Source organism: Mixophyes fleayi, chromosome 10 (assembly GCF_038048845.1).
Source record: "Mixophyes fleayi isolate aMixFle1 chromosome 10, aMixFle1.hap1, whole genome shotgun sequence".
Classification (NCBI taxonomy): Eukaryota; Metazoa; Chordata; class Amphibia; order Anura; family Limnodynastidae; genus Mixophyes; species Mixophyes fleayi.
Window position 1 is genome coordinate 88,853,120 of NC_134411.1, and position 72,089 is coordinate 88,925,208.

General features: G+C 43.0%; 1 protein-coding gene across 3 annotated transcripts; it reads right to left on the reverse strand.

Annotated features, from left to right (window-relative positions):
- Positions 1-42,642: 42,642 nt before the first annotated feature.
- LOC142104407 (sulfotransferase 2B1-like) lies at positions 42,643-59,017 on the reverse strand. 3 transcript variants are annotated; one of them, XM_075189059.1, is made up of 7 exons: positions 58,895-59,017; positions 53,513-53,755; positions 50,438-50,646; positions 48,852-48,978; positions 46,299-46,393; positions 45,489-45,669; positions 42,643-44,942 (listed from the first exon to the last, which is right to left on the reverse strand). In XM_075189059.1, exons 2-7 carry the CDS (start codon positions 53,649-53,651, stop codon positions 44,827-44,829), a joined length of 867 nt encoding a protein of 288 aa, XP_075045160.1. In that variant the 5' UTR covers positions 53,652-53,755; positions 58,895-59,017; the 3' UTR covers positions 42,643-44,826. The 3 variants fall into 3 exon arrangements, with proteins under 3 accessions (XP_075045160.1, XP_075045161.1, XP_075045159.1); XM_075189060.1 differs by lacking the exon at positions 58,895-59,017 and adding an exon at positions 53,855-53,870; XM_075189058.1 differs by lacking the exon at positions 58,895-59,017 and having other exon boundaries at positions 53,513-53,848.
- Positions 59,018-72,089: the final 13,072 nt, after the last annotated feature.

A 72,089-nucleotide genomic window follows, 5' to 3' on the forward strand; every position in this document is an offset into this window, starting at 1 on the left:
TTAGTAATTAGGAGTGTGTTCAGTTCATTAATATGATATAAAACAGAGGTTCTCAACCTTTATCATTCTGAATAATAATAATAATAAATAATAAACTGCATAACCTGGATGCTTTCTTACTTTGCACCATAACCTTCTCTTGTCTTAACCCACTTAACGTAACTAATAAAAAAGACACTTATGTAAGTGGCAAATAGGGTCACAGTTTATTAATATTATATTGTTGAGGAGAAAGTGCACTGTGGGACCGCTAAACCAACTGGTATCTGAACCAAGCGTGGGCGAGTAACGGCCTAACTCCACTTAACATGGAACGAATCCTTAACTACTTGGCCGGCGCTAAATCCTGCGTCAGGTGCTTATAACACTTCTAGACTCACAACGGTGAGCCCTTATAGTCAAGCCAAGGGATCCCTATAAAGCAGGGTTTCCCAAACCCAGTCCTCAGGGCTCCCCAACAATGCAGGTTTTCCGGATCACATGTGACATAATTAGGACCACCTGTAGATCTGTTACAATGTGTCAGTCAGTAATGATTACACCTGTGCTCCAGCAAGGAGATATGGAAAACCTGCACTGTTGGGGAGCCCTGAGGACTGGGTTTGGGAAACCCTGCTATAAAGGATCAAGAGTCACGTTCCTCAAAGGCGGCAGTGCCCTGCGGCCAATCGGCGATAACGCTGTATGATCCACTCGCTGATCGCAGTGCCTTCCTACCAACTGTGCCTGCTATGTGGCAATGAGAAAGAATTGGGTTAAAACACTTTGTGTACAGGAGCCGGCTGGTCCATGAACAGGAGTGGGGGGGTGGGATCTTGTACAGAGAGTTAGGTCGGACATGTGGCACACAGGGACCTAAATAGAGAACTTCAGGCACTCCCCCATTCCTTCTAATTGGCCGGCCTGGGATGAGGAAGCATTAACTCCTTGAAGGTAAGATTTAAAGGTACAATCACACATGTATGTGTCTATATAGGACTCTCGTCATAAGGGCCAGTTGTTACATGATAGTTAAATTAGTAGAAACATGTAGCCCAGCTTTGGAGCGGGTGAGATATGGACAGGTAGGGGTTCATCTTTAAGTTCTGTAGCTTTGTTAGGGTTTTGTGTGCTAGTTTACGAACCATTGTTTTACCTGAACATTCTCATTTATTCTCCTCCGTGCAATTTCCATCCCTCTCTCTTCCAATGAAACATCCAATCATCCTAAATTTTTGGATAATAATGTCTTTAACACACCGCTAGCGGATGTTTTGCGCTTACGACATGTGATGTAGTGAAGCTCCAACGCTGATGGGCGGACAAGTACTCAATGAATGATCATCTGCTGTTTTTCCAGCCATCGCCCCCTATGGGTGGTGCTGCTACTATCAATAATAAAGGGTGACAAATGCATGTGGATAGATGAGGAGCATACAATACACATAGGGAGTGGTACAGCAACATTGATGCAATTATTGGGTATGATTCACCATAGTGAGCAGGGCCGCACGGAGGATTGTCGGGGGGGGGGGGGGGGGAGGTTTCTCCCCGCCGACCGGAAAAAAAAAACCAAAAAAAAACCAAGAGAGAGAGCTGCTGCGCTCCGTTTCACCAGAGCTGTCCTATACAGCAGCCGCGGCGCTGTCTAAGAAGCGTTTGCGGCGGTGCTGTAGAGACTCAGAAACCCCCCTTGCATGCGCCACTGGTGAGCGCAACATGCGTTTGTTTGAAGACGCCCGTAAATCGGCTCCGCGCACTCCCGAATTCATCAAGGAACGGATCTGAAGATACCGGCGCTGATGAATTTGGGTGTAGACAATGGTCGAAGTGGAAATTTAGAAGTGGCGGTATGGACAATGTAAGGGGAATGTAAGTGAATGGAATAGAATAATTTTACAAAGAAGGAATTGTAGAAGTGGCGGTATGACGTACCACCACGGCCACCACTGGGTGTAGGTCCGCTCGTCCAATAACTATGTGGATTATAAATTCGCAAAAGTGCGCACAGAAAAAAAAAATTGAATTAATGTCACCTAACATTAATATAGGCATTAATGGTCAAACAGTAAAACAAAAATTGTTTTTTTTATCCCCCCCCCCCATGAAATACATTTATTAGGATGTTCTTAATGTCTACTGAACATAAATTGCATTTTTACAGTTGCTCCTGTTTGCAAACACATGTTATAGCATGCAAAGGATCATCCATATCACTAGTGATCAGGACTTAGATTAGCTCTGTAGCTTTAGCAAGAGATATGGCAGAGAATCAAGTATCTTTGAGACGATCAGAGCTTGAGTCAAACTTGGCTGCGTGCACTTGAGTTTAGCACACCCATACTGTATATTACAATAAAGAATCAAATCAAAATTCAATGAACATTATATAATGGGCATTCTAATGTGCCAAGATTCTCCAAGGCAGTATCACTCATTATACGCTGGTATTGGCTCAGTAAGAATGTGTTATGATATTGCAGAAACAAGCATGTAATCATAGCTGTATAGCAACTTAAACACTGCATAGCAAGCATGGGAAAAAAATTTAATTATATTAAAAATAATGCAAAGTAGGGTAAAAAAAAGAAAAGAGAAATATGAGAATAGCAGTAAATGTAGAACAAGCATATTTCGAAACAGCCACCTAGATTGCTATTATGTGTGTATTTCTACATAAGCAGAAAGGAGTGCAAGGATGTGGGTTTTTACAACTTCCTTCGGAGTGCAGGGTCATGTCTCAACTTAGTGCAAATGTTTATCACACCTTTCAATATTCAACGGGGAGAAAAAAATAGCGACAAGCTGTCCATACCCCTGCTCACCACAATTACACCCCCCCCCCCCCTTATTCCAGCGAAGCCCTGAGATGTTCAGCGATGGCCCCATTCTACTGAAGGATGCCCCCTGCTGGTCACTTCACCATGAAAATCTCCAACAAGCCTCAAATACAGGACTGGAACTCCCTAAACCACCGCCAGACAGCAACCGCCACACAAGACCTCCACCCACAAGACCGGACAATCCAGAACCTCTCTCTGTCCGCACCCGCTCAGTCTGCTTCTTTTTGGCCACCAAAAAAAATCGAGAGTTTTGGGTCTGGTTTTAGAATCCACTCAGCACAGGTCATTCATACCTGCTGGCAAAAGATTTAGTGCTCCCCATTTTTACAAAAAGAATAGATACACCCATCTGAAATTAAGGTTTCTTAGTCAATTAAGTTGCTTCTTTTTGAATGACGAATGTAATAAACTAATTATAGGAACCATGATAGGACAATAGTGCTATGAAAGAGTGCAGAGGGTGAACTGTCTGTATATATCTTCCTTGATTACATTGTGGAAGTCTCATCTACTAGAAAATGCTATATGGGTTGAAGGCACAACCTCCGAAGTATTTCTTCTATACGCTCTGCTAGTGTCAAGTCTTCTGTGGCTTATTATCAATTTTCTAACCATTTCAGATAAAAGGGAGACATTACAAGTTTCTTATACAAAGTCTTTGGGTCTGATTAATTAAGGATCTTAACTTAAGAAACTTGTTATTTCAGTCTCTTGGACAAAACCATGTTACAATACAAGGGGTGCAAATTAGTTTTCTGTTTTGCACATAAGTTAAATACTGACTGTTTTTTCATGTAGCACACATAAATATCAACTTTAAATTTCAGTGTACAAATAAGCCATCAAGTATTTGTGTGCTACATGAAAAAGCAGTCAGCATTTAACTTATGTGCAAAACAGAATATTAATTTGCACCCCTTGCATTGTAACATGGTTTTGTCCAGGAGACTGAAATAAGAAGTTTAGATCCTTAATGAATCAGGCCTGTAGTTTTCAAGTCCCATGCAATGCATTCAGATATAAAATCAACACCTCATACGGTACACAATACAATCAAACATGTCCTAATTACAGGATGGATGGATATTTTATGAATTCAGGAGCCATAACACATATCTTAGAACCAACTGAGCATGAAATACACAAAGATTCACACAAAATAAGCAAAAAATTAGCAATTTGAAAGCTAAGTGTAACCAGAGGGGGGGTAATACTTCATAGAGATGCACATTTGGGTGGTATATAGCCCCTCACCTCCCCTCCAGCATCTCTTGGAGGGGAGGTGGAAAAAGTTGGCTAGTATGGACTACACTGATAAATGAGAAAGAAAAGTGCCGTAGGACAGTATCAGGACACAATCGGTATCATAGATGGATCAATGGACCGCTCGTTAGAAGTGACCACTTTGCCAGGCACCTACGCGGTACGGCTTCTGCTCACATACAAGTACTCACTGAGTCTCTGAATCCTTTAAATCTGTCACCAGGTAAGTAGTAGCGAAAGATCCGCTGCCCAGCTCCCGGTGAACGGTGTACCGGTTCATTATAAGCGCTCCAGGAGAAAACCCACTCTGGCACGTTAATGGTGTCCTGCATGTGTCCACCGTCATATCCATCTGTGAAGCATAACACATGGACAATTGTGACTCAGGAACATATATCAGAGATATCTCCTGCAATAGACAAACTGGCCCACGATCCCTCAGTCCCCATTATTCTCAATGAATGCGGTTTGGACCGATTTATCAAGCTCCGAAAAGCGAGCTTGTGCCGGCTGAAGAATTGTTATAAATAGTTATGTTAATTAATTACTTATCACTGCCATAGAAAATGATAATTAATGTACATAAAATGTGAAGGGTTACAAATAGACCCCTAGGCCTATATAGTTATGGGAAGCACAACATATCAACAGCATAGGTATCGATTTAACTCAATCAGTGTTTATATAGATTTTATAGGGGTCTGCTTCTATGAGATAGAAGGCTGGAGACCTGCCCCTACATTGGTTGTGGTTCGTTGTTCAATGCTGATCCTTGTGGCCCCTGTGCTGTAATTGAGCCGGGAGCATTGGGGAGATGGAAAGGAGTTTGGTGGATGCAGGTGGTATTAATGACCAGTCTCACTCCTAGCAGTGTGTCCTATCTCCAGCAGCCCTATCCGGCCTCCACTCAATCCGGTGACATTCGTGGCACTACTGAAGCTGTGGTCATTCCTGGGGAGGCGTGTCCATTGTCGAAGTCAGCTAATCCAATTGTCTGTGTCTGAAACTATGCGAATAGCACGCTATGGCGTGGAGGAGCGTAACTAACCACAACACGTGCGAACACTTATACACACATTTACACGAACACATACACCTGTAATTAGCTCACATTAAAATTAGTTGCAATACATAGTTATTTGTAATGAAAGGTAGCGGAGTTTATAATTAAATATTATAATGTTATATACACGTTACTGAGATCTTAGGTTCAGGTCACAGGAAACATATCATGTCTGGTATCATTCTAATCCCCTATTTATCCGCAGATGTCCGGTTCAATCGCCGAAAGGATCGCACCTTGCGTATGCTAGATATGGATTATAGGGAATAAATGATCATGTATGGTATTGTCTGTGTAATGTTAATAGACCAGTTTGAACTAATTCTTGGCGGGAACATTAGTATGCATCTTTTGGAGAGCTGACCCCCACCCTTGGATGGCAACGTTTGAACTGGCCAATGGCCTGCATTACACTGGACCTTCCTAAAGCCTGAACCTATGGAAACATGCCAAATCATCTGTATTGTTTTCACTGTATCACTGACTGTATATAAGCAGGGTCTCTGGGACCAGTATTCAGTCACATTGACCACAGACTTCAGGACTGAATGACTGTATACTGGATCCAGGGCGCCTGCTAAGTAACGGCTGTACTTAATTTATTCTGACTTGTTACTCTGCTACTTTTTGCTATTAAATCACATTGTGCTTTGGAACCACATCACTGGAAGTGGACAATCATTATTGAATAGCGACTACAGTACACAACACCATCAAAGTCACCGTATGGAGGAATGGGGGTGCTCAATTCCATCTGCCCCCACCAAACTTTTGAACCCTTTTAAGTGGTAACATATCCCTTAATAATGACCCTTTCCACCCAGAAAAAAAAAGTTCTGTTCCCAAACACAAACTCTCAACTTAATTTCCTATTGCAATTACCTGGTCTGAACTAATTATCTGACGTGTCGGGTGTTTTTGTAAAGCGTCAAGTAAATAATTCAGCCCAGATCTCTGCAGTAGTAAATGAGATGGAAAGTTTGTGCGCAGAGTACCAGGTGGAAAAGGCCACGTTGGGGGAACCTGCAGTTGAGAGTCTATTTCCCACTTGTCCAGATCTTATGAGAGTGAATGCGACTGATATTTCAAAGCTTAGTGATGTCTTGAGCTTGCAAGCTCCTTCCCCACCTGCTCCCTGAGCTTGTATAATACACTGGGGCCTGTGTGAGTTCTAGTTATTAATTGCTGTGAATCATTGAGGTTACAAGATCCCAGCTGTGCCCCGTTGTTTGCCCCGCTGTTTCAGGATGATAAGGGCATGTACAACAGAGCAGCTCTATCGAAAGCTTTATGAGACTGTCAGGCGGCTTTTATCTAGGTATAAACACGTACGAGATCTATCTGAACACAAAGACACAAGAGTAAACAATGTGTGTAATGCTTCTCAAATATATTCTTCAGTATAGTCAGTATCTGGTATTACACACCCTCTAATATAATCGCACACAGTTCAAAATGCTCTGGTCCCAAGGATATATTAATTAATTCATCCTGGTATCTGCAATAGTAAATTAAGTGGGAAGTTCAGTAGCAGAGAATTGTGTACCAGGTGGAAGGGGGGGGGGATTGTGGCGGTTGTGATATTAATCTGTGTGTATGGACTAAAGCTGGGTACACAATATTGAAAATGACTTCAGATCACACTTGCGAACTCTCCCAGAATGTAGGGGTAGGTCTCCCGGATTCCCGGGAGAGTAGGCAATTCTTCCGCATCCTGCACACTGCCTAATGAAGTGGGCAGGATGTGAGCCTCAATGACCCGAATCGCGGGGAATTGCGTTATTTTGCCCCCACAGGGGCGGGGCCAAATGACATGACCATCCCATCCATCCCCTTTCCACCCTCCAGCCACACCCCCTCCTCCAGGATCACCCAGAGGTAAAAATGAAAAGACATCAAACATGCTTCGGATATTTCTGTACCGATGTTTCCCAATGATTGAATGTCCCGATGAGCATGCCAGTTCATGCGCAAACACCTGCACAATTTACCGTCAGATCTGTGATCTTCATCTCTCATAACCATCTGCTGAATAGATCTGGACTCTGCACACTCTGCAGAGATCTGCGTACGCTGCTAGTCGTGAGTGCGTACACACTGCCACATTTGCCCAACATTGTGGATCATGATTTTTTTAGGAAGTTTATAAAACCAAATTAAACGATACAATGTGCTTTGTAGCGATAAAACACGATCGTGTGAGCGCACACATTCTTGTTTATTGTGTGACCTGCACGTTATTTGCATCAGTGTGTACCCAGCTTAGTGCCTAGTTAAACGTGTTATATTTACTGTGGAGGAAAATCTCAGCGTGTTCCACGATTTGGATGGAGGAAGACTGGGTACCCTCTTGCTGTGCTGTTGATAAGGGACTACAAGTCTAAGCATTCCCAGTCACAGGTTACCTATCTTCTGTCTAGTGCAGTGTTTCCCTAACAGTGCAGGTTTTCCAGGTGACCAGTGATATAATTATACCACCTGTGGATCTGTTACAATGTATCAGTCAGTAATGATTACACCTGTGCTCCAGCAAGGAGATCTGGAAAACCTGCACTGTTAGGGGTGGGTTTGAGAAACACCAGTGTAGAGTACCATGTAAATAAATGTGAGCCTTTAAAACTGCATATCACAAAAAATATCTGACAAAACATATAGATTTTAAATATTTACATAACCTTATTTTAATAAAACTTGAATATTTATATATTAATTTTCATTTGCTGCCTGTGTGTGTTTGTCAGGTATTTCAACAACAGCAGAGGAAAGCAGAATTGGTCAGTGAAATCTGGACTTACCTTGACTTGCTGAATAGCTGATCCCAGTACAGACACAGGCAGGTGTGTTAGACATCACTGACAGGTTGAGAAGAGTCCATTTAACTCTCCATGGGGAACAAATTAATAAGAACATCCTTCAGAGAGCAAGAAAATCGTTTTTTAATATAATTATAGCAATATCAACCCTAGAAAACCAGATTATGACATTAAACACTGCTGACTGCGAGGTACAAATAAGAGTTGCTTTGAATTATTTTGTGTCAATTCAGTGTAACCCCCTCCCCCTGTAACGAGATATGGTATGTCTCAGGTGAGTTAGTGGTTTGGTCACTGTTGCCCATAGTTGCTGAAGGTGACAGATATCTATGACTTCCTCGTGTGTAAGCAGCATGCATTAGTTACAGTACATGTCTCCTTTCTTGTAATCCGGGTATTTGTTTCCAGAAAATGTGGAAATAAATATAACCTATCAATTCACTGAGAACCAATACCTCTGTGATGTCACTGTTTACCAATTAGAGATGCTTGAAAATGTAAAATCAGTTCGAAATTTAATTAAATTTCACTGGTTCAACCAAAAAAACAGTTCAAGTCTCCGCTGCAATGTGTTTTGTGGACGTTTCGGGACACCTCGCGTCTAATTGAATTTCCCCCAAAGACTCCAAGATTAGCACACATTGGACCTGAGTCATTAAGTAGGGCAAAAAAATTTGTAAATGTTCCAGGGACAAACCATGTTACAATACAAGGGGTGCAAATTAGTTTATTATTTTGCACATATGTTAAATGCTAGCTATTTTTTCATATAGCACACAAATACTTGATAGTTTTATTTTTACACTGAAATTTAAAGTTGTTCTAGAACATGTCCTACCCCAACAACAAATCTGTTCCCACATTTTAACTTTACCTCCCCCTCCAATGTAACATGGTTTTGCCCAGGTATAAAGTTACTCCTTATTTATGCTTTGCTCTCCTTAATGACTCAGGCCCTATAATCGGAAATAAAAAACAATATACAGTAATCTGTCATTAAACAAAGCACTGTATGCCTCATTGTTAAGACATTTACCTACTATCTCAACCACACACACACAGGGTAGTGTACTAGGAAAGGAATGCAGTTGTTAAGGTGATACCTTCCCCCTGATCCTGGCCCAAGAGAAATGCTAATTAACACATTGTCACAAAATATGCTGTTGTCCTAATAAAGTTACTCTTTTTTTCTGCTTTGCTCTCCTTAATGACTCAGGCCCATTGGGTTTAGCTGTGTACCAGAATCAGGGGGACGGGTTATTAGCCATAAGAGCAAAAAACACTATAATGAAATAGTTAAGCCTTAATAAGTGTAAAAAGTGTAACTTAGATTGATAATTTTCATGTATGAGTCCTTGGGGGCCAGTAGGGGCTCTCATATGCCTAACTCAGACAGTAGTTAGAAATCAAGGGAGTAGTGGTTACACAGACCCGCTACCCAGCAGAGGAGGTAATGCGTAACATTTATGAAGGTCACAAATTTTTTATGGAATATCGACACTTTACAGTTGTTTAAACTGGTTTCATGTTTAAAAAGGTTATATGGAGGATCTAAATGAGTGAATCTCCAAACAGGGATTAGGTTAGATGAGATGGTTTGCAAAAAATGTATTGTGTATACTTATGTTTCTCCAATGGGTACCAAGTACATGGTTTCTAAACCTCTCCTCCCCAATTTATATACAGTTAACTGGAGAGCAGAATGGGGGTACTGGTAATAGAGATAGGGAATAGTACCAAAAAATAAAAATATTCAGAAATGTGTATTTTTCTCCAATAATGAATGAGTGGAGTAATTATTAGTAGGTATTATAACATTACCTGCTCAGGGGCAAACGCAGGATTTGTAGAGGGGAATTTCCACACCACGCCGCCAGTGGGCGTGACCAGCGTGCATGGGGGCGTGGCTATAATTTTAGACAGTGCTTGGCTGCTCTCCAACTCTTCCTATCCCTATAATATACAGGCAATGCTGCGTGCACTACTGATAGGTGCACACAGCTCTCCCTTTTCAAGCAGAGCCGTGTGAAGCGGGGGCAGGCTCCAGACACCTCAATTATATAGTGCCCCAGGCTTGGAGGGGGGTTTCAGGCACTAGGAAACCCCCCCCTCGGTTTGCCTATGCTGCTACAGGTCACACCTCCACTTTTCCTTTTTAGGGGGAATTCATTTAGCCACGATGTTCCGCCGGACATCACCACAACATCTGGTTGCCCACTCTGCAGGCTAATACGGTACAGAAACCCCACTCATTTATTCCTTGTATCTCTATTAGATGTGAGAGAAAGTGAGCGGAGATTTGAGTAAATACTCTGCCGCGATGTGTCTGCGTAGACTGTTCCAATGACACGTCGCGGCACCTCGCGCCATGGTGAATTCTCCCCAAGGTTTGATAAATCTATCTTTTTTTTATTATCACTGGATACAACAAAGATAATTACAGTCATGGAGCAAAATTATAAAATCTCATTAAAATGTCATGATTATATTGTATGTAAATATATAGTATAGTTTTGGAGATATGTATGTTAGCTAAAACCAAAGACAAAACATTACCCTCATACGCCCATATCGGATGGAATTAATTAGGTCCTCAACAGACGACATTTTCTCACAGATATCCTTCCTCCTTAGTATCACATATTCCTCATGATTAAATGGATAAAGAGGGGAATGCATGACATAAAGAATTAAACATTCTTATAAAAGTAACAGAAATCAGCTGCCCTCTTAGGGAATAGTATGTACTATACCCAAAAACAGAACAAAAGAACAATCCAAGAAAAAGGGAAAGGCGCTGTTCTCTGACTTCTATTGAAAACACCAACCAATTTGTAATCAAGAAACTTATTTTAATAAATATTATTCTTAACATTCACACAGTGATTACATATATACACATTAATCAAAATAGAGAGTAGTATAATTCATACTTCCTACTCTCCCGGAATTTCCGGGAGGCTCCCGAATTTCGGGGAGTCTTTCCAGACTCCCAGAAGAGTAGGCAAACCTCCAGGACCTTGTAAAATAGCGAAATTCACGGCATTGGATAGTGGGGGTGGGGCTTAATGACACAATTAAGCCCCGCCCCAATATCCAATACCTTGAATTCCTGTACTTTATAGAAGGGGCTGACAATAATGACGTAACGACACCGTCACACCCCCTCCTACCCTCTCTCACATGATCTGTACTCCGGAAACTTCTGGAATACAGATTTAAACAGTAGGCAAGTATGGTATAATTTTGGGATAATACAGAATCAGGTTGTAATGTAATTCAGAGGATTTTTAGCCACTTGAACAACAGTTTTGGGCTATCAGCACCCATTATATCTACTGATACAGTTCACAGCAAGGGCACGATTAAAAGGAACCTTTCTCGAGTCAGTATAGGATCCTAGTTTCTGCAGAGCTTTTACTCATGATCAGAGATTGTTCTCCCACTGGCAAAACTGCTGCTGTAGCCTGGACCCATAACCTCGCTGCCAGAGGCACGCTCCTCCTCCCTCACGGAAACCTCTCATGGAACCGTCTTCTGCCAGGGGTAACCAGTGATAGAGAAAAGTGCTAGACACTGGTATAAAAATAAAATCAAAAAAATAAAACGTTTCATGTTTGGTAAGGACCAAGGGTTCTAATTATACTCACTCACAATTGTTATAACAGCAAATAATGTGCACAGTTATCATTGGTAAATCTTGTAGGCAGCATGGTGGCTTAGTGGTTAGCACTTCTGCTTTACAGCACTGGGGTCATGAGGTCAACTCCTGACCATGGCCTTATCTGTGAGGAGTTTGTATGTTCTCCCCGTGTTTGCGTGGGTTTCCTCAGGGTGCTCCGGTTTCCTCCCACACACCAAAAACATACTGGTAGGTTAATTGGCTGCTAACAAATTGACCCTAGTGTGTGTGTATGTTAGGGAATTTAGACTGTAAGCTCCAATGATGCAGGGACTGATGTGAGTGAGTTCTCTGTACAGCGCTGCGGAATTAGTGGCGCTTTATTATGGTAATAATAATAAATCTTATGCGATATACGGCAAACTCAGGGCCTGATTATCCGATAGGGTGCAAGAATTTTTTGAAGGGGGAGGATGCAAACATTTTGGGGGTGCAAAATTGTAACAGGGAGAGGTATAAACTGAAATTTCATTTTAAACTGAAGAACAATTTAATAGTTCCTCTCCAGAGTAAACAGAAAACATGAAGATAAAATAGTCAGGTTTTAATCTTGACATGTTCCCATGGTAAAGGCTGCAGACAATGAGTCATCCTTAGGTGGGCGCTTGAGGATAAGCGAGTAGGAGAGATAAGGATGGCGACAGGCGCAGGCTGACAGCCCCCTCCCCTTTCACATATTCACCCTCATTCGCGCTCGATCAAGCCTCCGTTCTACTATACAGTGTTGATTTTAATAAAAACGAAATAAGTGATAAAGATTGCAGTGACCCTTTTTGAAAAACTAAGTGTTGCTGAGTTTCGAAAAAACACTGGAACATAAACGTTGGTAGGGGGGTTGCAGGGCCGGGTCAACAATGGGCCTGATTGCCCCCAGGCACCTCCACAGAAAAATGTCCAGGCCAGCCAAAACAAACTTTTTTTTATGAGGTCACCTGGCACAGGGTGATGAGCGGTGCGAGGTGGTGATGTGGACCGCTGGTAAGGTGGTGATGTGGACCGCTGGCTGCTTACCTGGTTCCCAGGGGAAATGGTCCCGTTGCTGGAGAGTAACATGTGTATGTGAAAACAGGCCTAACAAGGGATATATTAAAATATAATACGCATGTGTGAATGGCCTATGTGTGATAGCATAGGGATCTGTTCCTTTTCAAAATAAAATTACCAACTTTTTCAATGGAGATTATACCCTGGTGCCACTGACAGGTAACTGTGTTTGACTATTTGTATTTTGAAGTCTGCTCAGATGTATGAACAGTTGAAGAAAGAATAGTTATATATAACAAATCTTATACATTCCCCTTTGGCCATTTTAGGTGTTAGAAGGTATGAAAATGACCAACAGCTGATAACCACGTTCTCACACATTAACTGCACAGTTTGTTTGTATCAATAAAAATCATATTTTGCTCTCTGTATAGGGTGGAGGTCTCATGACTGCCCTCTGAATTGTGTGATGGTGACAAGGTTGTCTTCTGTGTTGTGTGGTGGTCACAAAATTGCCCTCTGTATTGTGTGGCGGTGACAAGGGTGCTTTGTGCTGTATGATGGTCACAAGGCTGCTATGTATTGTGTGGCAGTCACAAGAGTGCTATGTATTGTGTGGTGGTCACAAGGCTGCTATGTATTGTGTGGCAGTCACAAGAGTGCTATGTATTGTGTGATGGTCACAAGGGTGCTGTGTGTTGTATGGTGGTCACAAGGGTGCTGTGTATTGTGTGGTGGTCACAAGGGTGTTGTGTGGTCTTCTGCTGCTGTAGCACATCCACTTCAAGGTAGGATGTGCTGTGCATTCAGAGATGCTCTTCAACATACCACCCATGGTTAATTAAGTTACTGCCGCCTTCCTGTCAGATTGAACCACGCTGGCCATACTCTTCTGATGTCTCTCATTAACAAGGCGTTTCCGCCCACAGAACTGCCGCTCTGGTTTTGAGCACCGTTCTCTGTAATCTCTAGAGATTGTTGTGTGTAAAAATCCCAAGAGATCAGCAGTTTCTGAGGTACTGAAACAACCCGTACGGCACCAACAATCATTCCACAGGAAAAGTCACTTAGATCACATTTCTTCTCCATTCTGGTGTGTGGTCTGAACTACAATTGTAATTTTTGACCTTGTCTGCCAGGGGAGGGCTGGCAAGACTTGAGTCAGCAGCCTATTAGGAACATTTTAATGTTCCTATTAGGAACATTTTAAATAAAAAAAATTGCAGGTGGTCCAGTGTTCGAGCTTCAAGGTAGCCCACTATGCGACCGGCCCGGGGATCAGATCCCCCCCCCCCTGCCCCCCAGCCCAGCCAGCCAGCCTGTCTGCATGCTTTTATGCATTGAGTTTTTGCCACATGATTGGCTGATTAGATATTTGCATTAACCAGCAGGTGTTCAGGTATACCAAATAAAGTGGACAGTGAATGTTTATATATTAGAAGCAATATAGATGCATACAATTGACAGTGTATTTGTAATATATATATATATATATATATATATATATATATATATATGTATTATAGTATACCACCCCCCCAAACCCCATGTGGCCCTTAATCTGGCCCTGGGTGGACTGAATAAAAGCCCTTTAATAAGAGTAAAAATTCTATATATTAAAAAAATATTGCAAATGCTTTTAACAGTGTTTGCTTGCCGGGAAATTAATTGGTTAAATGTAGCTGTAAGACATATGGCTAGATTTACTAAGCTGCGGGTTTGAAAAAGGGGGGATGTTGCCTATAGCAACCAATCAGATTCTAGCTGTCATTTTGTAGAAGGTACTAAATAAATGAAAGCTAGAATCTGATTGGTTGCTATAGGCAACATCCCCACTTTTTCAAACCCGCAGCTTAGTAAATCTAGCCCATAGTGTTATGTCCCCTCTGGTGCTAAGTGTAAGATGTGGCAGAAGTCCATCTTATCGCCCATCTAGCACTCTCATGTGTGGTGTGAACCTATACACTATTAGTAATGCAAAGGTACAAAAATGTTGGCCTGCAGCACGAATACGCTCATTGAGGGAAATTCGCATTTACAGCGTTTCCTCTCATACAAGCTAATTTTTGTACCCAGATTCAAATGGAAACGCATCTTGAGATACGCTTAGATTTCAATACGGTCTGAACTACGCACAAGTTCCATGCTCTCCTATAAAATGAAATTTACGTGCAAGTTGCGCTGGGACTTAAATCAGGCCCATTGATTGCAGAGGTTTTGTAAATCGTAGCGTTTCAATTACCTTTTTTAAAATGCAATACCATTTCTCTACCACCAGATGTCAAATTGAAGCAATCAATCTCTGCATGTTTTTATTTGTTTTATTTCATTTCATTCATTGTTCATTGATATATTATATATATCATACTACACAGCATTATTACATATTGTGTGTGTTTGCGGGGAAGAAAATTTAGTCTAGGGTGCAGGGATGATTTGAATGAATAATTATTCTCTGTAAATCCCTGCATAATATGATGGTGCTAAATAAGTAGCTTATTATAATACACCTCTACTGTAATTGTGCTCTACTGTACTTTGTTTATGTCAAGGCTTGAAATGTACATTTCATTGATACTTTTACAAATTGTGTAACACTCTAATACAATAGTGTAACAATGAACTGTCCTGTATATAGGCTAAGTGGTTAGCACTTCTGCCTTACAGCACTGTGGTCATGAGTTTAATTCCCCACCATGGCCTTATCTGTGAGGAGTTTGTATGTTCTCCCCGTGTTTGCGTGGGTTTCCTCCAGGTGCTCTGGTTTCCTCCCACACTCCAAAAACATACTGGTAGGGTAATTGGCTGCTAACGAATTGACCCTAATCTGTTTGTGTGTGTGTTAGGGAATTTAGACAGTAAGCTCCAATGGGACAGGGACTGATGTGAGTTCTCTGTACAGCGCTGCGGAATTAGTGGCGCTATGTAAATAAATGGTGATGATGATGATATATAGGTTTTCCATGTGTGTATTTATAATTTCAGTAACAAAATATGAAAATAAAGTATGTCTTTATCTTTTTTTTCCCTTCATAAATTTATTCAAGCCATTGCTCCTGCTGGGGCACATTCAGAATGCAAAGTTGGTGCTTCAGACTGGTGGCCCCTTCTTACTATTCTTTAAGCGTGGGAATGAACACTATTGTCGCCAGTGCACAGAAAAAGGGAGAGATTCCTGTAACGACTGCAAAGCGTGAGAACTGGAGACCTTGCAACAAGGAAGGAGAAGCTTACAGGGCACATGGTACAATACCTAAAGCTGGGTACACACTGCAGAAATTTTCTTCTGATGTGTTATCTATAACGATTTTACCAACGACTTTAAAAAAAAAATAGTCCCGATCAGCAGCCGATTCATGTGTACACACTATACGCGTTTTACAGTGTTAACTGTCAGATCTGTGCTCTTCATCTGTCATATACACGGCCTGAAAAGATCATGACTCTGCAATCTCTGTGGCCATCCTGATAGTGAGTGCGTACATACTGCAGGATTGGAAGGGTGATATTCTATTGTTGAACGAGATTTTTAGTCTGGTTTAAAAATCGAATGAAACGATACGATGTGCTTTGGAACGATTAATCATTCATCGTTGGAGCGTACACACTAGTGCGATATCAGGCCGAATAGTCGTTTATCGGGTGATTGGCCCGATAATCGTCTGAAAACCCTGTAGTGTGTACCCAGCCTAAGGAACAATTAATGTTAAATAGCTTCATACACGAGTGAAAGTGAGTAATCGCCTTTCTTTAATTACTCAACATTGGCATCAAAAATCACTTTGCAGAAGTAAAAAAAGTGATTCAGAAGTAAAGGTTACATGATGAAAAGTTTACGGAAACTGGAACAGACGGTAAAAAGCACATTTTTAAAGTTATTTCTTTATTATGGAGTATTCACATTTAAATGGGATATACACCTGTAGATCATAATAGCTTGACTATTTGGGTGGACAAAGTGAAATCTAGTTAATGATATAGTATGACATTTCCACTACACTTCAGTACTTTCCCTGTATATGGGAAGTTAGGGAACATGATGTATAACCCAGAACGTACTGTAGTAAACTAACAATAAATCCATTATAAAGAAAGAATATTGTATAGACTTAAAGTTACTTCTTTATTAAGGACTTTTACTATTCATTTGAATAGGGTTTAGAGCGGATGTCAACAGATCACAATAGTTCATACTTACCAAATTTTCCTCGTTGGCTTCAGGGAGATCCCGGGGGAGGTGGGCTTTCGGGCACGGGGCTTGATGAATCGCATCATTTTGGCTTCGCCGCCTAAACGGTTGTCCCGATTTTGGCTAATTACAGCAGGGGGCGGGGCTAATATGACGCAATATTTGCATCATTAAGCCCACCCCCCCCCACTTATCTATTGCGGGGGCGAGAACCGGGAGGCAACTATGTGTTAAAGAAAAGCAGCTAATGAATCTCTAGAGACTGAAGTGTCTTTTACATTTCGGTCTCCATTACTGAAGCATGTTGTCTTACCTGTCAGTCTTTGGTTAAATCTTGGTCTCCATGAAAATGGCCACCTCCATAGGCATCAATACATAGATGTAGGACCCACTTTCTGAACTGTGTCATTATGCCACAGATGGCGAAGTCAACCACGTCTTGTACTGGCTCAGCATCAGGGAGAATGCCAGACTCTTCAGGGAGTGAGGGAGATCACCCCTATTTCAGGGAGTCTCCCTGACATTCAGGGAGAGTTGGCAAGTATGCAATAGTTCCTTTAGATTGTGAGCTCTCATGAACAAGGCACTCCTTTATCTTGTATCCATCTTCCCTCCCTCTTTCACACTTATCTCCTACCCCACCCTTGTCATCTACAGCTAGCCTCATCATCCCTGGAATTGCCTGAATAATTGCCTTTTGTAATATGGCTATGCTACCCATGCGTTACAGTTCTTTTTGTGCTATGCAAATTTTTGTGAGCTTTTGTTTGTTTATGTGAACTTCCTTGTTTGTACTACTGCCGTGTACGGTGCTGCAGGACTTTGTAGCGCCCTGTAAATAAATGCCAATAATAATAATTAGTGGAGTGGGTAGGTGGATAGTAAGAAAACAAATTAGTGGTATGCAATTGCGTTTTTGCTGTCCTTTAGTTTAGTTCATCACTTGGTCATCGACCGTCACAATCAAATTGTTCTCCAACGCAGAAGCCATAGTGGGTGAGCTATTTACATAACCTTCAGGGCATTTTGGTCTACAGAAAAACGGCTGCTGCTTGTATAATTTATAATAGAGACACTAGAAAATAGACGTTAATTTACTTGAAACTGATGTTCTGGCAATACTTTACTTCGGAACTTCCCTTCAGAAGTATGAACAAATCGGCAAATGTGTTTCTTCATTACTCAACACCATCCACACAATCTATTTCAGGACACAGGCAAGTCTTTGTGTGTGTTTGCCCCATGTATATCTGTCAGTCTCTATGTCACATGTAGGAGCTGGCTGGGCTGGGGGGCAGGTGGGGCATATGTTCCCTTGGGCCCATCCCATATTGGGCTACCTTGGGCTGGGTCACTGGCAGGGGCGGATTGGGAAGTTAAAGTGGCCCTGATAAAAAGTCTGAAATTGGCCTCATGGAGGCGGGGCCAAATAAATGGTAGGCAGGGCCCAGTATGTGTGTAAACCCAGTTTGTCTTTCCCTGTGTGTGTGCCCAGAGAATGTGTGCCCAGTGTGTGTACCTGTATATGTGTGTCCTGTTCTTGCCACTTTCACCTCCTGTGGCTGCTGGTGTTTTTAGCTCAGTTGCTGCTTGTCTGGATGCTGGAATGTTGGAGGCCCTATTTGGAAAGAAAATGGGTACATGAAATTTAGAAAACTCCAACCATCCCCGGCATTAAATCAATAGCATATACATTTACTAAATAGCCATCCTCTCCCCAAACCCAGCATCACATTCAATTAATAGACCCCAAGCTACCCAATCTTAAATTAATAAGCCCCACCAATAAATTAATTTGCCCCACCATCACCACACAAATAAAATATTACCCATTAAATAATTAACCCCCACCTAAACACCACCATTAATTTAATAGCCTACTTCCCACAAACATTATATTAAGAACCCCCCCTCACAGTCAGACTGTATTTTAAGAACCCCCCTCCCTTCCATCCCTTGCACTATATATATATATATATATATATATATATATATATATATATATATATATACCGGTGTGTGTGTATATATATATATATATATATATATATATATATATTAAAAGCCCATCCATCACACACTATATTAACCCACCTCTCCTTCCCTCATACACTATCTATATATTAAAAGCCCCCCCCCAATCACACACTGTATTGACATACCCCCACCCTCCCCACTAAAATGCACAGTGTGGAAGTTCTTAGTGTTTACCATAAAACCTTACATAAAACCAATAAAGACACGGACACCAGATTAACGTTGGAGTAAAATAGTGTTTATTAACTAACTAATATTAAACTAAAAAAGGGGGCTAAAGGCGGACGAGAGCAGGGCAGTCAGCAAACACAAAACCAATAACGGTGGAAAAAGGTAAGACCATTGTACCACCAACCCAGGATAAAACCTTATCTATTGGCCGGTGCGAAATATCTGTCCAACGGCAAGACTACACCCCCTATTTAACCGCCAGTAAAACTTTAAACATACTGGCCCAGAGTCCCATTCACTGGACCCAACACACGTGATGACAACACAATCCAAAGAGGGAGTAGTGACCTATGACAAGATAACCCAAGCACCATATGCAAACTTACCGACTGCACTGCTCTCCCACCTAAAAGAAACCCAGAACAAAACCTAAATAACTGCCGGGTGGGAGGGAGGAATCCGGAAGCAGAGAGGGGGAAATGGTGGAGAACTTTCACATATATAAAACCAAACCACTCCCCCTCCTCTGCCCTATTGGTTAACTGATAGCAGAAGCCCATAGGCTAAACACGTAATCACTCACCCACGTGATTTTACCTGCGTTTAGGCTGAAAGCCCCACTTCCCTAAAATGCACAGTGTGGAAGTTCTTAGTGTTTACCATAAAACCTTACATAAAACCAATAAAGACACGGACACCAGATTAACGTTGGAGTAAAATAGTGTTTATTAACTAACTAATATTAAACTAAAAAAGGGGGCTAAAGGCGGACGAGAGCAGGGCAGTCAGCAAACACAAAACCAATAACGGTGGAAAAAGGTAAGACCATTGTACCACCAACCCAGGATAAAACCTTATCTATTGGCCGGTGCGAAATATCTGTCCAACGGCAAGACTACACCCCCTATTTAACCGCCAGTAAAACTTTAAACATACTGGCCCAGAGTCCCATTCACTGGACCCAACACACGTGATGACAACACAATCCAAAGAGGGAGTAGTGACCTATGACAAGATAACCCAAGCACCATATGCAAACTTACCGACTGCACTGCTCTCCCACCCACGCTGCAGAGATGACTATAACTGCGGCCCGCCCAAAACCAATCTAAAAATAACTCTAAGCCTCCAAAATAACTGGTCTATAAAAAAGATAATACCTATGTCAGACAAATGAACACCATCGTTTCTGAACAGATGAATACATTCAGCCTTCAATAAAGGATGAGAAATGGAAAACCCCCCTGACTCCCGAAAAAACTTATTGGCCACCTGATTAATTTTTCTAACCACCGAAGCGATAGCCGCGGGGGGGATAACGGACCTCCATCTCCTGCGGGGAACGATATATGACCAAACAAGGGTAATGGACGGCCAATTAGCAGAGACCGACGCAATGTCATCACGAATTTTAATTATCAGATCCAGGGACCTAACTTGCCCAACATCATTACCACCCAAGTGGACCACAAGAATGTCGGGGACTCCACGAACAGAAATCTCCGAAGATAGGACCGACAAAAACTCCATCCATCTCATACCACGGCGGCCTATCCAAATGACCTCCGCATCCACCGGCAACCACGAACAAGACTGCACAAACGAATGCCTGCTGGCCCAATAGACATAGGAGTGTCCCAAAAACCACACCGATAATTTTCTGGAATCCACCCCTAAAAAAGAACAACGGTTAAACTACCAAAACCTAACAACATGCTATAAAATAAAACGAAAACCACACATGTACCAAGGCCTAAAATCTAATGGGCCCAACAAAAAGTCAATGAAGCAGAATTGGATAAACTGACATGCCAAGGGGTGGTTTTACTTCCAACATTAAATAACAAGGGAAAAGGAAAGGCAGCGACCCAGGTGAAGGTGAAAACCCGGTGGGAAAAAGCCCTTCACGCACCCGCAAATAGCGGCGAGCAGCTAGCCCCTGGGTCTACCACCTGAGAAGAGAAAGCGAAGAAAAAGGAGAAACTGTGTAAAAGGAAGCAAACAAAATTGGTTAAACATCGGGTCTTATGTATTTCTTATAGCAACTGGATTTCCATCTACCCAATGCCTGTATCGCTGAACCTGAAGCTCCGCCTAATGCTGCCGCTGTCGCTGCGCCAATACGAAAGGAATGTGTACCGAATTCAGAGGAAGGTAAACCCAAAAACACCAAAGCTTTGCACATAATGGCATGGAATTGAAACTTGGTAACCGGGGAGCTGTCCATGTGAACTAACCAAGCCTCCGCTTGCTGCGGGCGTGACTCCGATAACTCGTAGCAAAGCCTAACCGGACAAATAACCCTATCAACCTGTCTTGCTAGCGTTAACCAGTGACCCACTCCCAATTGATCGGTTTTAGACCGGGCAATCTTAATTTGAATAGAATCCGAATTTAAAACGACATTTTTAGTTAAAATGGCCGACCCTAACTGATTCTTGGACTGTGCAACCAACTCTCCTACTCTCAAAGCCCCGTGAAAAGCCATGGAAAAAGCTGCGCTGAAAAGGGAAGACTCAAAAGGATCCATAGTTATCTCTGGCAAAACTCCCAACATCCGGGCCAACAACAACATATCTATGGGACGCCTGCGATCCCTGGGTACAGGGTGCAACCTAGCCCAACCTTTCAGGGCTTTTTTAACCAGGAAAGATTTTGTAGGATCAGCTAGCCCCCGAACCCTAGCCATAAATGATATACCTGCTATAGAGGATGACATGGACGCCTTACTAAGCCCATCCTGATAGCATCCAAACATAAACTCCTCCATATCCAAACCAATGTCTGATACCTTCTTGCCAGAAGATGACAAAAAACTCTCCCAGCGCCTCCATGCCAACCGATAAGACTTCAATGTAGAGGGAGCTATGGCCGCTTCAGCCAAAAATCTTAAGCCGGACCGACCATCTGCCAAATATAAGATGGACATGCAATACCTACGGGGTTAGCCCCTGGAGCCAAAAGTCTAAACCGTCCCCAATCAAAGCGAGAGAGAGCGTCAGCAATACAATTCTCTACCCCCGGGACATGTTTGGCACGAAAATTTATGTCATGATCCAAGCAACGAAGCACCAGCACCCGCAATAAGTTCACCGCTGGTCTGGATGATGCACTTTGGCGATTAATTGCCTGAACCACTCCCAAATTGTCGCACCAAAAGGACACATTATGACCTCTAAGCTGAGGGCCCCACAACTCCAAGGCCACAATAATGGGAAACAATTCCAAAACAAGCAAATTTTTTATCAAATCTCCTTCAGCCCATTCCCGTGGCCAAGGAGACGCGCACCACTCACCCTGAAAGTATGCTCCAAAACCCATAGACCCCGCTGCATCTGTGAACAATTCTAAATCCCTCGTGGCAATAGGGGGGGAAGGCCAAATTCTAATACCGTTAAAACTCCTTAGGAAAGATGCCCACACCATCAAGTCCTGTTTGATCTCCTCCTGTAGCTTAATGAGAGCATGAGGTCTGTTCCTACCCGCTGTGGAAAGTTGCAGCTTCCTGCAAAAGATCCTTCCCATCGGAATCACCCTGCATGCGAAATTAAACAGTCCTAAGAGCGCCTGGACTTGTCTCAATTTGAGGGAGGAAGCAGACAAAGCCTCAGAAATCATCCCCCCCAGTTTTTGAATTTTATCTGCTGGCAACTGACAGCATCCCGCTACCGTGTCTATCTCTATCCCTAGGAAGGACAAACATGTAGTCGGACCTTCCGTTTTGTCTCGAGCTACCGGAACCCCCATGATATAGAACAGAGCCTGCGCGGAAAACAAAGTGTCCGAACACGAGGAGGACTCAGCCGGGCCCACAAACAAAAAATCATCGAGGTAGTGAGCAATGCCGTCGTGCCTTGTCCCTGCCTCTATCGCCCAGTGGAGGAAGGAACTGAATGACTCAAAGTAAGCGCATGACAAAGAACAACCCATGGGTAGGCATCTATCTATGAAATATTCTCCTTTAATTTGAAACCCCATGTACTTAAAAGAATCGGGGTGTAGGGGAAGTAATCTAAAAGCGGATTCGATATCTAATTTTGCCATGAGGGCACCCGCGCCAAAATACCTCACCAACCCCAGAGCCTCTTCGAATGACTGATAAACCACCGAACTAATGTTCTGATCAATCGCGTCATTTACTGAACCTCCCACCGGGTGTGACAAGTGTTGAATTAAGCGGAACTTACCGGGGGCCTTTTTTGGGACTATCCCTACCGGGGAAATAACTAGATCCGCTATGGGGGGGGAGGTGAAGGGGCCGATCATGCGCCCCAGGCCGATCTCCCCGCGAATCTTTTCGTCAAGAACCTCAGGGTAAATATACGCCGACTTCAGATTTCTAGTGGCCCTCGCGTTAATAGCTGACCCAATTGGCAGCCGGAAGCCATGACGAAAACCTTTGCGGAGAAATGTGGCCTGTTCGGCGTCCGGGTATAGCCGGAGCCATCGCTCTAGAACTTCATTACGAATAGGGGAAGGAGCTTTAACCAACATTACCGTCGCTTCCGCGGCCTCTGCAGAGACCAGGGACACTCCTCGGACACTCTTTGGCAGAATGTGGTCCGCGGCAATATGTGCAATTGTGTCTATAGCGACACGCTTCCCCCCTCCCGCACGCTGAGTTGTTAAACGCGAAGCATCTGTTTTTATTGAATTGGGGAGCCCCACGTCTCCCCCCTTGCAGAAACCGATTCCCCTGCGGCCCTGTGCCGAAAACTAAACTAGCCCGATTAAGCTGCATCCAGATTTCAACGTCTTTGACCCCTAAAGGCATGTTAACTTGACCATCAACTCTCTCACGGAACAATTCGTCATATTTGAGCCAAGTCCCCGGGCGGTCATTACTAAACATCTCGTTTATGAGGTGCAAATATTTCCAAACTTCCTCGTACGCCTCTGGTCTAGTGTCAATGTAGCAGGCAGCGAAGGAACAATACCCCGGCCACCCACTTAGAGAAGGTTTTATATGCATCTTCACCTATGCCGCCTTTAGCGCAGGCCGCATCAAACTCTTTCTTTGCCGTTTTCGTAATTTCAAACATGCTCACAAACCAACCTTTCTTAATCCTATCCTTAATGCAGGCCCGAATACCTGCAAGCAGGGCGGTGTTATCGCACTGCACCATGGGGGCCTTAGAAGCTGCCAACTTCGCTGATACTCCCCTCCTAACTCCCTGAGATCTGGTTTTACTAAAATGCGTGTTGAGTATTTTGATCAACTTCCGAGGACCCTCCCCCGAAGAAGAGGGAGAATCCTCGTCAGTGGAAGACATTGGCGGACTATGTGTAAGCTGGTGTGACAAACCGACATCCAACAACTCACCGCCCGGGGTCTGCTCTGTCTGCTGTCCTGATCCAGCCGCTCCGGAAGGTCCCGGTGCCGCTGCCGCCTCCATGATGCCTGACTGCTGCGGTTCCGGTCCCCTGCCCCTTCCGGCGGTAACTCCTGTGGACAACTCCTGACTCTCAGCCGGGACCTCCGTCTGGCCCTCTGCCTCAGGCCCCATCATGCCCGGTGTCCGTGACGATGACCTGTCCATAAGCCCTTGGGAATCTGAAAACAGAGGCACGTTAGTAACAACCCCAGACTGACCAGCGTCCCTATCCGGGCCAACACTCGCCCCACCTGGCCCAAAGCCCCCTCGCCCCAGTTCAGCCCCAATGAAACCTGGAGCGGGGGGTACCGCACGGCCGGACCCTCTGGGATCTGTTGCTTGCACTCCTACCTGTCTCAATGGTACCGGATAGTAATGAGTATAAACCCCCGATGGGACGGGATAAGGAGGTGAAACTACCCTTGGAACATTAGACAGAAAACTCCCCCCTGCAGGAGGGTATGGTAACCCCCATGACTCCCCGATCACCGAGCCTGATAGAGACTGCGGTCGACCCACCTCCGGAAAGGCTGACCTCTGCCCAGGAAACGGGAAACCACTACCGCTGTATGAGTCGCCTCCCCCTAACTGACAAGGGGGCCTAGCATCCGAAACCCGGGGGGGGGGAAAACTGCTGGCATCCATACTCACCCTGTCTCTTGATGGGGGAACCATAGGGAAGGACAGGACCCTATCGCTACACCCCCCTACGCCCCCCCTAACCCCGCTGCCCACAGGACCCGTGGAAATACCTAGCTCCAACCCAGAAAAACTCACCCCCCTCTCCCCCCTAACCAAAGATCCAAGCTGCCTCCCCAAATACACCTCAGGGGCAATGGGGTCCCAAATCACAGGCCCCAAGCCTCTATAAGCTGACACCGCCCCCTGACCTAAGGATGTAATAGGATCCCCCTGCCTACCTGTTTCCCAGGCCCGGAAAATACCCCCACCTGACGGGGACTGAATGGGAGGAAGGGAGGACGCTGGAGGAAAAGGACCCTGCTGGCTGACCTCCGCCATGACACCTCCGCCCGCCCCCCCCCCGGCGACGGACTCAGGCCCCGCTGGGACCGGATCAGCAGGCTCACCTAGTGCAGGCCCCGTGTGGATGCTAGGACGCCTGCCTCTAGTAGGGCCAGGACGCCGACCAGGGGAGAGGGACGCGCTGCGGGTACCCTTGGCGGATACGCCGCCAACTTGAAGGGACCGCGCAGGCGCAGAGGCACCAGGGGCCGCTGACGGGACAGGACTCACTCCAACGACCCCATCTCTAAATCTAGCCGGTGCGCTCCGCACGCGGCTTGGCCGGGACATACCCGCTACGAAGGGAGAATGAAACAAGGAGAAAAGGTACCGAGAGAGGGAGGGGGAGAGGGGGGGGGATGACGGTGAAGAGAAGGAGGGGAGGAAAGAAGGGGGGAACGGATAACGGGGGAGGAAGGAGAAGAAGGAGAATAAGAGAGCAGGAAAGGAGAACAACACAAGGGAAAAAAGGAAAGAAGGAGAAATACAAAGACAGACACAATACCACTAGCAAACGCTTAAGATACTCAGCCTGACTCCACGAAATCCGGAAGCAGAGAGGGGGAAATGGTGGAGAACTTTCACATATATAAAACCAAACCACTCCCCCTCCTCTGCCCTATTGGTTAACTGATAGCAGAAGCCCATAGGCTAAACACGTAATCACTCACCCACGTGATTTTACCTGCGTTTAGGCTGAAAGCCCCACTTCCCTTACACTTACACTTACCTTGTGACATCCGCTGTCAGAGATACAGACAGCCTCTCCTGCCGCTCTGCATGTGTGGCTGCTTCCTCCAATCGGTGCTATAGATAGGAGTCACATGGGAAGCGCATCACGTGACAGGTGTCGTCCCATGTGACTCCTGTCTATAGTTCTGATAGGAGGAAGCAGCCAGACACGGATCCGCGGCCACATTAAGGAAGGTGGCTGGTCCCAAAGGAGCCACACTCTACCACACTGACCCCCTCCGCTAGCACTCGTTCTAGGGGGCGGGAACTCACAATTTTTTAAAAAAATACATTCTGCGGCTTCCCGTGGCCATCGGCCTACCAGGAAAAGTCCCGGTAGGTTGTATGGCCAATCCGCCCCTGGTCACTGGTCAGCATGCATTAATTTTCCCCACAGGCTGCAGTTTGCCAGCCCCTGGTCGCATGTGTGTGTCAGTCTGTGTGTCCCATGTATGTAAGTGTATATACAAAGGTTCAGGCACAAGCAAAGATAAGTAAGATGTAAGTGGGATAAAACAGAAACACAATTCAGAGTAAAATGCTGTATCCACTGTCTATTGTAACCACAAGCAGCTCAATACATAGTTATACAATGTCTTATGTGAAAAGTCTTTTGCTACTTTCTCAGAGTTGTAGTCACAGATTATTAGTCAGTTTTTTAACTCTTTGATCTGTGACTCTAACTCAGTGAGAAAACAGCGAAAAGACTTTTCACGAAATACATTATATATCTATGGTGTATTTAGTGTTTTAAATGTGGAAGATTTGTGTTTTGGCAGACAAGCATAGGAGGTTGATTCTATATTATATACTGTATCTGTGTATTCTGCTATTTGTCGTCACAACAGACAGTGGCTATAACACTTTACTCTGAATGGTGTTTCTGTTTTATCCTAATTATTCTATGCCTATCTTTGCTTGCGTCTGATACTTATTTGAATTTTGCTTTGGGGTGAGACACTCCGCAATATAAGGATCAATTGGCAGCAAATAAAGACATTTCTAGTTCTCCATAGGCAGAGCTCCAACCCCAAAACATTTGAAATGTCCTACGTACTTTTCTATCTGTCTGCCCCATGTGTGTGTGACATTGTAGAGGTGGGGCGCACAGAGCCTTAATATTAGATACTTTGTAACACTATTTAGTAAAATACAAAGACATATTACGTGCTATCGCTAAATATATTTTTGCATTTTATTAAATAATATTAAAAAGGATCTAAAATTAGAGTTAAAATTAATTTAAACCTATCAAAATCCGTAAAGCTTTAGGGGCAAGTCGGATACATTTACCATACCGCCACTTCTAAATTTCCACTTTGACCACTGGTTACGGATGGATAAGAGTGACCCATTATTCCATTATACTGGGATTACTGGGCTGTCAAAGCTTTCACTACAGGGGCCCAATATTTACTTATTACCCTGGAACCCACAGCCATAACATCAGTAGAAATTGGATTTCCCCTATACCATCCACCTCCAAAGTACAATATACGTGGCATTGACAGTGTAAACTTCAAACTATTGTTGAAATTGAAATATTGTTTTATGTAGTTTGAATTTGTAGGGTAGAAATATTGTTTGAGAAAAACAAAGAGAATACTTCTTTAAAGTATGGGAAAGACAGAGGTGCCTTAGGCATAGTTCTTGGCATGAAGTCATAATGTTTGCTGGAGATCCCTCAATACAGACCTTGGGCCATTGTCTAACCTCACTTCCCCCTGGGCACTTCGTAGCAGTGTACGGCATGTTGTAACACCTAAAGGACTGATCTTAATTAGATGACTAACTATACCTTAGTAGCATGTCTGTGTTGAGTTATAATATTATATTCAGAATATATAGCAAATGATTTGTCGTGACGTAATAATAATACTTGAAATAAAAAGTGTATATTGATATCGATCTCTTCCAAGGCTGTGTAAAAATGCAAGAAAAAGTCCCGTGTTGTGTGAAAAAGACATAATACATCAATGGGTTACCGGAGGCGATAGTCTATTTAACGAGGATTGCGAAGGACAATACGCGCGCAGTTATCGCCACCTCACTATGGCTACAATGGAAGAAAATTATTGAAGAAATGCTGTATTCTTTAAATAAAGAAAACATTTTTAGCTTTATATATATATATATATAATATTTATAGAACTACTTTTTTTTTTTTATAAGTGGAACTGAAAAATCCAATCTGGGGCCTGATTCATTAAGGATCTTAACTTGGGAAACTTCTTATTTCAGTCTTCTGGACAAAACGATGTTACAATGCAAGGGGTGCAAATTAGTATTCTGTTTTGCACATAAGTTAAATACTGACTGTTTTTTCATGTAGCACACAAATACTTGATAGCTTATTTGTACACTGAAATTTAAAGTTGATATTTCTGTGCTATATGAAAAAACAGTCAGTATTTAACTTATGTGCAAAACAGAATGCTAATTTGCACCCCTTGCATTGTAACATGGTTTTGTCCAGGAGACTGAAATAAGAAGTTTTTCAAGTTAAGATCCTAAATGAATCAGGCCCCTGGTCTTTCAGTTCCGCTCTCCTTGTGCAAGTCGGCCAGCATATTCCGTAGCGGTTTACAACTGTAATACTGTTCCACCAAATATCCTGAGGTAGCTTCAAACACTCTGAGATGACCTATATCTTATATGTCTTAGGCTCTAATTCGCCCACAAGGCATTTTATTGATTTACCTTTCACTGGTCTGACCCAAGTTGATTCATTCCGTTCAAAAGCAAGTGGCGTGGGCAGAACCATTAGTTGAAAGTTGGTTTGCACATCCTACAATACAAATTCATTTTCTACATTATTTGAGTAGGATTTCCTGTTCCTGTGGCTTTGGGTCTTTGCGAAACTGTTTTGTTTTTCAATAGCAAAAAAGAAAGAAAAAAAAAAAGGTTAGAACTTGGTTATTATATCGATATGTCAAAATTTTTTCGTGTATATCAGCAGAACAACAGGAAGCAAGATGTGTAGGACAGCAGATTTTTATATGATATTAAGTGCAGAAGTTAAAAGTTAATATTAACCAAAACTAAAACTTTATTTTTTTGTTGAAATTAGTTGACCTAGAATAAAATATACTGGGAGCTCAAGCATCGGCAATTTACAGGGGTGTAATGTGGGCGGAGCAAATGCAGTATGGGCGAAATGCGCCAGACTCCCCAGTGGGTGCTGCCCGGACCACTGACACCGACCTCTTGCCTGCTCAGCTGCGGTTCTGACCCACTGCTGAGCACAAATGTAAGCGGAGCTGAGTGCTTTCATCTTAGCACTGAGAATTTGCTGCATATCTTAGTAGCACCCCCCCTTTCTCCTCCATGGGGGCAGAGGGGAAGGGGGGGGTTTAAAAGCAGTCAGCGTGGGATGCATTGTCCTGTTGTCCCCATCGCTTCTCTTAGCTTACATAGTAGAAGTAGCTGGTAGAGCAGCTGGAGCCATGTAGCTAACATGATGCTGCGGTTTCCAGTCACTGCGAGGCTGAGAACGCGGTGCTGCCGTAATCTCGCACCTGCCTATCAGTGACTGGGAAATAGTGGTAATAGGGTGAGGACAGGCAGCTTAGGATCCAAATTAGAATGTTATCTAAAGTCATGTGCAGACAGCACATATGCCAAACAAACTAATAAGGCCATGGATCACATGCGATAAGATGCAGGTCACTGCACATTCTATCGGGAGCAACCGGAGATCAGACAAGAGGGGGCAGACTGTCTGATTTACATGGAATGTATGCGCTTCTCCATACAAATGGGTGCATTTGCGCAAAATAAATGTATGATGTCATAAAAACAGCATTTATGGTACACTTTTACACTTTCATAAATTAGCCTTAATAATAGCAAATGTCTAGCTGGTTGCTAGGGTTTTAGTGCAGATTTGCAAATTCGGGTTAGCAAATAACTCTTATTTTGTGCTGTCATTGGAAATCTGGAAAGAAGCTCTTTATGACTCAACTGTCTGCTTTGCATAATTATGTGGTACAGTTCTAGTTACAATAGATAATATGAGATAAGAGTCTACTTTCTTATCATCATAATCACCAGGTTATATATAAATATTTCATGATGTGACATCTTTTCTGGATAAAACCATTGCCTGCATTCAATTCCATTAAAACAGTAATACTTTGTGGGTCTGAATTGTGTTTTGTAATGGAGTGTTTGGATGCTGAGTGGCTTTCAAGCTTGTTTTTGATATCCCTAATGTGTTCCTGTATTCTCAATATTAACACAAATTTAGTTTTTCCTATATATGTGATACCACAAGTGTATTCTAGTCTGTATACTACTATTGACGTTTAGTAGTTCATTAACTGTTTAACCTCAAATTTTTTAACTGCTATCGAAATTCTCAAACGTTTTTATTGTTGGGTTGATAAACTTTACAATGGCCACACCTAAAAAAAAATTGTGCTTTTATTACTCAAGGATACATTTTCCTTCTCATGTTCCCTAAGAATACTCAAAGCCAAAGTGTTTTTAAGGTTTTTAATTTTTCATGAAGATAATATCAAGTCTATTTGCAATGATGCCCAAATTGGGGTCACATTTGGTGATAAAAGTAATCCTATGTGTCTTGACACCTGTTTTTGAACATTTAAAAAGGTTTTCCTAGTTTGTTTTGTTTTAGTTATAGCTTCATCAATGTCTGTTCAGGGTAGCCCATATTTCTGAAATGATCCGTATATAATATTGCTAGCTGTTCATCACAATGGATTATCAAGCAACAATTCCTCTTAATTGGATGGAATTGAGAATAGGGGATATTAGTTTTCTACTTTCTCACATGTCTAACTTGATAGTGAAAATAACTGTTTATATCTATGGTTTTATTAAAATTCTGGGTGATCGCTTTCTTGTCTACATCCATTAGGACCAAGTAAATAAATTCAACCTTAGCTTTGCCAGACGTAAATTTCAAATCAAACTCCTTAAAACTATTGAATTCCCCAAAAATATTAAACTTCTTAGTGTTCCCACTCCATACTAAAATAATATCATCTATGTATCTCTTGTACAGGGGGTTATAAATATATTTCTGCTCCCAAAAGCCCATTAATAAGTTAGCAAAACTCGAGGCATACATTGTCCCCATTGCTGTCCCACAGATTTGTAAATAAAACCCTTCTAAAAAATTTAAATAATTATGTGTCCATATAAATAATATAAAAACACAGATAAAATTCTTGAGGACCTCTGTTAATGTAGTATCCAATAGAAGAAATTACCTACATGCGGAAATGGCTTTTCGATGTTCAATTGCGCTATAAAGATTGAACATCTATTGTAACCCAGGTAGAATTTTCTTGCCAGATAATATATTTGGCAAATAATAAATGATTGGTATGATAGGGTTGGATACTATCAAATATTGATATTCATCTTTAGATATAATGTTAGTATGTAGGCCAATAGTTTTCTAATGAGTGTGATGTATTTATCTGTAGGATTTTTTATAAGCATCTTATATGAGATACTATCTACTAGTAACCTCTTGGCCTCTAAAATATAATGTTTTACCTAATATGGCAAGGCCTCCACGTTTGCCTGCCTGTTGTATTTCCATTTATTAAAATATATCCAAATGACTACTACTCGATTCTATCAGATAGAACTTAGAACTGGTTTCAGACCTGATCTGGAATGATTTTCATAGTTAGATATGAGTCATTCTTGGCAAATTGCCAAACTTATTAATGTCTATGAAACTTGTTTGGTTTCTGTATAAGGGCGAAAGATAAACCTTTACTCAATAGAGAAGTTTCAGATTGCACTAATGTCTGTTGGGGAAAATGAAAGATACCGTTTAGTCTGAAGTTTGAGTCATTTAATATAGGTTTTATCTTTTGTGTGTTGTATGTTGGAGGTGTTTCATGGTGAGGCTATACTTATATTTTCATTCAGTGCACATTTCCAAAGTATCTCTTTCTGATGTCCAGTTTGAGCTGGGGTAAAAAAAATAAACGTTATCACTAGTTCATTCTGCTCTATCTAAAGCATTAAACCTATTTTTAAGGATGGTTTTTTCCCCCCTGTGCCATTGATGGACCCCGAGTGTTTTTTAGAGTGTTGTTTCAGAGAAATTATAATGTAACCACATAGGGTGGATGGGATTTCCTCCCAAAGTTATTGTTACATCTTACATAAGCTTCCTTGTTGAAGTGACACCAACTTTAGATCCCTTTTTGTCACGTATAAACTTCTTTTCTTTCTCTATTCTATAAAGCTTTTATTCAGACCTAGCTCATTAGCTTTTAAGGTCTCCTTATTCATATGTGCCACTAGCAACTCTTCTTTAGATTGCAATTATTCTGTTTCTTAGAAGTGTGTAATTTTTTTCCAATATGATTCATTTTGACAGGGATAAGCCCCTCTAGCTACTCCCTGATTAGATAGATATCTTATCATATATGCCAACATACCAGCTCTATTATGTCAGGATACCGCTCGTGAACCCAGTTATCGGTCACAAACCGCCCTCTGCGCACTTGTGACTTGGAAGCTTACTGTAAGGGAACACACAGGATTCCAGCCCAAATCTCACACTCACCTCTTCCTCTAAGGCTACAGATTTCACTGGTCCCGTCCCAACACAGACGCACACTTCACACCTCTCATCAGCAACTGCCACCAGCTAGGTATAAGGCCCGTAGGAAACCTATGACTTAATCACCCAATTGCGCGCACTCTGTGCTCTGGTAGCTAAACAGTTAACCCTTCACACACTGGTTTCTAAAGAGTTAATCCAGCCAAGCAATCTGTCTCTTCTAAACAGCCAATGAATTCGTTTTAGAGCAATAAGGACAGAACTATTAAATTGTTAAATTTACAAAAAGTACAATGATTAGAGAATAAAAAAAAAAGTTAAAGATTTGACATACAAGTAAAATATTGTAAACAGTCATAAAAACAAATGGAATGAAAGTACAGAGCATCACTTACATATAATAATCTGTATGTCTGGGGCAGGCAGACAAGATGGACAGTCCTTCAATTAGATTGATCCCCAAGAAGCTAACAATTTGCCCCTTCCCAACAGTTTTTTAAACAAAATGAAATACAGTGTTATTGCTAATAGGGGGGGGCAGGGATGTCCCCTGGGTGTCACTATAGTTTTCTCACAAATATTCCCAAAGTTTTGACCTTTGGGTAATTCTTCACATATATATCCCAGAGACATAACTCCCCCTTCAATAAACCGGTCATAATCTCCCGAACATTTAAATACCAAACATGATGGAATTATGACAATGTGACATACCTTTCCCAAAGATATGTGATTATAGCTGTTCCCGGATATCGCCAGTATCTGTCATTCACAACCCTGGTGTGATTTCTGCTCCTTGCTATGGAGTGGGCACCTAGATTTCCCAAAATATGAACTATGAAGACATTTTCCTTTGAAGCCCATATTTCTATATACCTGTATAGCATACTTGCCAACTCTCCCGGAATGTCCGGGAGACTCCCGCAATTCGGGTCAGTCTCCCGGGCTCCCGGGAGAGCTGGCAAATCTCCCGCATCCCGCTGCAGCCACCGCTAAATGACACGATTCAGGCAGAAAGCGCGGCATTTTGGCCCCGCCCCCGTGACAAAACGTAATTTTTGTCACGGGGGGCGGGGCTAAAATGACGCGATTTGTTTGCCCTGCCCCCTCCCGCCCTCCAGTCACGCCCATCTTCCGGAACAGGAATACAGAAAGTAGGTGAGTATGCTGTATAGGCAGTCTTCAAATGCTATCTTTGTCTACAAGGATCTCACCTAGGCATATGGCTCTGTCATTTACATTTAGTGGTTCGTTGTGTTTACACTGATATTGAAATGAAGTCAATTAGAAGGTGGAATACATGATCAAAACAATGGATGTCTGTGATCTGCATATCTTAAGCAGGTCTCCTCAACCTAATAACCTCCTACTGGGCTAATTGTTTCCTTTTTAAAAACATTTGGTCAAACATTTATGTGAGTTGAAAATCAGGTTCATTTAGGTATCAATGCAATGTTTTATTTGGGCCTTGACATTCAATATTCTATTTCATCATATCAGATTTATACTCTCATCCTGACAAATTTCATTGAGCTTTTTGTCTTATAAATAAGACTACTTCTTAAAGCATTTTATGTCCTTTTGCATAACAATAGTTTGTACGTTTGCTTGTTTTATAGGAGGAAATGTCCACTTTCAATTGTCTTAGTCGGCCTCCCCCCTAATGCTGAGGGGGGCATGGAACAATTTTTGGCCTGGGAGGCAAGCAGAAGCAACAAGTTATAGCCGTGTCTTCCTGCACAATAGTCATTCACTGTGCCTGGACTTTTAAATACCTTGGTGAATAGAAACAGTGACAGGTGCAGTTCGGGGCTGCTCCAGCATTATGCCTTACTACATGTTCTGCACCATCATGACACAGAGATAGGGTGTCCCAGGGTAAGAAGTACCCCATTATTCAGGAACAGGGGTGTACCATTTATTTTTTAAATTACAATATATATGTAAAGTTGAATTTCACTTTATAATGTTTCAAGATATTGAGGTTTTTCAATAGATTAACATCAAGCAATACAACAATTGATGTACTCCTGGGGTTGTCTATTTGATTAACTGTGAGTGCTGACTTATAGGTTAAGAAAAATATATGCATTTCAGTAATCTGTCACGGGCACTAGGAGTCTTGCCCAGGAATTCACCAGATGACTGGGCTTACCAGAGTGGTGAAGTTAACACAACGGTCCTCTGGTAGCGGGGTGACTAGCGGAACATATATCACAGCAGATGGAGAGAGAATGCCAATAAAGAATAGGAAAGTCAGTGACTTACAGCAATCTTGGTCAATGAGTCAGCGACTAGCTGATATAGTGGAAAGGCAGATTTGAACACGGAGATCAGGATGGACGTGAGCAGATGCGGGAGGTAGTAGGGAAGTCAGTGGTCTGCGTACAGCAAGTTGTACCACTGCTATGGTGAGAAGACTTGTCCAGGTAGGTAGCGGGGAAGTCAGTGGTCTGCGTACAGCAAGTTGTACCACTGCTTATGGTGAGAAGACTTGTCCAGGTGCAGGTAGGTAGCGGGGAAGTCAGTGGTCTGCGTACAGCAAGTGGTACCACTGCTATGGTGAGAAGACTTGTCCAGGTAGGTAGCGGGGAAGTCAGTGGTCTGCGTACAGCAAGTTGTACCACTGCTTATGGTGAGAAGACTTGTCCAGGTGCAGGTAGGTAGCGGGGAAGTCAGTGGTCTGTGTACAGCAAGTTGTACCACTGCTTAATAGGTGAGGATGTGTACAGGTGTCGATGAGTGGAGGCATACAAAGGATAATAGGATGCAGACACTGAGAGCACAGAGGAACTTGATCCCAATAGATATGCAGCGTATCCAGCAAAGTCTATAATGGTATGTGGCGCTGCTTGGTAGAGACTTGCTCAGCACAGATATGCAGGCCAATAAAGGATAGTCAATCACAATTATGCATATAACGACTGAGTAGTACGGTTAATTCCAAACAGATATGCAGCGTAAAAATAACAGTCTATAGCGGGTATGGATACCGCTGCTGAGAGTGGAAACTTGTCCTAGCTGATATGCAGAGTAAACGTAGAAAGTCAATAACAGATAGGCATACGGCTATTCAGTAGAACAGTCTGTCCACAGGAAGATGCAGGGACTGCAGAGACGCTGAACGGCAGAGACGAGTGTAGGAACCACAGGTTAGGAGATCCGGTAATCAGAGTCCAGCTGAGGACACAGGCAGGAAACAGGAGACTGTAGCAGGTATGGAAACCAGCGATGAGTAGCACAGGGAATCCACAGGAACTGAAGACACTAGTAGTACACAGGAGACAGTAGCGGGTATGGAGACCAGCGATGAGTAGAACAGGAATCAGCAGGAAACTGAAGACACTAGTAGAACACAGGAGACACCTTCAGAGACTCACAGGGAATGAGACTCAAGATCAGTCAATGAGGTAATGAGCACAGGTGCCTTAAATAGGGAGAGTTGCCTGATCAACCAATTAGATTAAAAGCAACAGTCGCAAGAGTTCTTGGGTGCTGCGCATGCGCAGTCCATCAGGATGGCGGACGGCCGCGGTTCAAGATAGGTGCCGGCAGGAAGGCTAGGGAGCCACGCACCAGCGTAGAGGCACTCACGGTCCGGTGAGTGACATAATCAATGACACAGGAACAGTGGTCACATTTGCAACCAAACCCCAGAGGATTGGGAGAAGGGGGTGCGGCCGTGGCTACCTCTGAATTCTACCTTCCTTTTTAGCTAAGTCAGAGGTGCCAGTACTTGCTGTCACATGCCACACTACCAGTATCAGAGGGCCCTCTCCAGGGGCTGGCTGGGGTATGGGGCATCTGCCCCCTGGGCTGGCACCATAATGGACTACCTTGGGTTGGGACACTGGACCACCTGCATTGTTTTCCCTTTTAAATAGCCTGTTGCGTTGATTTTCCCCCCTCCTCCCCCTTCCCCGGATAACGTTGGCCAGCCCTCCCTTGACCCTCTCCCACAGTTGTCAGGCAAGAGAGACAAGCCCAGTTGACCAAGCCCTAGCAGCGCCTTCTCTTCAGCTTCACTTTGATCATAGAAGTGATCATATTGATATTTGATTAAAAAAATGGCTCAGAATGGGCCATCGACCTCCACAGTCTTGTGACCGTTGTCGAAGTTGTATAATTGGATGAACGAAAGTATATTGGTTAAGATTGTTTTATCGTGCGATTGCACTCAGTATGCCATGCTACACGTGGCATAGTGTGATCACGCGGTAAAATACGCATGCACACACTTGCACTACAACATTTAGTTATTTATATATTTCATATTTATATTGATTCCAATCCACAGTGATTTATGAGCAGATAGTATTTAGTTTATTATTAGTTTATATTATATGTAAACTTCAGTGTTATTTAAGGTTCAGGTTATATGTCATGTCTGATATCATTTTAATCCCCTATTCATCAGCAGCTGTCCGGTTCATTCGCCGAAGAGTTCGCAAATTGCATACTCTAGTTATTGATGTTAGGGAATAAATAGTCAGAGTGATACTAAACTGCAAAATGCTAATGGACTAATTGTAACTGGTTTCTGGGCGGGAGAATCATCTGGAATGTTGACCCTCAGCCTTTGAGGGGGTTGTTTGAACTAGCCTATGACCTGTTTACACTGGACCCATCTGAAGTCTGGACCTATAGAAGCAAGCCACGTCATCTGCATTGTTCTCTCTGTAACACTGAATGTATATAATCATAGCTGTGCTCCCACTAGCCTCAGTCTACTCTGACCACAGTATTCTAGAGTAAAATACTGTCCACTGGTACCTGTGGGAGCGCAGCAAGCGCAGCGGTATGTATTTATCTTTTGGTATTGGCTGTATTGTATTATAATCATGTATTGAACTGTTAAATGTTACATCTGCTAAAATAAATTACTTTGTGCGTTGGAAACACAATACAATCGCTTGGGCAATGCTTATTTGAAAACGATAAAATTACTTTAATACCGTTCCAGTCAGTAGGGAAGACATTGAATCACCGGGAAAAGGGTAAGTAGGAAATAAGTGGGTGGGGTGATTCCTGTGCCATGCAGTTTCCATGGCCGAATATATATTATAGTCTCAGGGTCATGCCACATTATACACTGGTGGGGCCCTAAAGCTACTCCACTGTTTGTAGCAGTATAAGTACTCATGTGGGTAGTGGCGCTATATAAATAGTTGATGATGATGGGAGCACTGTGGGAATCCTAATGGCCTAAAAGAGTTTTCATGGGTGGACACAGGGGCAATTTAAATACTAGACTTCTGCAAATTTAAGATGTGGATTTTCTCCTTAAGTTAGGCTGTCCAGTCTCCTAGTTCTTTCCAATAGACCTCCTCTGGGACTGCCAAGATCTTTCTCCCCATCAAGTCAACGGAGATTTACCATTTCTTATCTTATGTTTTTATATTATGTGTTTTTATATTGGCTTTATACAAGTTGCACGATGGTGTTTATGAAATGATTGGTGCCCTTCACAAAAAATCTTGTAATCTGTATTTTTTCTGCTATTGAAGAAAATTGGCATGTTATGTCATCATAGGTTACATTGGGCTGAGGCTTAATGAACCCATTGATTGGGAGTGTTATCTATACAGGAGTCACATCGTGCATTACTCTGCATGTCACAGAACACGTCTGGTGACGGATGGATCAATAGCTTCCGCACTGCACGATTTCTCCAGAGGGTGCACTTGGCAGACAACAATAGAACATTATTATTTGGAAGAAACCTTGAACAGAGTTCTTAACCTTTTCACTGACATAATTCTATGATGACAGACAGCGACGTCTTCTATTTCTTGGTGCTGCAGTTACAAAATATCCTGACCGTTGCAAGATTACCACACGTTTCAACAAGGCCTCCCCCACCTACTCATTCTAATATTCTGTCTAACTTTAAGGGAACACAGAAACCTAAATTGGTAAATGCAGACTATATTAAACCTTCCAGCAGTCATAAGCAGTGGTGGATTACAGTGTCGGACTGGGGCATGAAGGGCCCACCGGGGAACTGCAACGCTAGAGGCCCACCAGAGGGGGTGTGGCCAGTCATCATAGAGGCGAGACTAGACGCTAGAGGGGGAGTGGTCAGCCCACGAAGGACAGCTAGCACCATAGTGTAGTATATAAAGAATGCAGTGTGTGTATAAAGAGTACACAGTCTGACCTGCCCCTTAGATTGGGCAGAACAGTCACCATAAATCAGGATTGTCCCACTAGACTAGGCTTGGCTAACCTGTGGCACTCCAGGCGTTGTGAAACTACAAGCCCCAGCATGCTTTGCCAATATATAGCAGCTTATTGCTGGAAGGGTGTGCTGAGACTTGTAGTTTCACAACACCTGGAGTGCTACAGGTTAGCCAAGCCTGCACTAGACTCAGAATATTTGACAGACTGTCCTACCTGTTCTTGTCACTTTTACCACCTGTGGCTGCTGGTTTCTTTAGTTGCTGCTTGTCTGGATCTTGGAATGTTGAGGGCCCTATTTGGAAATAATAATGGGTACATTTAGAAGATTCCAACCAGCCCTGGCATTAAATCAATAGGACCAACAATTAATACTTAGGTCTTCCTCCAGCCCCAACATTAAAGTTATAGTATTCCCATTTAATAAACCTATTTCCCTCCCTCCAGACAGCCCCTGCAATAAATCGCATTTATGTATAATACGTATAATAAATATACCTATTTCCCGCAACCGTCACTGCCATTAAATAATTCATATTCACATTTAATTAAAAGCCCCCAAACCACCCCATCTTAAATTAAATTGTCCCACCTTCACCCTACAAAGAAAATAGCACCCATTATTTAGCTACCACCTACCACACACACACTACATTGCCACAAGCCCGCTGTGCCATCACACACACACATTACTGTGCCCCTTAATCACCATGCTGGGCCTCCTTATGATCACACTGCGCCCTCCATGCTGTTTCCCCCCCCCCCCCTTCATCACCCTGTGTCATGCTGCTTTTGTTCCCCCCTTCTCCTGGCCCACCTTAACTCTGCCTTCATGGTCCCCCTTCACTCTGCCTTCATGCTCCCCCTCCACTCTGCCATCATGCTCCCCCTTCACTCTGCCATCATGCTCCCCTTCACTCTGCCTTCATGCTCCCCCTTCATTCTGCCATCATGCTCCCCCTTCACTCTGCCTTCATGCTCCCCCTTCACTCTGCCATCATGCTCCCCCTTCACTCTGCCTTCATTCTTCCCCTTCACTCTGCCATCATGCTCCCCCTTCACTCTGCCTTCATGCTCCCCCTTCACTCTGCCATCATGCTCCCCCTTCACTCTGCCTTCATTCTTCCCCTTCACTCTGCCATCATGCTCCCCCTTCATTCTGCCTTCATGCTCCCCCTTCACTCTGCCATCATGCTCCCCCTCCACTCTGCCATCATGCTCCCCCTCCACTCTGCCATCATGCTCCCCCTCCACTCTGCCTTCATGCTCCCCCTCCACTCTGCCTTCATGCTCCCCCTTCATGCTCTGCCATCATGCTCTGCCTTCATGCTCTGCCTTCATGCTCCCCCTTCACTCTGCCTTCATGCTCTGCCTTCATGCTCCCCCTCCACTCTGCCATCATGCTCCCCCTCCACTCTGCCTTCATGCTCCCCCTCCACTCTGCCATCATACTCTGCCATCATGCTCCCCCTTCACTCTGCCATCATGCTCCCCCTCCACTCTGCCTTCATGCTCCCCCTCCATTCTGCCATCATGCTCCCCCTCCACTCTGCCTTCATGCTCCCCCTTTATTCTGCCTTCATACTCTGCCATCATGCTCCCCCTTCACTCTGCCATCATCCTCCCCCTCCACTCTGCCATCATGCTCTGCCTTCATGCTCCGCCTTCATGCTCCCCCTTCATGCTCTCTTCTTTCTTCCATTCCCTCACTTACCTTTTCTATCTGATTCTTTCTTCTCTTTTGTCTTCTGTCTGCGGCGCTCCTCACTGAATGTCGGCGTGATGACGTCACGCCCGGCATTCAGTGCGCACGGAGTCGGCGCCGCAGACACGCAAGGTTTTTTTGTCTTCAGTTACTCGCTCCCCCACCAACGAAGAGGGGAGCGATCAGGGTCGGGGCCTACCGGGGGATAGACCGGTCCCCCGGCGGGCCAGTCCGACCCTGGTGGATTATAAGTATTATTGTGTTGTACATAATAATCAGTTTGACTCTGTCCTTTCTACAGTGCAGTGTAGAAAGTGGAAGAAGATATCTAGTTGCTATGGTTTACAGCACATTTTACCTTTGCACCAGCTTTCACAAATGTTTCCAGTAAGCAGGGACGTTGCTACCGTTAGGCGAACCTAGGCAGTTGCCTAGGGTGCCAATGGTTAGGGGGCACCTAAAACACTGAAGTCCTGCGTCATTGAGGGCAAAGTATAAAAAAAAAGGTGTACCTGGGAAAAACCATGTTGCATTGGAGGGGGAGATAAATTTAAAATGTGGGGACAGATTTATAGTTGGGGTAGGGCAGGTCCTAGTTCAACTTTAAATTTCAGTGTAAAAATAAAGCTATCAAGTATTTGTGTGCTAGATGAAAAAATAGCCAGTAAGCCAGTATTTAACTTATGTGCAAAATAATAAAATCATTTGCACCTCTTGCAGTTTAACATGGTTTGTCCCGGAGAACATTTACTCCTTTTTTTTGCCCTACTTTCCATAATGACTCAGGCCCTGGGTGTTTGTCACACTCCCCCGTATCTCCACCTGAGCCTTAAAGTACTGATTTTCATATTAACCTCCTTGGTACAGGGTGTCAGCCACGCTCGACATTTCTGATTACTCCACCTGTGGTTTTAATCATTCTACTATTGGCCAGTCCTCCTTTATAAGGCTCCTCCTTTCACCTATCCTTTGCTGGTTCTTAAAGTCTACACCTGGCCTGGTTCAGCTGCCTGTTCGCAGTATTGCTAGACTGTTTTTATTAAATCAAAACTTGAATTGTATCCTCTCTGTATGCCGTTTGGATCTGTACTCCCAACTGTGATACTGGGACCTTCCCTGGAGGGCTGCGACCTGCAGGGTGGGAGCAGCTAAGCCCAAACTCCCTTGCGGGATTCCCTGGTGAAGACCTTCCAACCTGTTAGACTCTGGGGGGAGGGGGGGGGGGTCTAGCTATGCCAGTTAAAACAGCAGGATCACACTTACTCCTTCATGTGCTAACCTGACAGTGTTTCAGGTGAAGCCGTTGGCTGATGCCACTCAATGTGGGTGATACACTGGGGTTGTCGTGATGCCACATTCCTAGGCTGAAGAGCAGAGAATGCCGCCTCCATCTGCTAAGGTAAGTAGCAGCGTCGGTGGAAGGACTCATTCCTATAGGCGGCCCAGGGCTTCTGCCAGTAAGGAGCTATTTACATATGTAACAATAATATACAGTAATTGAAAACAGGGAATTGCAAGAATCAGCAGGCAAGAATTTTGTACTTGATTAAATAGGTCATGATAGGTGTTATATATAGTTGTTTTTCCCTATCATTAGCTGTTTATATTGCACCACTAATTCCGCAGTGCTGTACAGAGAACTCAAGTCAGTTCTTGCACCATTGGAGCTTACAGTGTAAATTCACTAAAAGTCTAAATACACTAACACGCACAGACTGGGGTCAATTTGATAGCAGCCAATTAACCTACTAGTACGTATGTGCGTTAGGGAATTTAGACTGTAAGCTCCAATGGGGCAGGGACTGATGTGAGCGAGTTCTCTGTACAGCACTGCTGAATTAGTGGTGCTATATAAATAGCTGATGATGTATTGCAGGAACCCCCTATCCAGTACATTATAAGCCATAATGAGGTCATCATATAAAGAAGAGGAAGTTTGAAAATGTTAATGTTTCTTGCCAAGACAAAGTGGCAGGGCGCCAAGAAAATAAAATACAAAATGATGCAAAACATTTTTTTCCTAATTACAAATAAAAATCGAGCATAATAATTGATTACATATTTATTACCCATTCCCTTGTTTGTACAACATACTGGTGTGCACAAATTCTTAATTTGGGTGGTGGAGTCAGAATTAAGACTATATTGGCGGGGGTTTTGGAATCATTTTTGGTAAACCTTTCTTTCTTGTTACAATGGCAGGTTTGTGATCATGCCTCTACCTTACATAAAACACACACGCACGCAGTGGCGGATCCAAGGGGTGGGGCAATCGCGCCCTCCCGCCCAGCAGTACAAGTTCTTTAAATTTGGGTCCAAGACACCAATCAAAAAGGGTGGAAGGGGAGGTGCCAATCATGGGTGGGGTTTTTCCGGGGCCAGACAATCAGAAAGGAGGGGCGTGATTATGTAAAATCCCCCCCCCTAAAAATTACGTCTAGGTCCGCCCCTGCACACACATTACCCTCCACCAACTACACTTCCTGCGACAGTCTTACGCTTAGATTGTAAGCTCATTTGGGAAGGGACATTTTTACCTTTATGTCCTTGTCTGTAATTTGTTTGATTCATGATCCTCTCAATGTACAGCGCTGTGTAATATTTTGGCACTTCACAAATTATAATAAAATAGCATTATAATTTTTAAATATTATAATAAAATAAACTAAAATATAATAAAAATAGCATCGAAGCAAGAGTAGGCGAGACATACAAAACTCTGCTGCGCACAACGCATGACATGGATTTGGTATGATGGGGAAGGAATCAGAAAGGAAAGTTTTTAAAATATTTTTATTTTCAAAAATTTAAGTACAAAAAAAAGGTTAATTGTTTTCTACTTATATTTTTGCCTTCAACTTTTTTTTTTTTTTTTGGGGGGGGGGGAAGGGGGTGATTCATCAGTCCAGGCCACATTCTTCCATGGTCCAGTTCTGGCACTTGCATGCCCATTGTAGATGCTTTTGGTGTTGGACAGGGGTCGGCCTGGGCACTCTGGCCAGTCTGCAGCAAGCTGCGATGCACTGTAGGTTCTGTCACCTTTCTATCATAGCCAGCATTAACTTTGTCAGCAATTTGTACTACAGTAGCTCTTCTGTGAGACTGGACTAGAAAAAATAGTCTTCGCTCCCCGCGTAAATCAGTGAGCTTTGGGCACCGATAACCCTTCTTTGGACCACTTTTGGTAGGTACAAACCACTGCATAGTGGGAACACCCCACAAGACCTGTCATTTTGGAGTTGCAGTCATCTAGCCATCAAAATTGTCAAAGGCACTCCGATCCGTACACTTGCCCATTTTTTTCTGCTTCTAACACATCAACAACTGATTGTTCACTTGCTGTCTACTATATCCCACCCCTTGACAGATGTCATTGTAACGAGATAATCAATGTGATTCACTCTACTCGATAGTGGTTTAAATGTTGTGGCTGATCGGTGCATAACGTGGCTGGTTAGGAGTAGATTAAGATCATGAGCGACTCTACAGGATACATTATAGAACTAGATATTCAGTTTTCAAGCCTTCAAATACTACCTAAAAACAAGCATATAACCTGATCGTATAAAACTAGTTTTCCCCCAACCCGATAATACATTACCCAATTAACACCACAAATGTTTCCTAATGGATTTCCCTGACCTATTAACTTATTACCTATAGATTGCAAGCTCTTATGAGCAGGATTCTTGTTCACGTTGTGTCTGAACGTTTCTGTAAACATTAAAACAGTTTGGTGCATGTACTGCTTACTCTACATCGTCCAGGGAGATTTTGAGGTTTTACAAACAGAACTACAGTAACAACCCAAGACTGCTAACAGGGAACAATATATTGTTTTGAGGTAGATTAAGTTACATACGGGAATAATGTATACAGGCTATAAAATATAAGGAAAGTGTGACCTCTGGAACTCCGTGACCTCTACCCCTTTTATTAAATAGTAGGGCACAAATTGTCCTTTTTGTAATATACACAGTTTAGAAAGTTACTAACACTTATAATCCTCATATCAAGCTGTGTATCACGAAACCCTTCTAAAATTAGTGACTTCCATGCTGCAATATATATTTGCTCCAGGAGTGACATCACAAGTTTATTCCTATCACTGGTCCATTGGCTAGATAGAATAACAGACATCGGATGTTGAATACTGTACTATAGTCTCTTCTATTGAAATGTTTATACTGCTTGAGAGCACCTGCTCGCCTATATTGATCTTGGTCACTGCTCAGTCTAAACTCCAAACAAAATGTAGATCACAATCCGACATCTTCTCTTGGAAAACGTTATCAAAGGCTGCACTCTGCTCTTCTGTAAAGTGCTGTTTCCAGTCTCCTACTACACCTGTAATACAGAAATCAACGTACAGTGAGGTGCAGGGTCTACAGCAAATGACATACATTGTTAACACCATCAAAGAGGGCCTGCCCTGTTTAAAGGATTATGATCCATACTTGTATTTCTGCCTTCATTAACAGGAGTAGAAGAAACATTGTTTCATCTGCTTAGTTTCCCAAATCTGGTTCTCAGGGAACCCTAACAGTGCATGTTTTCTAGATTTCCTTGCTGGAAAAAACAGATGTAGTAATTACTGACTGACACATTTGTAATAGGTCCACAGGTGGTACTAATTATTTCACTGGAAAACCTGCACGGTTAGGGGTCCCTGAAAGCCGGCTGTGGCCTAAACACTTGCCTAAATACTGGTCTAAACACTGGCCTAAACCAGCATTCACAAGCAAAACAGCATCACCTACTAGCCATAGAGTAAAAATGGTAGCACTCTTCTTTTTAGCAGAATATTCATTTACATCATTGCAATTCAGATATCCAGTGAAAACAGAAATCCTTGGATTAACAGGTAAGGATTTGAAATGATGGCTCACTTACCTTTCCTCATGAACTTGCTCTGCTCATGATCCATAATATCACGAGGTATAAGGCTGTAGTTCACCATCAAATTCTGACTCATGACCGGAAACTTACAGTGTTGTTCCACCTTATCCACCTCTTTAGAATACATGGGACAGCCCAGAAAGCCACACAGTTTCTTTATGGACCTTCTCAAGTCCTACAAAAAGGGGGAAAAAAAAAAGTGATTGTTGAGGTTCTTTTTATGTCATTTTGAAAAACAAATGACTACTTAAGCCACACAGCAGTACTCCCTGCTTCCTCACTAATTATCCAACTGAACTAACCTGGTTTCAATAAAATAATTGATCAGACCTGTGTCCAAATTGGCCCCCCACATCTGTGAAAAGCTGGACAGATCCAGACAATCAGCACCATGTAATTGACAATCATATGGGGCTCCTTAGAGCAGCTTACCAATGACTACATAAACTGGCAGATCAAGGTTATGGGCAACAGGAAGTTCAAGTAGCTCTGATCAGATGTTGGATCAGGAGAGCCGATTGTTTATTTTAGACAAACTAGTCCCAAAGCAAATTCTCTCTCCAAATGGTCGTGTTTATACACCTATAGGCTCTTGTGTTGCCAGATCAGCTATTTAAAACCAGACACAAGTCCATGACAGTCATGGAGACTTCATCTAGAGTACCCAGGTGTTGGCCTCTGCAGTTATTGTTGACTACTAAAACCACTGTCACTACCCATGCGACTGTTATAAAAGTACCCCTATCTTAGTTAACCCTTTAAAGCTGGTGCGTCAGCATTATACCGTTGCCTTCCAACACTCACCTTTTGTAGGTCTTCATAGGTAATGTAGAAGTAGTCCATGTTCTTTCTTTGCCTGTGCCAGCCCTTCACATGGTCGAACCATGATCCGTAGTACACTGAAGGGACACAACAAACAGACAGTCAGACAACAGTAATGTGTAGAAAAACTGGCACTCCCAGAATGCCTTGCCAGTAAGCATCTGAAGGTCTATATGGTTTCAAATGATGCAATATAAAATAGCTCAAATATCTAAAAGTAAAACAAACGTTAAAGTTCTAACTTATCCAGTCTACAAATGATTACAGCTTCTCTAGGGTTGCCACACACCCATGCAAGGGCCTCAAGCTCACAGATGTTTAGACAGGAAATACCACTATAAACACATGATCAAAGTCTAATCATTTCTCTTTATTATCTTTCTGTCTTGAGCATCATACAGCAGAGTTTGAAGTAGGGCATAGTTCACACTCAGGAGACACCATGTGTGGAGTAGCAGCTGAATAAATACCCCCCTACCACCCACTACAGTGCGATTTTGCTAACAACGAGTTACAGGAGAACCTCCTGGAGAAGTGATTATCAGCTTCATGCCAACATAAGGTCACACAAATTGCTGTTTAAAAAATAAAAAATCTACGTGGGATTGGACCTTTAAACTAGCCGAGAGTTTTAGAAGCTAAAGTGCTAAATAAAAGCAGAGAAAATGTAAAAAAGTTTAATGTGCCTTTAACAACAGAAGGACATTAGATATAACTTGTAGTGTGTAGCTAGCCAGACAATGCATAGACTATATGCTAATCTGAAGGTAAAATTACTGAATCCATATTACCCATTAGTTATGTCTTAATCCTTATCTTTACGACCATGAACCTGTCTTATGTCTACCAAGATACACTTAATTGCTATCTGAAAGGCAGATGTACAAAGAAAACATTCTCACAGTGGGTCGGCTGTATTCATAATCATTCAGTCTATAATCCAAGCTTTGCAGTACAGTGTGTACATCATCTGCAACAACTCTCATCCCATCAGCGGCGGATCTAGACTTTATGTTTAGGGGGGGCGATTTTGCATAATCACGCCCCTCCTCTGCTCTGATTGGCTGGCCTGCGTTAACCCCGCCTTCCGCCCGCGATTGTCCCCGCCCCCTCCCGTTTTAATCGGCGGCTGGGACCTAGCTTTTTGCTGCTAGGGGGGGCGAATGCCCCGATCGCCCCCCCCTGGATCCGCCACTGCATCCTGCCCTAATCAAAATCTCATCACATTGTAACTTGTGTTCCACATCTGTGCAAACTAATTTTTTTTAAACGTATATAAAAGAAATTTGTTATCTATGGTTATAACCTGTGTTAAGCTGCTGGTCAGTGAAGCACAGTTTAGGACATCACTCCGGCCTAGCACTCATCTAGCTTAAGACCAATAGTTTTTTTTTCATTTTGCGCTTTGTTTTTTTCAGATGACCATTTAGCACAGATGTAGAAAATTTGTATTCTACCCAACTATATCATCATCACCATATATTTATATAGCGCCACTAACTCCACAGCGCTGCACAGAGAACTCATTCACATCAGTCCCTGCCCCATTGGAGCTTACAGTCTAAATTCCCGAACACACACACAGACACAGACAGACACAAGGGTCAATTTAATAGCAGCCAATTAACTATATCTTAGCATTCACCCTGAGAGAAGATATGTTTTTGTACACAAAGTGGTGATTTCTCTTTATTTTCCTGCCTCACTCTTGCCAACTCCTGTCGTCTCTCTCATTCCTAACCTTTCTCTGAGCACACCTGCTTTCCGTACACTCACCTCTACTTATCCACCACTTCACTCCTGCCCGTCTCTCCATTGCACACCCGCCACTAATCCCCCCCTACACCCACTATTGTCCCATTGCCTTTGTATTTAATGCGCTTACCTCTGCCATTATTGTACTGCATTGCCTTTACCATTGTACTGTACCACTGTTGTGCCTAAATATGGCTTTGCCATAGTATTGCCTTGCTGTTGGTTTACCACTGTGATTACATTGCCCCTGTCACACCTCACTTGCCACCATCCAGGCTTCACCACTACCTAGGCCATTGCACCATCCTGGCTACAGCCTAAATAGGCCTCTGAATCATTTAGACCCTGCAGGGCTCTACCACCTAGGCCCCTGCACCATCATGGCCCCATCTAGGCCTCTACATCCCGGTCTCAGCATCTTGCAGACCTCTGCTTCACAGTAAACCCTACTATGCCTATTGTCCCATCTGCTCCTTTTGTCTCCTAACCCCTCCCCTATGGAATGTAAGCTCCTCTATCCTAGGTGTCATGTCTACTATATCTGAAATGTGCCCCTCTCCACCCTCCTCTGTCCCGGCTTTGTCTTATGTTGACTATTTTTTATATGCAGTTCAATTTGTTCTGTTAATGGCATCATACATTGATTATTCTGCTTATCCATACCCATTGCTCTTATCTGAATTTACTTATGCAATGTTATGTTCTATGTACGGCACTGCTAAAGCCTTGTGGCGCCTTCTAAGTAAACGATGCAGTCAACAGCTCATTTTGAAATCTGACCTTTGCCCTTAAGGAAGAGATCCAGGAATTCAGGAAAGGTTCCAGACTCTGGGAGGAATTTAGCCATTTTGTGAAAATAGTAGAAGGAAACAGCCACATCTTTGGGATTCCTCGCTATGTAGACGACCTGAAAACAAGACATATCATCATCAACATTTATATAACACTAGCAAATTCTTTAGAGCTTGGGAACAAACAGTAATGAAACAATACTGGGTAATACAGACAGAGATGTAAGAGGGCCCTGCTCACAAGCTTACAATCTATGTGACAATGGTAGTTTGATACATGAGGGTAAGTGCTACATATTGCATATTGGTCCAGACAGACTGCAAAGATAAAACGTGCTCAGTGGGCTGTGTGATCAGTCACACAGCAGTGTTGGTCAGAAGGTTGTCGTCTTGTGTTAACTGTGTAGAGGGTGGTAATAGGGTAACCTAGGGAGATTAAGAGGGTGGTTGAGGAATATTATAAGCTTACCTGAAGAGGTGGGTTTTCAGAGAACGCTTGAAGGTTTGAAGACTAGAGAAAAGTCTTATGGTGCGAGGGAGTGAATTCCACAAAGTGGGTGCAGCCCGAGAAAAGTCCTTTAACCGGGAATGGGATGATATTAGGAGAGTGGAAGAGAGATGCAGATCTTGTGTAGAACAGAGGTGTCGAGTTTGGAGATATTTTGAGACAAGTAAGGAAATGTATGTTGCTGCTGTTTTGTTGATGGCTAGTAGTAGAATTTTATATTGGATTTGTTGAAAAACAGGCAACCAATTTAGAAACTGATATAGTGACTCAGCAGAGGAAGAATGATTTGCAAGGAAAATCAATCTAGGAGTTTCTTGCAAAATAGATTGTATGGGTAAGTCTGATTTGGAGGAAGACCAGTAAGGAGGGAATTGCAATAGTCGATGCAGGAGATGATGAGTTTATAAATTAAAGTTTTGCAGTGTCTTGTATGAGATATGTGCGTATTCTGTTTGTTTTATAGACATATCTTTGGTCTAAACTCTCCGGCAGCACACTAATTCCTTACACTCTCTAGCAGGGTAACCGGAAAATAAACACTCTGCAAATTTTTAATCAGATAAAAAAATAGTAACATTAAAAAAAAAAAAATGAAATTGCTAATCTGGGGAATTTAAAATATGTCTCTCAGTCAAACACAGATATCTGAGAGAAGCAACTGTATCTCTAGGCTAGAGTAAAGCACTACCCAAGGATGAAAAATCTACAGAAACCAGGTTGTGATGCCCACAGGTCAAACTTCCGGCATTATTTACTTGGGAACAAACGTCCTAAAATTTATACCAACTAAAGGAAGTTATCTGCAAACTATATTTCTGTGCATGCCCGAAAATGTACTCATTCTTGAGGATGGCATTCAATTTCACCACACACACGTGGGGGGTAATAAAGACAATTTGCCCATATTGCCCAGTGTGTTGCAATAAACTGGTGCAAGATCATAAGCCCCAAATGCCAGGAACCTCGAGGATTCTAAAATAGAATGAAGATGCGATTGTTGTGATCCGTTCCGCAGTTAGACCACATTATTATAATATCTGTGTTTGTCCAATGAGGAGCGAACTCACCTTTGCTTTCGACTTCTGCAGGGCTGGAGCAAGAACATCACTCGGGAGGTGCGTGGTGATGATTCTGGGGCCTTCTCCGTCCTTTAACGTCTCTTTGAAGTACGTATGCTCCAGCCAGGGGGCCCGAACCCAGTTTGGCACGGTTGTGGCTATCTCTGTGTCCCCTTGGCTGTAAATCAGAGTCAAGATCTCTTGCATCCATGTGGTCCCTATGAGATTGTGGATCATGTAAATATAAGAAAAAAAAAACTGAAATGTACTATATAAAATACATTAAAAAAAAAAAAAAAACACAATGTATTCAAACAATTTCTTCCTTAAACACCATAGGCACGCCGGGTATGCTGACCCCCCCCCCCCCCTCCCTCACTGTGTCATGTAACGTGTAAGTCGGCTGCCCCACTTCTGCTTTATTCTCCACTTACTGAGAGAGAGTGAAATCGGAAGCAGCCAACTCCACAGGTCGCCTCTTGGCCACCACTTTTTTAGACTAGGAGTCCCCTTCAGAAATCAAGGATTATGCCTCTATGCAACTTCAAACGAAAAGTACACCCAACTACCAGTCAACAGGAGTGGTACTGTGCAGCTGGCCATAGCTGGTGATTAGAGGGTAAATACTAAAACTACATCCACCACAAAGAAGAAGAGAAGTGGTACTGTGCGTTTGTTTCTGCAGTGGTATCCTGGAGCTGCTGATTGGCTGAATAAATTCTAACTGATCAACTTGAAGAGCACAGACTGAACTGGCCAAGGTAACCAACCCGGGGGGCAAGACAAGTGCCCTCCATGCCCAAACGAAAACGTGAAAAAAAAATCTTCTATCCAACGACAGGGACCTGTAGGTGTGTGAGGTCATCAGCCAACCACAAAAACTGACCATCGAATAACCAGATCTGTCCGATTTGTCTACCCACACAGGTGGCAAAACTTTAAACAGATCTGGGTGCTTAGGCCGAACTAACAGATTTGCCGGTGTGTGGGAAACTTGATTTGCACTTTCAAATCATTTACTCTGCATTATGATAAGTGCCTGCACCAATCACAAATTTATCAATCTACTTTTGACCCTGGGACATTTCATCACAGGCAAAGCAAACGATATTGGAATAGCAGCCAACATGTTAAATGAGTTTCTAGGAATAATTCGCTTTTCAGCCAGCGCTTTGAAGCATGTTCCAACATGATATCCTCTTGCAGGACCTTGGAGCACTGCAACCCCACAATCATGTCTTATTTAAGGAATTTAAATAACAGACTAACATACTTATTTTAGCAACATTTGCAGGGAGAACGTTTAAAACCTGGGACTGTTCCTGGAAATTGGAGCCGTTTGGCACTATGCCTATAGACGTCACAGCAGAGAAAGTGCTTTTGTTAGCTGGATGGCTGTGTAGACCAGTTAATCATCTTGTCTCTCTGTTCTATTTTAATCACTGCCATCTGGATAGAATACTGACCAGGTATACCAAGAGGGAACGACGGGAAAATATTCCTGCTTGAAAGGACTGCAGTAAAAGGTTAACTTGCGCTAAATGCTTAACACATGCTAATGAGGTTTTGAGACAGGGGGTTAATGTTTACACGAAAAGACAGATTTATCAAAGTAAGAAAAGTCCTAAAACCAATGGCAGGAGTTTACGCTGCACTAGGGATGTTTCACTCCGTCCTATCAATAGAAGTAACCCTGGCAACGGTAAGAATCACTGGCGAAACTTACCCATACAAATTTAACATAAATTCTTGTACAGCCACAATACCTGTTGCGTTACTGCTAGCTCAGTAGGGCAATAGCGTCTTAAAATAATTTTAAAATGCTCGCCTAAAGACTTTTTATTTTAATTTCTACAGGTTTTTTAATAGAGTATTATTTTTTTAATTCATTTTAAACTTTTTTCTCTTTTCTTTCCCCAACTTTACTGGGAACTGAAAGCCCAAATCTGGCAAGCCGGCTCACACATCTGCAAAGACCGTAAAAAAACGCTACCGCCTCAAGCCAGTACCGCAGGGGGAGCAGAGTATCGCTGAGCTATATTTTTGATAAATTGTGGCGATAAGGGATTTATTTATCGCTGTACCAGCGGCAATAAAAAAAATACTAAAATCTCCCATATCACCCCGGAGGGGCTGTTCATGATAATTAGGCTTCTTTATCTGTGAATTGGATCTCTATGGCTTTTAACAGAAATAAAATTAAGCAAGCTCCCTGGCTATTATGATTATTTAGACTAGTGTTATCAATATTATGTTGCTTTAAAAACACAAATAATCAATAAATATTTTTATTATTTATTTATTTTTTTACATTTAGTGGTCCTTGAAAGGAATAGTCTACCTTTGTTGCCATTTTAGAATGAAATGTAATATAACCATAGGGTCTATTTTCTGAATGCAGCTGCCTACCTATCTTGAATAGGTTACATATATCTTAGTAGAGTATCTGAATGGTACCGGAATCTGATGAACACCAAGAGCCTTCAGTACATAGGGCAGGCATTCTACGCAAACGATGCCCCCTCCTCCCCACATCATCAGCCCACCATCAGTATTTTCTACTATGCTACATCCTTTGATATCCAGAGTGGCTGTATTTTGTGCCCTTGGATACAACAGTGTGCAATGCAGAGCACAGCTGACTTGTATCATATCCCAATGCACCACAAACATCTCTGCCTGAGTGGTATAAATTCATCAATGAAAAAAGAAAATCAGATAAAAACAGATAAATGAAGCAGTGTATTTAGGAAGTTGCATTTCAGCATGTACAAACCAATACATTAAAGTTGTCCAAAGGTGAAAATCACTATAATATGGCATGACTGAAATCCTTACCTCCTTTAAGCCATGTAGAAGTTACAGTAAGACTCAGTGATATACAAACAATTATAGCAATGATCAGTAGCCCAGTAATGACATTTACAAAGTTTGTCTTTACTAAATAAGACTGCAATTGGTACAGTAAGTCTGTCAGGCCCTCCAGCTTCTGTGGAACTACAAGTACAAGCATGCCCTGGGGCTACCTCCACAGAGCTACAAGTTGCATAGGTGCAGCCTGTAAGATGACATCACCATTCATACCTGACTTGGGGTATGTGACTATCACGATATCTCCCTCTTGGAACTGGAAGTCCTGAGCATACTGCAGGGATTGTGCAGTGTGGAGGTGTCCAGGGAGCTGGATGCCGGCAAACACCTCTGTCACCTCCATCCTATCCATAGTGACTGAGGAGGGGGGAGAGCAGCTTAAATAGGAAGTGTATTGTCTGCCTCCTCCACCTGATTAGGTCACAGCTTCTTAGTAACTGACGTGATGCTGGAGATCTGTCAGGGGAGAGGACAGGAAAGGGGTTAGTTGTACTGTGCGCCCCATGTGTCTGAATGAATCTGCTTCTGCTTCCTTTGCAGTTCCTGAAAGTTCACCTCCTGAATGCAGCCAGCCCGCGTCACGCTCTCCTCTCCTCTGATTGGAGGACATCCAGGGGACTGTACACTGGAAAATGCATGCAGAATGCGATTACCTATACAATAGCCCCCTTGTGGCAGTCTGAAGAAGGGCTGCAGGCTACAATAACATCCTCCCTTGTGACTGCCCAAGAACTTTACTTATACTTTGTATAACATTGTGTTGCCTATGTCCTAAGGACAGTGCTGATATATAATTAATCCCAATATGCTTCCTATAACAATAGAAACAGCGTTATAGCAGTTAAAATACATACTCTCCTAACAATATATTTAGACTGTAAGCTTCAATCGGGCAGGGACTGATGTGAATGAGTTCTCTGTACAGCGCTGAGGAATTAGTGGCGCTATAAAAATAAATGATGATGATGATGATGATATATCCACTCCAAAAACATGCTGGCAGGTTGATTGGCTGCTATCAAAAATTGATCTCTCTCTCCCCCCCATGGGGCAGGGACTGATGTGAATGAGTTCTCTATACAGCGCTGCGGAATCAGTGGCGCTATATAAATAAATGATGATGATGATCCACTGAGTTTTTCAATGCATTTAACATGGTCTGAGATTCCTTATTACGTTCAAGCTTTACCACTAGACCGAGATGATTGCAGTTTGAGCCCCTTTGGCGCGGAGGCTTTTCTCGCCCCTGTGCTTAATCTATTTTGGCACTTTTTGGGCTGATCACATTCCAACATCATTGATGACACATCGCCCACAAAATTATCGTCATCGTCTTTTTTTTTATAAGGTACCACAAGGCTTCCGCAGCGCCGTACATAGGCGGTTATAACATACAAGATGGCATAAGTACATACAGATAAGGACAATGGGTACAGATAGACAGAATAATAAATGCATGGATGCAATTAGCAGAAGAAATTACATGGCATACAGAAAGAATAAAGCATACGACAGGGACAGAGAAAAGGATGGACAGTGGGTAGACACAAGACATTGAGTAGAATACCTTGCCTGTGAAGCTTACATTCTAAAGGGAGGGGGTGGAGAGCTCTGCAAAATACTGAGGCTTTATGTAGAGAGGCCAAGTTTGGGGTATGATCAGGGACGAACCTAGACTTTATTTTTAGTGGGTGGCGATTTAGCATAATCACGCCCTCTTCATTCTGATTGGCTGGTCCCGGTTGGCCCCGCCCTGGACCTGATTGGCCCCACCTGCTTTGATCGGCATCTTGGCAATTTAAAAGGTATGTGTCACGCACCGGACGGTTAGTGCCTCTGGTTTGGGACATGGGTCTCTCTCTCTTACCAGCGCCTGTTCTGCGCCGCGGCCGTCCGCCATCTTGACCAAGGATTGCGCATGTGCAGAAACCACGGACTGTTAAAACCTTGCTCATAGTCTCATTGGTCAATCAATCACCTCTCACTACTTAAGGCACCTGTTACTCTATTACCATTGCCTGCTCTTGGTTCTCATTCCCTTGTGACTCCGAGGTGTTTCTGGTTTCTACTCGTGCTCTGTTTGCTGTGTAACATACCTGCACCTGGACAAGCCTTCTCTCCATATCGTGGTACAACTTGCCAGCCGCAGACCACTCCACGCTACCTTGTTACATACCTGCACCTGGACAAGCCTTCTCTCCGTATTGTGGTACAACTTGCCAGCCGCAGACCACTCCACGCTACCTTGTTACATACCTGCACCTGGACAAGCCTTCTCTCCATATCAGTGGTACAACTTGCCAGCCGCAGACCACTCCACGCTACCTGGTAACATACCTGCACCTGGACAAGTCGTCTCTCCATATCGTGGTACAACTTGCCAGCCGCAGACCACTCCACGCTACCTTGTTACATACCTGCACCTGGACAAGTCGTCTCTCCATATTAGTGGTACAACTTGCCAGCCGCAGACCACTCCACGCTACCTTGTTACATACCTGCACCTGGACAAGTCGTCTCTCCATATTAGTGGTACAACTTGCCAGCCGCAGACCACTCCACGCTACCTTGTTACATACCTGCACCTGGACAAGTCGTCTCTCCATATCAGTGGTACAACTTGCTAGTCGCAGACCACTCCACGCTACCTTGTTACATACCTGCACCTGGACAAGCCTTCTCTCCATATCGTGGTACAACTTGCCAGCCGCAGACCACTCTACGCTACCTGGTAATATACCTGCACCTGGACAAGTCGTCTCTCCATATCAGTGGTACAACTTGCTAGTCACAGACCACTCTACACTACCTGGTAACATACCTGCACCTAGACAAGTAGTCTCTCCATATCAGTGGTACCACTTGCTAGCCGCAGACCACTTCACGCTACCTTGTAACATACCTGCACCTGGACAAGCCTTCTCTCCATATCGTGGTACAACTTGCCAGCCGCAGACCACTCTACGCTACCTGGTAATATACCTGCACCTGGACAAGTCTTCTCTCCACATCAGTGGTATAACTTGCTAGTCGCAGACCACTCTACGCTACCCGGTAATATACCTGCACCTGGACAAGTCTTCTCTCCACATCAGTGGTACAACTTGCTAGTCACAGACCACTCTACACTACCTGGTAACATACCTGCACCTGGACAAGTAGTCTCTCCATATCAGTGGTACCACTTGCTAGCCGCAGACCACTTCACGCTACCTTGTAACATACCTGCACCTGGACAAGTCTTCTCTCCATATCAGTGGTACAACTTGCCAGCCGCAGACCACTCTACGCTACCTGGTAATATACCTGCACCTGGACAAGTCTTCTCTCCATATCAGTGGTATAACTTGCTAGTCGCAGACCACTCTACGCTACCCGGTAATATACCTGCAACTGGACAAGTCTTCTCTTCATATCAGTGGTACAACTTGCTAGTCGCAGACCACTCTACGCTACCTGGTAACATACCTGCACCTGGACAAGTCTTCTCTCCACATCAGTGGTGAGACTTACCGGTCACAGACCGCTCCACACTATCTAGTATTATACCAGCATCTGCACAAGTCTTTACATTTACCAGCGGGAACATATGTCAGGAGCAGCTTACCCTACTATTTTACATGGTACCTGTGATTAGGACTAAAGCCTATAGTGCCTCTGAAGTATAGCTGCGAGTCGCTGACTCTCCTGCTGCATTATCGATTGGTCCTTCCATAGACTTTATCCAGTTGTCATATATTGGTCTGCTGTATGCTACCTGTGTGCTAATGCACTTTGGAACTTTCTCCTCCTTTTATTACTGCTCATCAGTCTCCCGTGTTACCATTGTTTTCATTGTTCAGAGATTCTGCATTTATATCATTGACATTCCCTTTCCTATTCAGCTGTACAGTTCCGTATATTCACCACACTTCCCAGAGGGCCGCGACCTGCACAGTGGCAGCCGCTAAAACCATATTCCCTTGCGGGAGTTCCTGGAGAAGACCAGCCACTGTGTTAGACTCCGCGCCTCTGGTAAAGTGAAATTCCACCTGGTGAATTTTGGGTAAAACTCCTAGTGCCCCTGACAGTATGCTTGTACTGTTAGGGGGGTCGATTGCTCTGATTGACCCCTCCCCTTCCTGGATTCGCCACTGGCTATGATGGCGGTACAAAGTCCTGGAGGGTCCGGTTGGTGCAGAGGCCTATCAGGGCCCTATCCAGGATGCTGCCAGGGTCAGTTTGTTACTAGCAGGCAGCAGAGGTTCCCTGTTTGTTCAGCTGTCTCATTTTACTTGGTGCACAAATAAAAGCAAATGTGTGTATTTTGCTTTTCCAAACACCACTAAGAGACACTTTGTGGTTCTGTCTTTGGCATCAATCCACCGTTCCTAAACCGCAGAAAGCAGGATTCTGCACAAAGGTTTTTATAAAATCTGCACTTGAAAACGATAATTCATTTGTTTTGCTAGTTTCCCGGTCTAGAATGAAATGCATAAAATGAGTAGGAATCAGTAGCCCAACAAGCTATTTTGAAAACTTAACATACAGCAACATATGCGGGTACTCCTGAGCTTATTGAAGACGGGATGGGGGAGATCTGGTAGTTTCTGGACTTAACCTTTTCTGTAGCGTAGGGTGTTATTGTCTGGTGATCACACAAGGTCACCAGACAATAACGTCTAAGAGGCCACATCATTTGAAAGAGGGGACTTGCCTGAGCCTCTAGGTGCTAGAATGGGCAAAATCTGGGCACTTTACTGCCACCCCCCATCCCCTAGCTCTTCAGATTTTTTCTGTAGGGTATTGGCTGAGCGCTGCTCGCTATGTGACATTATTGCGCACAGGCGAGATGACAGCAATCGCCTACTTTTAATGGGACACATTGCGTCTTCCAGGTGCACATTTGCCTAATGTAAAAGGTAAACATGTTGAACAGAGCTGCATAGGCCCAAATTTTAGTTTTTCTAACTCCATGTCCAATGTATGCTACTTTGTAATGAAATATGGTAAATAAATGGGTTGCCCTGTCATAGACACCTCTACGCAGGGCCGTCATTTCCGTTGCAGGGGGCAGAGCCAAAATGACACGTTTGGTAGCGCCCCTCTCCCGGAGAGAAGTTGCCCAAAGTAGGCAAGTATGAAAAAAGCATGTAATATTTGTAGCTATGTAAAACTAAAGCAACAAATTAATTTTAATTGAGCTCTATATTGTGAGAAAAACCAAATGTTTACGTTAATGAGCAGGCAGATTAAAGGCTATGGTTTAGTAACTACTAAACAGAAATCACAAGTCATAAAGGAGCTAGGATTGGCATTAACAGACATATTTGAACCTTAACTGTGCTTGAAATGTTCATCATTGCATTTGCATTGGCTGCATACGCTAATTACAAACTGTTTTCTCGTAATAAGCAAAAATTGGATATAAGCGGTTGCTTCAGGGTGATTGCAGACAGAAACATTTGCTAAGCTGTGTGGTATTTGTTTGCTCTGACAGGTTTACAAGGAACTGCGGGGTTCAGAATTCCTGGGAAGCAGACACGGTACTTATTTCATAGCAACGTGTCAGTGTACACAGAGACCCAGGGTTAAGGGTGTATATGTTTTACTCACCTGCTGTTCTCAGAGACTGCTGTACTGTCTCCACTCTGATCTCTGTGCATGGCTGTTCACTCCAGATGCTGATAATGTCTACCACCATGAGTGTTATTAATCTTCTTCCTTTCTGTGGGATTTTGTTCTCAGTGGCCATCTTTGTTACTGGCAAGACCACCACCATTCAGTGGCCATTTTGGATTCTGTCAGTACCTATGTAAATTGGTTTCTTTTACTAATCCTTGCCCATACCTCCCAACTGTCCTGATTGGACACCTTTGTTCCTCTTATTAGAAAGTTGAGTGTTATGACCCGTTCATGCCCAGCTCAGCTTTGAATGGGTGCTGTAAGCACCTACAACTGGTGCACACGGCAGTGCATGTATGATTTTAAAGCGGGGCGTAGTGCTAAGCATGCAAAATCGTCACTTTGACGAGGGGGTGGGGCCTAAATTACTTGAATCACGACTTGGAGGCTCCAATCCTGCCCACTTGTTGCGGGACAAACACTGGCACAACCTGCATAAGCATTTACACTGGCACAACCTGCATAAGCATTTGATCTGATTTCCTCTAATTAGAGGCACTATAGAAATCATCTGTCCATTGTTGGAGTATATAAATCCTTGAGATTCAACACATGTCTACTTTGCTTCTGATGAAACGGCAGATATAGCAGAGAAACGCGTCAAGCACTTTATTGGATTGTGATTCCTGACTTTTACACATTTGTCAGGACATCGGGGACCTCAACATATTTTTGACTAATAACGTCTAGAGGATATCGCTTTCTCATACGTGAGACATGTGCAGCACAGTATTAATCAGCCTGTGATCGGACAAACGCAGACCAGGAAGACGCTCAAGCCTCTGGATCTAACTGCCCATTGTGGTGTCCCAAAGGATACCAAGGACGTTTACACTGTCGGCACAATCAGTGACCATCTATGTCAGGGTTGTCCAGCAAGCCTGTAAATGTGGCCCAGAAGGAGTTTTGGTTGTGGCAAGGGGGCAGCACTGTTAATGGAAAAAAAAATCCTGCAAAAAAAGAAAAGAAAATACTTACCTTGCGGTCACGTCAGCTGGTACTCCGGCTCCCTCCCTTGTCTCCTTCTCCGTGCGGTGCTCGCAGTGAATGTCAGGCGTGATGTCATCATGCCCAACATCCATTGCGGAGCGCAGCACAGAGGAGTCACCCGCGCGAGAAGAACAATCAGCAGCACAGAATTGGAGAAAAGAAGAGAAGAGGACAGGAGAACAAGCCGATTAAAAGGTAAGTTAAGGGGGATTTTTTTTATTATTTCAAGGGACGCTGACAAGTGAATAAAAGTCACCTGGTCCTGGAGCATCATGGACCTTATCTCCCTGCTACATACTTCTACTTGTAATACTAATGGGGCATTATATATTATTCTCTTTGGCCCATTATAAGTTGTTATCCCTTAACTAACATAGTGGTGTAATTAGCAAAACAGGTCACAATTTGGGGTCACAGTGATGTATATGTCAGGTACCGCAGGCCTGATCAGGGTACCCTGATATACAATGCCTGGCTTAAATGCACTTTATTGATATTGCATCGAAACAATACAAAAAGTGATTATTGTATAATAACTAGAGAGGATTTTTTGAACAGGGCGATTGAAAGGTAAGTATAGGGGGATTTGAAAAAAAGTGATAGATATATATATATATATATATATATATATATATATCACTTTTTTTCTCATATATATATATGTTAACTATGTTTTCTATGGTTTTTCGGATGATCAGCTATCGTTATTGTTAGTGTATCTTATGTGCGGCCCAATCCAACTCGTCGTCTTCCAATGTGGCCCAGGGAAGCTAAAAGGTTGGACACCCCTGATCTATATAGTGCCTAGACATCTTCCGATATTGCTATTGTGGCACATATACAGCTTACTACAACTAGCCTGCAATTGGGCATACGTTTACCAGTGAGAAGTCTTACTTCTGGACAAAACTGCAAAACTCATTATTTGATATTTCAGTTGTGAATGGAATTCTGTCTGCACATATGTTTGTGTTCTTTCGGAATAGCAATATAGAACTTTGGAATATTATTCACAGCTCAATAATCGGGACAGTCTCACACCCAAGTGGGGATTTGCAAATACCTCTTGTCCCACGGGCCGCAGTACCAAGTGTGTTTAATATGAAATATTATTCCCGGTGACATTGGATACTTTTGTTATCATTTGCTGTATGCCGATTACAATGCAATTTTCATCTGCGGACAAAGGCTGTGTCGTTTAATATACTAATGCTACTTGATGAACTACGCTAACAAGCTGTGCCTTTAGTCCTCTATATTTTTTTATACGTTCCTATATAATTATGTTTTAAATTTATTAAATGGTATATTATTTAACAAATTTTAATTGTGCTATTAAATTTATATGGTATGTCAAGCGCCCACTTTGTGTTTATATGTATGTTGCGGGACAAGGGCCTAGGCTTCGGAGTCCTGGAGACCTACCCGGAATTCGGTAGTCTCACGGACATTCCGGGAGAGTGGGCAAGTATACATTAGAGTAGTGGATCAAAAGTTGATGGTTTTCAACTGTTACAGTCTTTTTATTCAGATGTTTTGCAAATATTTGATCCCCCTGGAAGTATGACCTAAGTTTCCAGTCAACTTCTTTGTATTACCAGGATAATAATGCTTTTGGTCAATGTGCCATTGAATTCAGGACCCTGGCATTAGAGACTGGATGGAAAAACCCTGCCCACACTGCAGTTTTCAATTAAGGTCTAAGGGGTATAATTACTAAACTGCGGGTTTGAAAAAGTGGAGATGTTGCCTATAGCAACCAATCAGATTCTAGCTGTCATTTTGTAGAATGCACTAAATAAATGATAACTGGAATCTGATTGGTTGCTATAGGCAACATCTCCACTTTTTCAAACCCGCAGTTTAGTAAATATACCCTTAAGTCTTAGAAACTGGATCAAGGATTTTCTAATTAGCCGGGACTTGCCAGACAAATTATTTATCAAAATTTATCTCTGCATCAGGGAACGAGCTGCTGAAATAAAGTTGTTATATTTTATTGCCTCCTTCACTGATCGATTTCTTTCTGCTTTCTTACAATACAGCTTCACTTCTCTGATGAATCTGAAGAGCCTGGGTGGTGGTAAAGCCCAGCTCTCTTGTGAGGAACAATAATCTTATTGGTCACTGGGTCTCTTACTATATTGAGGGACCACCTCAAAGACTGTGCTAAGAGATTGGGGAAACGTCAAGGCCTAGGGAGGAATGAGAAGTTTCACTGAGGCATTGGTCAATGTATTTGTATATAGTCACCTGACCTCCATTACCAGGGCCTTAAGTCTCATTTGGCTGCTTACATCAAGATCTACCTAGTTACACCATCTTCTCCCATCATTCTAGGGCTACAATGGTTACATTTCTGTCCTCCAGAGGACTAGTAGGGGAAATTCTATAGTGGAGTAAACACTGCTTCTCTGACTAAGAAATCATTGTGTTTAGCTTCTACAACACGGTGGCTCAGTGGTTAGCACTTCTGCCTCCCAGCACTGGGGTCATGAGTTCAATTCCCGACCATGGCCTTATCTGTGAGGAGTTTGTAGGTTCTCCTTGTGGTTGCGTGGGTTTCCTCCAGGTGCTCTGGTTTCCTCCCACACGCCAAAAACATACTGGAAGGTTAATTGGCTGCTATTAAATTGACCATAGTCTGTGTGTTAGGAAATTTAGACTGTAAGCTCCAATGGAGCAGGGAATGATGTGTGTTCTCTGTACAGCGCTGCAGAATTAGTGGCGCTATATAAATAAATGGTGATGATGATGAAGAGAGGATCTTCCAGTTAGTCCTCGAATTCTTTTGCAAAAGTAATCAGCTGACAAACTTCTGCTCACCAGACTGCAAATCAATCTGCTTCTTGGCTCAATTCTTTCTAGACATTGCCTGTATGCTCTGTCTGTTCCAGAAACAAGAGCCATGGATGAATATATTAAGGAGAACTAGGCTAAGGGGCTAATTAGCCGTCTTCATCACCTGTGGAGATGGATAACAAGTTAAGACAATACACAGACCACAGGGGTCTGATCAAAATTTCTATCAAGGACTCTTACCCTCTTCCCTCGCTTTTAATGTTCAGCCACATAAAAGGAACATCTGTTTTTCACTAAGCTGGATACGTTTGCATCAGCAAAGGAATGCAAGACCGCATTTAATACCTGGGATGGCCACTTCAAAACACCTCATTTGAATTATCAAGACAGAAGTGGAAGTTGCTCAATCAACTTATAGGTTCACAGCAGGTGCTTGGGAGGGTGGGGTTATCCAGAAAGGAAGACAATAGCCAAAAATCCCCCAGCACACTGCTATAACCAGTAAAGAAGCTGCTTTTCTACTTGTGTACAAAAATGCCAAATTCTCAGCTACACACATTTGCAAATTCATGATAAGCCACCCATTTGGTCAATGCGCTTCTGCTGATAGGGTGGTCCTAACTCTAAACAATGAGAGTCCCTATTTTTTGGACATACATACATGCAGGGCTTTTTTTGTCATAGAACGCTCAGAACGGCGTTCCGGCACCTTTTTCGGCCTGTAAAAAAAAAAAAAAAATCAAACAAAAACTTTATGTCCGGCGCGGCTGCTCCCTCCTCCCTTCACCATTTGCAATGAATGTCACGCCCGACATTCATTACAGATGGAGCAGTCAGGAGCGGTCAGCGGATGAAGAGCGCCGCCGACAGTGACAGAAGACTGGAAAAGAAGACAGAGGAGAACAAAGGAGGCAATGGAAAGGAAAGTCAGAGAAAGAATAAGAAAGGGGGTCTGGTTTAAAGAGAGTGGCAAAAACAACAACAAAAAAATGGTGAGGAAAAAAAATGAAAAACTGCAGCATGAGGGGGAGAAAAATAATAAGTAAAGGGGCACAGTATAAAAAGGCAAGGGGGAGAAAATGAATCAAAAAGGGCCACAATTTGAAAGAAAGGGGAGATAAAAAGGGTGCTCCGGTTTCCTCCCATATTCCAAAAAAATACTGGTAGGTTAATTGGCTGCTAAAAAATTGACCCTAATCTGTGTTTCTCTCTGTCTGTGTGTGTGTATGTTAAGGAATTTAGACTGTAAGCCCCAATGGGGCAGGGCCTGATGTGAATGAGTTCTCTGTACAGCGCTGTGTCTGTGCTATATAAATAAATGATGATGATGAAGGGTAGTGGCGCACGCAAGGGGGGGTTTCTGGTACTCCAGAAACCCCTCCGCGAACGAATGGGCGCTAAACACACCCCCTGCACAGCAACACTGTACTGTACAGCAGCCGCGGCGCTGTCAAAGAAGCGTCCGCGGTGGTGCTACAATACAGCACTGCCGCAGACGCTTCTTTGACAGCGCGCGCCTGCTGTACAATTCAGAATTGATGAAATGGAGTTGCTGCTCTCTATATTTTTTTTTTTGGGGGGGGGGAAATCCCCCCTTAAAAATCCTGCGTTTTCCCCTGTAAGGATGAGAAAAAGAATGAGAAAGGGGCTCATAAAAGACATAAAGACAGCATGATGTGAGCAGTGTGAATGTGGAGAGACCTAAAAGGTTTATTATAGGATTTGTATTAAAAGAAGCAAAGCATTATTTAATTTTTTTTTGCAGGGGAGCTCCAGACATGCCGGGACCGGCCCTGTCTGTAGCAGCATCACATCTGTGTGCGTCCTGCTTCCGGCAGTGACGTCACTCGGAACTCACAACTCGTTAATATTTTTCCAGTTTAAATGATCATTTAAACTGGAAAAATATTAGCGAGTTGTGAGTTACGACACCTTTTTCATCATTTGGTTATTTGTTTTTCGCCTTCTCTGGAATTTCACCTTAAACACGTCTGCCAAGTTTTCTTGGGCGGCAAGATAATCTGTACGGTAGTTTTTTTCTCTCTTCTCAGGAATTTGACACGGATCCGGCCAATGTATCTGAAACTTTTTAACCCCAGCAGCGCCGGCCTTTAATTTCATCTAGAAGAAGGCCAGTCCTAAAGCAGGGCATATGGAAACCAAGGAAGCGTTTTCTTTTGTTTTTACAGTCTACCCTTTCATCTGTCGCTGCCCTCCTGTATTGTAGAAGTGGACAACTCCAATGTAGCCGCAGGAGCCAACAGGTCTCAGTGGCAGGAATCCTCAGCCAAGGTGGATCGTTGAGCAGATAGGTTTTGAGAACATTTTCCTATGCCGAGAGAAATTGGCAACTCTGAGCTGCTAGCAGTGGGCCTTGGAGTGGTGAGGTCAGAGGGGGCTGTGATGCCAAACACCGGACTCATTTAATAAATCTTTAGGACCAGGCTAGCTGTTGTCTTCTACTTTAGCTGCCCCACTTAGAACTGAACATGGTCACCGCTGCTTGGTTGCCCTCCGGTCTTGCGTATGCAGTAATAGAGGTTTATTCTTGTTAGATGCTGGCACAGGAAATATTGGAGACACAGGGCAGTAGCTTAAATAAATATTGATTAAGAAGTAGGGAGGTAAAATATAAACTATGGCTAGGTACACACTGAAGAATTTTCTAACCAACATGTTAACTGTTATTAGATCTGTGCTCTTCATCTGGTCCTCTAGTCGTTTAAGAGAATAGAGCACAATTGTCACTCATTCATTCATTCCCGACACACTGATTAAAACTGCCTTGTTATAGCTATCCACAAGTCCTTAAGAATTTAATTAGCTTCTGTGACTCTTAAATTAAATAATCAGTCTCAGAACAAACAAATAAACTATTCCATCTACAGCACTCGCTACATTTTAGTCACCAGGACATGGTCACTGCCGGCATCGTCTGAAAAGACCAAGGGGGTATATTTACTAAATTGCTGGTTTAAAAAAGTGGAGATGTTGCCTATAACAACCAATCAGATTCTAGCTGTCATTTAGTAGAATGTACTAAATAAATAATAACTAGAATCTGATTGGTTGCTATGGGCAACATCTCCACTTTTTCCAACCTGCAGTTTAGTAAATATACCCCCTTGACTCTGTAAACTCCATGGAAGTCGTGATTGGAACGAGGTTATTAAACAGTACGACCAACCAAATGAAACGACAATCGGCACTTTGGAACGATTATCGTTCATCATGTGATTATACACAGTAATGCAGTATGTGGCCGAGGGGTCGTTTATTTGTGATAGGCCTGATAATTGGCTGAAAAACCTCCAGTAGATACCTAGCCTTAGGGCTGTGCACAATGGAGAATAATGTAGGATCATACACAGGTATTCAGTGGTCCAGGCAGAGGTCAGAGCAGAGATCTAGAATGGATCTAGAATCTAAAGGAACAATATAAGTCAGAATGGTCCAATGGTCAGGAAAAGGGTACAGTGAAGAGCTCCAACTGCACTCACCTCTCATGGACAGTGAAGCGAACAACTGCCGGAAGTAATGTAGGTGCAGACAACCAATCAGCCTTCCATAGGAGCCAAGTCGGATACAGCTGTGGACCAATCACATCACTCATTAAAACTGCCCAGCCACTCAGAATAGTCCCCAGTAACTGACAACGGGAAGGAGCAACAATTCACAGTGTACTGTGCCTGCACTCATAGGGGTATATTTACTAAACTGTGGAGATGTTGCCTATAGCAACCAATCAGATTCTAGTTATCATTTATTTAGTGCATTCTACAAAATCACAGCTAGAATCTGATTGGTTGCTATAGGCAACATCTCCACAGTCCCTCAGTTTAGTAAATATACCCCATAGTCTCCGACAGGGACAGATTATGACTCACCATCTTCACTGATCATAAAAATGTTTTAGTACATTCTGGACACCAAATATCTAAATACTTCTAGGCCCTATTCTCTTCCAGGTTTGGCTTCCTTTTGACCCACTGCCTAGATTCTAAAATCAACAAAGGCTGATACTTTCCAGGAATTTTACGGAATCTGATTCTTCTTACAAAGGTTCTAGTATTACTCTCATACTTGCCGACACCTTGAAGTCAGCATCCAGGAGCTGCCAGGGGGAGGTGGACATGCAGGAACGGGGCTTAACAAATTGTGTCATTTTGGCCACGCCCCCGTGACGCAATAACGCAAACGCGGGGGGTCAAATGCCGCGATTCCCTGGGAATTGCAGCATTTTGGATCTAATTCTGCCTACTTCACTAGGAAGTGGGCAGATGCGGGAGGCTGCCATACTCTCCCGGGAGTCCGGGAGACCTACCTGGAATCCAGGAGTCTCACGGACATTCCGGAGAGCATGGCAAGTATAATTACTCTTCAATTTGTGGCAGCAAAAATATTATAAGTCATTTTTGTTTTACATTAGAAGTGTGTAATCATGGGTACACTTAAAATAGAGTAAAAGTACATGGGTAATCCATACAGAAAATGTTTTCCATTGCATGTTACGTTATATATTTATCAGTGTCTGTGTTTAGACAGGTTACGTAGAGTTATAGCGGGACAGCGCCCTCTGCTGGTCTGCACAGAGGTCATTCTTGGGAACGAGAGGGAGCAGTAAACAAACTAACACATCATTAAGGCTCATTTCTGAGCACCAGAAAATGCAGACCCTGCCTTTTAATTTGCCCAAATATGCCTATTTGTTTGCCAAGCTCATTTCCAGGTGCATGAACACTTCCTGTCTCTTGCAATGCCCTCATAAATGGGAGATGAGTGACACTGCAATTGTCTTCATTACATCTGTCACTTCTGTGTGTTTGAATGACTTATTACATTGGTCGAAGTGCTTCCAGAAATATATTCTTCTGTAAAAGTGCAATTGGAATGTGTAGAATACATTGAAAATATGAGAGGGTCCCCCAGGCCATGGAGAAAGGGGTGAAGAAAAGAAGAGGAAGAGACTCACCTGTCCCGGCTCCGGGATCCAGCGACAGTAAGTTCCTTTTCATTCCCATTTCAGGTCCTGGTGCTGGCCAATCAGTGGCCAGAACAGGAGAAGTGGGGCCGCCAGCTGGAGTGTCTGAAAGAGAAGGAGACGCTGGAGAGTAGCAGGAGGCAAAAGAGCTATCATTGTTCCCCCCCCCTTCCTGTTGCCAACGGAAACTGCCGGATTTAGGTGAGGCAGCCTTCTTCTCAGCCCATGTTTGCACTCTGTCCTCTGGGCATTTTTCGGGCACTAGATGCATGTGGCTGCAGTGGGTGTAAGGCCCTGGATAATTAGGACTGTAGGGAATTGTATAATTTTTTTCTGTGGGTGCCCGTGCCATCAGGCTTAGGCTTAAGCTGGGTACACACTACATTGTTTTCGTCCAATAATCGTCTCAAACAGCCGACATACGACCGCTTGTTCAAAACTCGGGTCAGTTTGTGCAGTGACACGATGGTCGAAAGTCTGCCCAAATGGACGTTTATCGCCTCATTTGGTTGGTCGTACCGTTTAATATTTTTGTTCCAATCTCGTTTCCGCTGTGTATAAACTTCCGACCGATCCACAACAGTGAGTACGAAATTACAGTCATTGCTCACGACAACATGGCTGTAAAAAGTCGCTAAAAGGACGTCCGCTCTTCCCTTTATCGTCCTAAACAAGGCTAGTGTGTATGCAGTCCATGGACCAAGCGATCAGAACATCGATCGCATGTAAAATCGCTCGGCATAAAAAGTTGGTCGAAATTTCTGTAGTGTGTACCCAGCTTTAGACTGTGCAGTACTTAAAAGACAGGATTAGCCTGTGTTACAAGTAAAAGCCAGGAATAGCCTGTGGCCCCATTTAATTCAGGCACTAGGGCTATGACTTCAGATTACTACCTTGATAAAGACTCATTCAGCAGTCGAAACGCGTCGGGTTTGGTACTATCTGAGAGCAGACAGCTGATCCTGGACATAACATCCTTGCAGAGAATTCCCCTGCTGAATATGCGGATATACCATCTAGCGCCTTCATGCGATGTTCTTCTGTATTCTGGTATGGGCAAAACTGCATCTCTTTTATAGCGTGACCTTTTTTTATGGGATTTTATGTGTGTATCTATGTTATAATAAAACATGAGAATTCTAAACACACTGCGCTAGATCTTATATATTTCTCATTGCATGATATCTCTGAATCTAAGTGGAGTTTGTCCATTCGTTTCTGGAGAGTGCGACTACCGGGATTTTCATCACAAGTACCTTTTATGAGGAGACTGATAGAATCTATTCTGATATTCGTGCATTTAAGTTGAGCTTGTCCCTTCGTTTCGGAGGAGCGAGACTGCCTGGATTCTCATCACAAGTACCCGTTATGTGAACATTGAATGAATCTATTTCATAAGTTTATTACCTTGGGGAAGAATTGGGTTGTGAAGATTGACAGAATTGCTTCTTCTTCATGGATGTGAAAATTTAACAAATTTATTCCATAAGTTTATTACCTCAGAATCATTTAAATCACAATAGCATAGTATCCTGCATTCATAAAATGTTACACATATAATCATGGATGTATTAATATATCTAAAACCAGTATCAAATGACCCCTACCAATTTAAATATTATTACTCTATGATAACACTGTCCATGTGACACAGTCTATATATAGAATAATCCAATGATGTAAGTAGATCTATATCATTCTTTCCAGCATATAGTACATTAACACATGTGTTTAATTGTATATTTCACAATTCTCAATCCAATCTAAATTCTATAAGTTCCTATTTCACCGAAGGGGTGCCTGTCCAAGTGATTAAACTTCCTGGGCTTAATCACTTAGGGCCTGATTCATTAAGGAACTTAAATTAAGAAGTTTCTTATTTAAGTCTCCTGAACAAAGCCATGTTACAATGCAAGGGGTGAAAATTAGTATTCTGTTTTGCACATAAGTTAAATACTGACTGTTTTTTCATGTAGCACACAAATACTTGATAGCTTATTTGTACACTGAAATTTAAAGTTGATATTTGGGTGCTACATAAGTTGGCGCTAATGAGTATCACATGTAGAACAATATATAATGATTCCTGTTAGATCAAAAACCATAATATAAAAGTCTATACGTCATGAAGCACACATTCTGGATGAAGCATTAAATTCCTCTTCTCTGATGTATCCATTTCGTTTACACTTGTCAGATGGACAGGGCCGGATTAACCATAGGGCTAACTGGGCTACAGCCCAGGGGCCTATGGCATCCAGGGGGCCCTTGAAAGTGCTCAGCAGCAGTATTGATCGGTCAGGCGGGGGTGCCCCCGGCGCGATCAGTGCTGCTGAGCACTTTCACTGCGGTCCTTCCCCGGCGAGCTGTAGTCTCCTTAATGAGGAGATCTCGTGAGTCTCACTCTCACGAGATCTCCTCAGTAAAGAGCGTACAGCACGCTGGAGAAGGAAGTAAGTGCCGGGGGGGGGGGGCAGCTTGGATCACGGGGGGGGGCCCTCACAGGGGAATGGGGGCCCCCTTAGCCCAGGGGCCTCCATTCCCTTAATGCGGCACTGCAGATGGATATACATAAAGGGAAATATAAAACAGACATAGCACAGCCTGTATAATCCAACAATAAATGGTACTATCCCTTTTAAAAGCCAGTGTTCTGAATATTATTATTCCACCCACACCACGTGATGAACCAATCTTCTTAACCCCTCATGGATTTACACTAACTAGTAGATATTAGATATAAGGCATGTGAGTCTGTGAGTCATCCTCACAGATAAGGCCATGGGCAGGAATTGAACTCGTGACCCCAGTGCTGTGCGGCAGAAGTGCTAACCACTAAGCCGCCGTGCTGCCCACATGAACACATGGCCATCTGACTGTATAACACAAATATTTATTTGCCAATTCCCAACCATGGCCTTATCTGTGTGGAATTTGTGTGTTCTACCTGTGTTTGTGTGGGTTTCCTCACACACTCCAAAAATATACTAGTAGGTTAATTGATTGCTATTAAATTGACCCTAGTCTGTCTGTGTATGTTAGGGAATTTAGACTGTAAGCTCCAATGGGGCAGGGACTGATGTGAGTGAGTTCTCTGTACAGCGCTGCGGAATTAGTGGCGCTATATAAATAACTGATAATGATGAACCCACTCACATCCTTATATTCAATAGAACACACCATTAAATGCCTGCTGATATGTTATTACAGACTGGCGTCTCTTTCTTTGTTTAAATATATTGTTTTGACTATTTATTGGTATTATATCCTGGTACTATATCCTGGGTGAACAGCAGCAATAAAACATACAAGTCCAGAAGTTTCAGGATAAACGCCACAGCCAGTTTATTCACCAGCTTGTGAACAAAACAAAATATAAACAAAATCCTAGCCGTCTGGCTTATAGCCAATACATTGAGCAAGTCTCTCTCTCAGAAATACAACATATTATTGCTCACTGCAGCAGAGTGTCTCAGGAGGCAACTCACCTCCTCCCCAGGCCTGAGAGACTGGTTGCATATCCCAGCTGCCTTTTCACAGGCACCTCTCGGGTGCATCTCTTGATCAGTCTGTTTTAAAGTACAACCGACAGGAATTTGGAACTTATGTACCTGCTATTTACCACTTGCCCAGAGCTTCTGTCACAACAGTGTCACAATCTTTTTATAAGTCGTATGTCTGCTGATTGGCCCGATGATGGGACGAAAAAGCTCCAGTGTGTACCTAGCCTGATGCTTTTGCAGGAATTGTCGAAATTCATGCAAAACAAACATTAAATCTACTTTAAATCAGTCAACATATAGGTAGAAAATCCTGAAGTAGACAAACATCTCCCTCTAGGTCATCAGGACAAGTCTGATACAATGAATCAATTCAAAACAATGCATATTTTATAATGATAAGTGACTGAATGTAATTGTTTCATTTTTAGGCCATAGTTAATTGTACTTTGATGTTGAATTATCCAGAAGCCAGACATGTACCTCATACTTGTGTAATATTTTATTTTTCAAAATACAAATGGAATAAAACAAGGGAAAAAAGAAGATACTTGCATATTAGTTTAAACATAAATAAAACAGGTTGGTGGCTGGAAGATATTGAGAAATACTACGATATGTAAGATAAACTAAGTGCCTGGATGAATGTACTGATGAATTACTCTGCCTTAACTGTTAGCAGTGCATAATATGCCATGGTTGACCCAATCAGGGATTGACCTCTCTGTCCTTGGTATTCCCCTTTCCCCTCTCATAGGAAAACTGAGGGGGGAAGGGGGTGGGGAGGGGGGGTTCTTAGTACCTGGAAACCCCCCTCCAAGCTTGGGGCACTGTATAAATGAGGTAGCTGGAC

Excerpts from the sequence above, each read along its gene's own strand:
- LOC142104407 (XM_075189059.1), bottom strand. The coding sequence starts at position 53,651 with ATGGATAGGATGGAGGTGACAGAGGTGTTTGCCGGCATCCAGCTCCCT. Across the intron at positions 48,979-50,437 it reads TGCAGAAGTCGAAAGCAAAG|GTCGTCTACATAGCGAGGAA; the intron begins GTGAGTTCGCTC and ends TCTTGTTTTCAG. Across the intron at positions 46,394-48,851 it reads TCTCTTCCTTAAGGGCAAAG|TGTACTACGGATCATGGTTC; the intron begins GTCAGATTTCAA and ends GTGTCCCTTCAG.